We start from the raw sequence: 72089 nt of genomic DNA, 5'->3' as shown, positions 1-72089 counted from the left end.
AGGATAGCTTGGGGATAGATGGACTGTAGGATACCTTGGGGATAGATGGACTGTAGGATAGCTTGGGGATAGATGGACTGTAGGATAGCTTGGGGATAGATGGACTGTAGGATAGCTTGGGGATAGATGGACTGTAGGATAGCTTGGGGATAGATGGACTGTAGGATAGTTTGGGGATAGATGGACTGTAGGATAGCTTGGGGATAGATGGACTGTAGGATAGCTTGGGGATAGATGGACTGTAGGATAGCTTGGGGATAGATGAAGTGGACTGTAGGATAGCTTGGGGATAGATGAAGTGGACTGTAGGATAGCTTGGGGATAGATGGACTGTAGGATAGCTTGGGGATAGATGGACTGTAGGATAGCTTGGGGATAGATGGACTGTAGGATAGCTTGGGGATAGATGAAGTGGACTGTAGGATAGCTTGGGGATAGATGAAGTGGACTGTAGGATAGCTTGGGGATAGATGGACTGTAGGATAGCTTGGGGATAGATGGACTGTAGGATAGTTTGGGGATAGATGGACTGTAGGATAGCTTGGGGATAGATGGACTGTAGGATAGCTTGGGGATAGATGGACTGTAGGATAGCTTGGGGATAGATGAAGTGGACTGTAGGATAGCTTGGGGATAGATGAAGTGGACTGTAGGATAGCTTGGGGATAGATGGACTGTAGGATAGCTTGGGGATAGATGGACTGTAGGATAGTTTGGGGATAGATGGACTGTAGGATAGCTTGGGGATAGATGGACTGTAGGATAGCTTGGGGATAGATGAAGTGGACTGTAGGATAGCTTGGGGATAGATGGACTGTAGGATAGCTTGGGGATAGATGAAGTGGACTATAGGATAGCTTGGGGATAGATGGACTGTAGGATAGCTTGGGGATAGATGAAGTGGACTGTAGGATAGCTTGGGGATAGATGGACTGTAGGATAGCTTGGGGATAGATGAAGTGGACTGTAGGATAGCTTGGGGATAGATGAAGTGGACTGTAGGATAGCTTGGGGATAGATGAAGTGGACTGTAGGATAGCTTGGGGATAGATGAAGTGGACTGTAGGATAGCTTGGGGATAGATGAAGTGGACTGTAGGATAGCTTGGGGATAGATGAAGTGGACTGTAGGATAGCATGGGGATAGATGAAGTGGACTGTAGGATAGCTTGGGGATAGATGGACTGTAGGATAGCTTGGGGATAGATGAACTGTAGGATAGCTTGGGGATAGATGAAGTGGACTGTAGGATAGCTTGGGGATAGATGGACTGTAGGATAGCTTGGGGATAGATGGACTGTAGGATAGCTTGGGGATAGATGGACTGTAGGATAGCTTGGGGATAGATGGACTGTAGGATAGCTTGGGGATAGATGGACTGTAGGATAGCTTGGGGATAGATGGACTGTAGGATAGCTTGACGAACGATGAAGTGGACTGTAGGATAGCTTGGGGATAGATGAAGTGGACTGTAGGATAGCTTGGGGATAGATGGACTGTAGGATAGCTTGGGGATAGATGAAGTGGACTGTAGGATAGCTTGGGGATAGATGGACTGTAGGATAGCTTGACGACCGATGAAGTGGACTGTAGGATAGCTTGGGGATAGATGAAGTGGACTGTAGGATAGCTTGGGGATAGATGAAGTGGACTGTTGGATAGCTTGGGGATAGATGAAGTGGACTGTAGGATAGCTTGGGGATAGATGAAGTGGACTGTAGGATAGCTTGGGGATAGATGGACTGTAGGATAGCTTGACAAACGATGAAGTGGACTGTAGGATAGCTTGGGGATAGATGAAGTGGACTGTAGGATAGCTTGGGGATAGATGAAGTGGACTGTAGGATAGCTTGGGGATAGATGAAGTGGACTTTAGGATAGCTTGGGGATAGATTATCTGGACTGTAGGATAGCTTGGGGATAGATGAACTGTAGGATAGCTTGGGGATAGATGGACTGTAGGATAGCTTGGGGATAGATGAAGTGGACTGTAGGATAGCTTGGGGATAGATGGACTGTAGGATAGCGTGGGGATAGGTGAAGTGGACTGTAGGATATCTTGGGGATAGATGAAGTGGACTGTAGGATAGCTTGGGGATAGATGGACTGTAGGATAGCTTGGGGATAGATGGCCTGTAGGATAGCTTGGGGATAGATGGACTGTAGGATAGCTTGGGGATAGATGAAGTGGACTGTAGGATAGCTTGGGGATAGATGGACTGTAGGATAGCTTGGGGATAGATGGACTGTAGGATAGCTTGGGGATAGATGGACTGTAGGATAGCTTTGGGATAGATGGACTGTAGGATAGCTTGGGGATAGATGAAGTGGACTGTAGGATAGCTTGGGGATAGATGAAGTGGACTGTAGGATAGCTTGGGGATAGATGGACTGTAGGATAGCTTGACGACCGATGAAGTGGACTGTAGGATAGCTTGGGGATAGATGAAGTGGACTGTAGGATAGCTTGGGGATAGATGAATTGGACTGTAGGATAGCTTGGGGATAGATGAAGTGGACTGTAGGATAGCTTGGGGATAGATTAAGTGGACTGTAGGATAGCTTGGGGATAGATGGACTGTAGGATAGCTTGACGAACGATGAAGTGGACTGTAGGATAGCTTGGGGATAGATGAAGTGGACTGTAGGATAGCTTGGGGATAGATGGACTGTAGGATAGCTTGACGAACGATGAAGTGAACTGTAGGATAGCTTGGGGATAGATGAATTGGACTGTAGGATAGCTTGGGGATAGATGAAGTGGACTGTAGGATAGCTTGGGGATAGATGAAGTGGACTGTAGGATAGCTTGGGGATAGATGAAGTGGACTGTAGGATAGCTTGGGGATATATGATGTGGACTGTAGGATAGCTTGGGGATATATGAAGTGGACTGTAGGATAGCTTGGGGATAGATGATGTGGACTGTAGGATAGCTTGGGGATAGATGAAGTGGACTGTAGGATAGCTTGGGGATAGATGAAGTGGACTGTAGGATAGCTTGGGGATAGATGGACTGTAGGATAGCTTGGGGATAGATGATGTGGACTGTAGTATAGCTTGGGGATAGATGAAGTGGACTGTAGGATAGCTTGGGGATAGATGGACTGTAGGATAGCTTGGGGATAGATGAAGTGGACTGTAGGATAGCTTGGGGATAGATGAAGTGGACTGTAGGATAGCTTGGGGATAGATGGACTGTAGGATAGCTTGGGGATAGATGAAGTGGACTGTAGGATAGTTTGGGGATAGATGGACTGTAGGATAGCTTGGGGATAGATGGACTGTAGGATAGCTTGGGGATAGATGAAGTGGACTGTAGGATAGCTTGGGGATAGATGAAGTGGACTGTAGGATAGTTTGGGGATATATGGACTGTAGGATAGCTTGGGGATAGATGGACTGTAGGATAGCTTGGGGATAGATGAAGTGGACTGTAGGATAGCTTGGGGATAGATGGACTGTAGGATAGCTTGGGGATAGATGGACTGTAGGATAGCTTGGGGTTAGATGAAGTGGACTGTAGGATAGCTTGGGGATAGATGAAGTGGACTGTAGGATAGCTTGGGGATAGATGGACTGTAGGATAGCTTGACGAACGATGAAGTGGACTGTAGGATAGCTTGAGTATAGATGAAGTGGACTGTAGGATAGCTTGGGGATAGATGGACTGTAGGATAGCTTGGGGATAGATGAAGTAGACTGTAGGATAGCTTGGGGATAGATGGACTGTAGGATAGCTTGACGACCGATGAAGTGGACTGTAGGATAGCTTGGGGATAGATGAAGTGGACTGTAGGATAGCTTGGGGATAGATGAAGTGGACTGTTGGATAGCTTGGGGATAGATGAAGTGGACTGTAGGATAGCTTGGGGATAGATGAAGTGGACTGTAGGATAGCTTGGGGATAGATGGACTGTAGGATAGCTTGACGAACGATGAAGTGGACTGTAGGATAGCTTGGGGATAGATGAAGTGGACTGTAGGATAGCTTGGGGATAGATGAAGTGGACTGTAGGATAGCTTGGGGATAGATGAAGTGGACTTTAGGATAGCTTGGGGATAGATTATGTGGACTGTAGGATAGCTTGGGGATAGATGAACTGTAGGATAGCTTGGGGATAGATGGACTGTAGGATAGCTTGGGGATAGTTGGACTGTAGGATAGCTTGGGGATAGATGAAGTGGACTGTAGGATAGCTTGGGGATAGATGGACTGTAGGATAGCGTGGGGATAGGTGAAGTGGACTGTAGGATATCTTGGGGATAGATGAAGTGGACTGTAGGATAGCTTGGGGATAGATGGACTGTAGGATAGCTTGGGGATAGATGGCCTGTAGGATAGCTTGGGGATAGATGGACTGTAGGATAGCTTGGGGATAGATGAAGTGGACTGTAGGATAGCTTGGGGATAGATGGACTGTAGGATAGCTTGGGGATAGATGGACTGTAGGATAGCTTGGGGATAGATGGACTGTAGGATAGCTTTGGGATAGATGGACTGTAGGATAGCTTGGGGATAGATGAAGTGGACTGTAGGATAGCTTGGGGATAGATGAAGTGGACTGTAGGATAGCTTGGGGATAGATGGACTGTAGGATAGCTTGACGACCGATGAAGTGGACTGTAGGATAGCTTGGGGATAGATGAAGTGGACTGTAGGATAGCTTGGGGATAGATGAATTGGACTGTAGGATAGCTTGGGGATAGATGAAGTGGACTGTAGGATAGCTTTGGGATAGATTAAGTGGACTGTAGGATAGCTTGGGGATAGATGGACTGTAGGATAGCTTGACGAACGATGAAGTGGACTGTAGGATAGCTTGGGGATAGATGAAGTGGACTGTAGGATAGCTTGGGGATATATGATGTGGACTGTAGGATAGCTTGGGGATATATGAAGTGGACTGTAGGATAGCTTGGGGATAGATGATGTGGACTGTAGGATAGCTTGGGGATAGATGAAGTGGACTGTAGGATAGCTTGGGGATAGATGAAGTGGACTGTAGGATAGCTTGGGGATAGATGGACTGTAGGATAGCTTGGGGATAGATGATGTGGACTGTAGGATAGCTTGGGGATAGATGAAGTGGACTGTAGGATAGCTTGGGGATAGATGGACTGTAGGATAGCTTGGGGATAGATGAAGTGGACTGTAGGATAGCTTGGGGATAGATGAAGTGGACTATAGGATAGCTTGGGGATAGATGGACTGTAGGATAGCTTGGGGATAGATGAAGTGGACTGTAGGATAGTTTGGGGATAGATGGACTGTAGGATAGCTTGGGGATAGATGGACTGTAGGATAGCTTGGGGATAGATGAAGTGGACTGTAGGATAGCTTGGGGATAGATGAAGTGGACTGTAGGATAGCTTGGGGATAGATGAAGTGGACTGTAGGATAGTTTGGGGATAGATGGACTGTAGGATAGCTTGGGGATAGATGGACTGTAGGATAGCTTGGGGATAGATGGACTGTAGGATAGCTTGGGGATAGATGAAGTGGACTGTAGGATAGCTTGGGGATAGATAGACTGTAGGATAGCTTGGGGATAGATGAAGTGGACTGTAGGATAGCTTGGGGATAGATGAAGTGGACTGTGGGATAGCTTGGGGATAGATGAAGTGGACTGTAGGATAGCTTGGGGATAGATGAAGTGGACTGTAGGATAGCTTGGGGATAGATGAAGTGGACTGTGGGATAGCTTGGGGATAGATGAAGTGGACTGTAGGATAGCTTGGGGATAGATGATGTGGACTGTAGGATAGCTTGGGGATAGATGAAGTGGACTGTAGGATAGCTTGGGGATAGATGAAGTGGACTGTAGGATAGCTTGGGGATAGATGAAGTGGACTGTAGGATAGCTTGGGGATAGATGAAGTGGACTGTAGGATAGCTTGGGGATAGATGAAGTGGACTGTAGGATAGCTTGGGGATAGATGAAGTGGACTGTAGGATAGCTTGGGGATAGATGAAGTGGACTGTAGGATAGCTTGGGGATAGATGGACTGTAGGATAGCTTGGGGATAGATGGACTGTAGGATAGCTTGGGGATAGATGGACTGTAGGATAGCTTGGGGATAGATGGACTGTAGGATAGCTTGGGGATAGATGGACTGTAGGATAGCTTGGGGATAGATGGACTGTAGGATAGCTTGGGGATAGATGAAGTGGACTGTAGGATAGCTTGGGGATAGATGAAGTGGACTGTAGGATAGCTTGGGGATAGATGGACTGTAGGATAGCTTGGGGATAGATGAAGTGGACTGTAGGATAGCTTGGGGATAGATGGACTGTAGGATAGCTTGGGAATAGATGGACTGTAGGATAGCTTGGGGATAGATGGACTGTAGGATAGCTTGGGGATAGATGGACTGTAGGATAGCTTGGGGATAGATGGACTGTAGGATAGCTTGGGGATAGATGGACTGTAGGATAGCTTGGGGATAGATGGACTGTAGGATAGCTTGGGGATAGATGGACTGTAGGATAGCTTGGGGATAGATGGACTGTAGGATAGCTTGGGGATAGATGGACTGTAGGATAGCTTGGGGATAGATGAAGTGGACTGTAGGATAGCTTGGGGATAGATGAAGTGGACTGTAGGATAGCTTGGGGATAGCTGGACTGTAGGATAGCTTGGGGATAGATGAAGTGGACTGTAGGATAGCTTGGGGATAGATGAAGTGGACTGTAGGATAGCTTGGGGATAGATGAAGTGGACTGTAGGATAGCTTGGGGATAGATGAAGTGGACTGTAGGATAGCTTGGGGATAGATGAAGTGGACTGTAGGATAGCTTGGGGATAGATGGACTGTAGGATAGCTTGGGGATAGATGAAGTGGACTGTAGGATAGCTTGGGGATAGATGGACTGTAGGATAGCTTGGGGATAGATGAAGTGGACTGTAGGATAGCTTGGGGATATATGAAGTGGACTGTAGGATAGCTTGGGGATAGATGAAGTGGACTGTAGGATAGCTTGGGGATAGATGGACTGTAGGATAGCTTGGGGATAGATGGACTGTAGGATAGCTTGGGGATAGATGGACTGTAGGATAGCTTGGGGATAGATGGACTGTAGGATAGCTTGGGGATAGATGAAGTGGACTGTAGGATAGCTTGGGGATAGATGAAGTGGACTGTAGGATAGCTTGGGGATAGATGGACTGTAGGATAGCTTGGGGATAGATGAAGTGGACTGTAGGATAGCTTGGGGATAGATGGACTGTAGGATAGCTTGGGAATAGATGGACTGTAGGATAGCTTGGGGATAGATGGACTGTAGGATAGCTTGGGGATAGATGGACTGTAGGATAGCTTGGGGATAGATGGACTGTAGGATAGCTTGGGGATAGATGGACTGTAGGATAGCTTGGGGATAGATGGACTGTAGGATAGCTTGGGGATAGATGGACTGTAGGATAGCTTGGGGATAGATGGACTGTAGGATAGCTTGGGGATAGATGGACTGTAGGATAGCTTGGGGATAGATGAAGTGGACTGTAGGATAGCTTGGGGATAGATGAAGTGGACTGTAGGATAGCTTGGGGATAGATGAAGTGGACTGTAGGATAGCTTGGGGATAGATGAAGTGGACTGTAGGATAGCTTGGGGATAGATGAAGTGGACTGTAGGATAGCTTGGGGATAGATGAAGTGGACTGTAGGATAGCTTGGGGATAGATGAAGTGGACTGTAGGATAGCTTGGGGATAGATGAAGTGGACTGTAGGATAGCTTGGGGATAGATGGACTGTAGGATAGCTTGGGGATAGATGGACTGTAGGATAGCTTGGGGATAGATGGACTGTAGGATAGCTTGGGGATAGATGGACTGTAGGATAGCTTGGGGATAGATGGACTGTAGGATAGCTTGGGGATAGATGGACTGTAGGATAGCTTGGGGATAGATGAAGTGGACTGTAGGATAGCTTGGGGATAGATGAAGTGGACTGTAGGATAGCTTGGGGATAGATGGACTGTAGGATAGCTTGGGGATAGATGAAGTGGACTGTAGGATAGCTTGGGGATAGATGGACTGTAGGATAGCTTGGGAATAGATGGACTGTAGGATAGCTTGGGGATAGATGGACTGTAGGATAGCTTGGGGATAGATGGACTGTAGGATAGCTTGGGGATAGATGGACTGTAGGATAGCTTGGGGATAGATGGACTGTAGGATAGCTTGGGGATAGATGGACTGTAGGATAGCTTGGGGATAGATGGACTGTAGGATAGCTTGGGGATAGATGGACTGTAGGATAGCTTGGGGATAGATGGACTGTAGGATAGCTTGGGGATAGATGGACTGTAGGATAGCTTGGGGATAGATGAAGTGGACTGTAGGATTGCTTGGGGATAGATGAAGTGGACTGTAGGATAGCTTGGGGATAGCTGGACTGTAGGATAGCTTGGGGATAGATGAAGTGGACTGTAGGATAGCTTGGGGATAGATGAAGTGGACTGTAGGATAGCTTGGGGATAGATGAAGTGGACTGTAGGATAGCTTGGGGATAGATGAAGTGGACTGTAGGATAGCTTGGGGATAGATGAAGTGGACTGTAGGATAGCTTGGGGATAGATGGACTGTAGGATAGCTTGGGGATAGATGAAGTGGACTGTAGGATAGCTTGGGGATAGATGGACTGTAGGATAGCTTGGGGATAGATGAAGTGGACTGTAGGATAGCTTGGGGATATATGAAGTGGACTGTAGGATAGCTTGGGGATAGATGAAGTGGACTGTAGGATAGCTTGGGGATAGATGGACTGTAGGATAGCTTGGGGATAGATGAAGTGGACTGTAGGATAGCTTGGGGATAGATGAAGTGGACTGTGGGATAGCTTGGGGATAGATGAAGTGGACTGTAGGATAGCTTGGGGATAGATGAAGTGGACTGTAGGATAGCTTGGGGATAGATGAAGTGGACTGTGGGATAGCTTGGGGATAGATGAAGTGGACTGTAGGATAGCTTGGGGATAGATGATGTGGACTGTAGGATAGCTTGGGGAAAGATGAAGTGGACTGTAGGATAGCTTGGGGATAGATGAAGTGGACTGTAGGATAGCTTGGGGATAGATGAAGTGGACTGTAGGATAGCTTGGGGATAGATGAAGTGGACTGTAGGATAGCTTGGGGATAGATGAAGTGGACTGTAGGATAGCTTGGGGATAGATGAAGTGGACTGTAGGATAGCTTGGGGAAAGATGAAGTGGACTGTAGGATAGCTTGGGGATAGATGAAGTGGACTGTAGGATAGCTTGGGGATAGATGAAGTGGACTGTAGGATAGCTTGGGGATAGATGGACTGTAGGATAGCTTGGGGATAGATGGACTGTAGGATAGCTTGGGGATAGATGAAGTGGACTGTAGGATAGTTTGGGGATAGATGGACTGTAGGATAGCTTGGGGATAGATGGACTGTAGGATAGCTTGGGGATAGATGAAGTGGACTGTAGGATAGCTTGGGGATAGATGAAGTGGACTGTAGGATAGCTTGGGGATAGATGAAGTGGACTGTAGGATAGTTTGGGGATAGATGGACTGTAGGATAGCTTGGGGATAGATGGACTGTAGGATAGCTTGGGGATAGATGGACTGTAGGATAGCTTGGGGATAGATGAAGTGGACTGTAGGATAGCTTGGGGATAGATAGACTGTAGGATAGCTTGGGGATAGATGAAGTGGACTGTAGGATAGCTTGGGGATAGATGAAGTGGACTGTGGGATAGCTTGGGGATAGATGAAGTGGACTGTAGGATAGCTTGGGGATAGATGAAGTGGACTGTAGGATAGCTTGGGGATAGATGAAGTGGACTGTGGGATAGCTTGGGGATAGATGAAGTGGACTGTAGGATAGCTTGGGGATAGATGATGTGGACTGTAGGATAGCTTGGGGATAGATGAAGTGGACTGTAGGATAGCTTGGGGATAGATGAAGTGGACTGTAGGATAGCTTGGGGATAGATGAAGTGGACTGTAGGATAGCTTGGGGATAGATGAAGTGGACTGTAGGATAGCTTGGGGATAGATGAAGTGGACTGTAGGATAGCTTGGGGATAGATGAAGTGGACTGTAGGATAGCTTGGGGATAGATGAAGTGGACTGTAGGATAGCTTGGGGATAGATGGACTGTAGGATAGCTTGGGGATAGATGGACTGTAGGATAGCTTGGGGATAGATGGACTGTAGGATAGCTTGGGGATAGATGGACTGTAGGATAGCTTGGGGATAGATGGACTGTAGGATAGCTTGGGGATAGATGGACTGTAGGATAGCTTGGGGATAGATGAAGTGGACTGTAGGATAGCTTGGGGATAGATGAAGTGGACTGTAGGATAGCTTGGGGATAGATGGACTGTAGGATAGCTTGGGGATAGATGAAGTGGACTGTAGGATAGCTTGGGGATAGATGGACTGTAGGATAGCTTGGGAATAGATGGACTGTAGGATAGCTTGGGGATAGATGGACTGTAGGATAGCTTGGGGATAGATGGACTGTAGGATAGCTTGGGGATAGATGGACTGTAGGATAGCTTGGGGATAGATGGACTGTAGGATAGCTTGGGGATAGATGGACTGTAGGATAGCTTGGGGATAGATGGACTGTAGGATAGCTTGGGGATAGATGGACTGTAGGATAGCTTGGGGATAGATGGACTGTAGGATAGCTTGGGGATAGATGAAGTGGACTGTAGGATAGCTTGGGGATAGATGAAGTGGACTGTAGGATAGCTTGGGGATAGCTGGACTGTAGGATAGCTTGGGGATAGATGAAGTGGACTGTAGGATAGCTTGGGGATAGATGAAGTGGACTGTAGGATAGCTTGGGGATAGATGAAGTGGACTGTAGGATAGCTTGGGGATAGATGAAGTGGACTGTAGGATAGCTTGGGGATAGATGAAGTGGACTGTAGGATAGCTTGGGGATAGATGGACTGTAGGATAGCTTGGGGATAGATGAAGTGGACTGTAGGATAGCTTGGGGATAGATGGACTGTAGGATAGCTTGGGGATAGATGAAGTGGACTGTAGGATAGCTTGGGGATATATGAAGTGGACTGTAGGATAGCTTGGGGATAGATGAAGTGGACTGTAGGATAGCTTGGGGATAGATGGACTGTAGGATAGCTTGGGGATAGATGGACTGTAGGATAGCTTGGGGATAGATGGACTGTAGGATAGCTTGGGGATAGATGGACTGTAGGATAGCTTGGGGATAGATGAAGTGGACTGTAGGATAGCTTGGGGATAGATGAAGTGGACTGTAGGATAGCTTGGGGATAGATGGACTGTAGGATAGCTTGGGGATAGATGAAGTGGACTGTAGGATAGCTTGGGGATAGATGGACTGTAGGATAGCTTGGGAATAGATGGACTGTAGGATAGCTTGGGGATAGATGGACTGTAGGATAGCTTGGGGATAGATGGACTGTAGGATAGCTTGGGGATAGATGGACTGTAGGATAGCTTGGGGATAGATGGACTGTAGGATAGCTTGGGGATAGATGGACTGTAGGATAGCTTGGGGATAGATGGACTGTAGGATAGCTTGGGGATAGATGGACTGTAGGATAGCTTGGGGATAGATGGACTGTAGGATAGCTTGGGGATAGATGAAGTGGACTGTAGGATAGCTTGGGGATAGATGAAGTGGACTGTAGGATAGCTTGGGGATAGATGAAGTGGACTGTAGGATAGCTTGGGGATAGATGAAGTGGACTGTAGGATAGCTTGGGGATAGATGAAGTGGACTGTAGGATAGCTTGGGGATAGATGAAGTGGACTGTAGGATAGCTTGGGGATAGATGAAGTGGACTGTAGGATAGCTTGGGGATAGATGAAGTGGACTGTAGGATAGCTTGGGGATAGATGGACTGTAGGATAGCTTGGGGATAGATGGACTGTAGGATAGCTTGGGGATAGATGGACTGTAGGATAGCTTGGGGATAGATGGACTGTAGGATAGCTTGGGGATAGATGGACTGTAGGATAGCTTGGGGATAGATGGACTGTAGGATAGCTTGGGGATAGATGAAGTGGACTGTAGGATAGCTTGGGGATAGATGAAGTGGACTGTAGGATAGCTTGGGGATAGATGGACTGTAGGATAGCTTGGGGATAGATGAAGTGGACTGTAGGATAGCTTGGGGATAGATGGACTGTAGGATAGCTTGGGAATAGATGGACTGTAGGATAGCTTGGGGATAGATGGACTGTAGGATAGCTTGGGGATAGATGGACTGTAGGATAGCTTGGGGATAGATGGACTGTAGGATAGCTTGGGGATAGATGGACTGTAGGATAGCTTGGGGATAGATGGACTGTAGGATAGCTTGGGGATAGATGGACTGTAGGATAGCTTGGGGATAGATGGACTGTAGGATAGCTTGGGGATAGATGGACTGTAGGATAGCTTGGGGATAGATGAAGTGGACTGTAGGATAGCTTGGGGATAGATGAAGTGGACTGTAGGATAGCTTGGGGATAGCTGGACTGTAGGATAGCTTGGGGATAGATGAAGTGGACTGTAGGATAGCTTGGGGATAGATGAAGTGGACTGTAGGATAGCTTGGGGATAGATGAAGTGGACTGTAGGATAGCTTGGGGATAGATGAAGTGGACTGTAGGATAGCTTGGGGATAGATGAAGTGGACTGTAGGATAGCTTGGGGATAGATGGACTGTAGGATAGCTTGGGGATAGATGAAGTGGACTGTAGGATAGCTTGGGGATAGATGGACTGTAGGATAGCTTGGGGATAGATGAAGTGGACTGTAGGATAGCTTGGGGATATATGAAGTGGACTGTAGGATAGCTTGGGGATAGATGAAGTGGACTGTAGGATAGCTTGGGGATAGATGGACTGTAGGATAGCTTGGGGATAGATGAAGTGGACTGTAGGATAGCTTGGGGATAGATGAAGTGGACTGTGGGATAGCTTGGGGATAGATGAAGTGGACTGTAGGATAGCTTGGGGATAGATGAAGTGGACTGTAGGATAGCTTGGGGATAGATGAAGTGGACTGTGGGATAGCTTGGGGATAGATGAAGTGGACTGTAGGATAGCTTGGGGATAGATGATGTGGACTGTAGGATAGCTTGGGGAAAGATGAAGTGGACTGTAGGATAGCTTGGGGATAGATGAAGTGGACTGTAGGATAGCTTGGGGATAGATGAAGTGGACTGTAGGATAGCTTGGGGATAGATGAAGTGGACTGTAGGATAGCTTGGGGATAGATGAAGTGGACTGTAGGATAGCTTGGGGATAGATGAAGTGGACTGTAGGATAGCTTGGGGAAAGATGAAGTGGACTGTAGGATAGCTTGGGGATAGATGAAGTGGACTGTAGGATAGCTTGGGGATAGATGAAGTGGACTGTAGGATAGCTTGGGGATAGATGGACTGTAGGATAGCTTGGGGATAGATGGACTGTAGGATAGCTTGGGGATAGATGAAGTGGACTGTAGGATAGCTTGGGGATAGATGGACTGTAGGATAGCTTGGGGATAGATGGACTGTAGGATAGCTTGGGGATAGATGGACTGTAGGATAGCTTGGGGATAGATGAAGTGGACTGTAGGATAGCTTGGGGATAGATGAAGTGGACTGTAGGATAGCTTGGGGATAGATGGACTGTAGGATAGCTTGGGGATAGATGGACTGTAGGATAGCTTGGGGATAGATGGACTGTAGGATAGCTTGGGGATAGATGGACTGTAGGATAGCTTGGGGATAGATGGACTGTAGGATAGCTTGGGGATAGATGGACTGTAGGATAGCTTGGGGATAGATGGACTGTAGGATAGCTTGGGGATAGATGGACTGTAGGATAGCTTGGGGATAGATGGACTGTAGGATAGCTTGGGGATAGATGGACTGTAGGATAGCTTGGGGATAGATGGACTGTAGGATAGCTTGGGGATAGATGGACTGTAGGATAGCTTGGGGATAGATGGACTGTAGGATAGCTTGGGGATAGATGAAGTGGACTGTAGGATAGCTTGGGGATAGATGAAGTGGACTGTAGGATAGCTTGGGGATAGATGGACTGTAGGATAGCTTGGGGATAGATGAAGTGGACTGTAGGATAGCTTGGGGATAGATGAAGTGGACTGTAGGATAGCTTGGGGATAGATGAAGTGGACTGTAGGATAGCTTGGGGATAGATGAAGTGGACTGTAGGATAGCTTGGGGATAGATGAAGTGGACTGTAGGATAGCTTGGGGAAAGATGAAGTGGACTGTAGGATAGCTTGGGGATAGATGAAGTGGACTGTAGGATAGCTTGGGGATAGATGAAGTGGACTGTAGGATAGCTTGGGGATAGATGGACTGTAGGATAGCTTGGGGATAGATGGACTGTAGGATAGCTTGGGGATAGATGAAGTGGACTGTAGGATAGCTTGGGGATAGATGGACTGTAGGATAGCTTGGGGATAGATGGACTGTAGGATAGCTTGGGGATAGATGGACTGTAGGATAGCTTGGGGATAGATGAAGTGGACTGTAGGATAGCTTGGGGATAGATGAAGTGGACTGTAGGATAGCTTGGGGATAGATGGACTGTAGGATAGCTTGGGGATAGATGGACTGTAGGATAGCTTGGGGATAGATGGACTGTAGGATAGCTTGGGGATAGATGGACTGTAGGATAGCTTGGGGATAGATGGACTGTAGGATAGCTTGGGGATAGATGGACTGTAGGATAGCTTGGGGATAGATGGACTGTAGGATAGCTTGGGGATAGATGGACTGTAGGATAGCTTGGGGATAGATGGACTGTAGGATAGCTTGGGGATAGATGGACTGTAGGATAGCTTGGGGATAGATGGACTGTAGGATAGCTTGGGGATAGATGGACTGTAGGATAGCTTGGGGATAGATGGACTGTAGGATAGCTTGGGGATAGATGAAGTGGACTGTAGGATAGCTTGGGGATAGATGAAGTGGACTGTAGGATAGCTTGGGGATAGATGGACTGTAGGATAGCTTGGGGATAGATGAAGTGGACTGTAGGATAGCTTGGGGATAGATGAAGTGGACTGTAGGATAGCTTGGGGATAGATGAAGTGGACTGTAGGATAGCTTGGGGATAGATGAAGTGGACTGTAGGATAGCTTGGGGATAGATGAAGTGGACTGTAGGATAGCTTGGGGATAGATGAAGTGGACTGTAGGATAGCTTGGGGATAGATGAAGTGGACTGTAGGATAGCTTGGGGAAAGATGAAGTGGACTGTAGGATAGCTTGGGGATAGATGAAGTGGACTGTAGGATAGCTTGGGGATAGATGAAGTGGACTGTAGGATAGCTTGGGGATAGATAGACTGTAGGATAGCTTGGGGATAGATGGACTGTAGGATAGCTTGGGGATAGATGAAGTGGACTGTAGGATAGCTTGGGGATAGATGGACTGTAGGATAGCTTGGGGATAGATGGACTGTAGGATAGCTTGGGGATAGATGGACTGTAGGATAGCTTGGGGATAGATGAAGTGGACTGTAGGATAGCTTGGGGATAGATGAAGTGGACTGTAGGATAGCTTGGGGATAGATGGACTGTAGTATAGCTTGGGGATAGATGAAGTGGACTGTAGGATAGCTTGGGGATAGATGGACTGTAGGATAGCTTGGGGATAGATGGACTGTAGGATAGCTTGGGGATAGATGGACTGTAGGATAGCTTGGGGATAGATGGACTGTAGGATAGCTTGGGGATAGATGAACTGTAGGATAGCTTGGGGATAGATGGACTGTAGGATAGCTTGGGGATAGATGGACTGTAGGATAGCTTGGGGATAGATGGACTGTAGGATAGCTTGGGGATAGATGGACTGTAGGATAGCTTGGGGATAGATGAAGTGGACTGTAGGATAGCTTGGGGATAGATGAAGTGGACTGTAGGATAGCTTGGGGATAGATGGACTGTAGGATAGCTTGGGGATAGATGAAGTGGACTGTAGGATAGCTTGGGGATAGATGAAGTGGACTGTAGGATAGCTTGGGGATAGATGAAGTGGACTGTAGGATAGCTTGGGGATAGATGGACTGTAGGATAGCTTGGGGATAAATGAAGTGGACTGTAGGATAGCTTTGGGATAGATGGACTGTAGGATAGCTTGGGGATAGATGAAGTGGACTGTAGGATAGCTTGGGGATAGATGAAGTGGACTGTAGGATAGCTTGGGGATAGATGAAGTGGACTGTAGGATAGCTTGGGGATAGATGGACTGTAGGATAGCTTGGGGAAAGATAAAGTGGACTGTAGGATAGCTTGGGGATAGATGGACTGTAGGATAGCTTGGGGATAGATGAAGTGGACTGTAGGATAGCTTGGGGATAGATGATGTGGACTGTAGGATAGCTTGGGGATAGATGATGTGGACTGTAGGATAGCTTGGGGATAGATGATGTGGACTGTAGGATAGCTTGGGGATAGATGATGTGGACTGTAGGATAGCTTGGGGATAGATGAAGTGGACTGTAGGATAGCTTGGGGATAGATGAAGTGGACTGTAGGATAGCTTGGGGATAGATGGACTGTAGGATAGCTTGGGGATAGATGAAGTGGACTGTAGGATAGCTTGGGGATAGATGAAGTGGACTGTAGGATAGCTTGGGGATAGATGAAGTGGACTGTAGGATAGCTTGGGGATAGATGAAGTGGACTGTAGGATAGCTTGGGGATAGATGAAGTGGACTGTAGGATAGCTTGGGGATAGATGAAGTGGACTGTAGGATAGCTTGGGGATAGATGAAGTGGACTGTAGGATAGCTTGGGGATAGATGAAGTGGACTGTAGGATAGCTTGGGGATAGATGAAGTGGACTGTAGGATAGCTTGGGGATAGATGAAGTGGACTGTAGGATAGCTTGGGGATAGATGAAGTGGACTGTAGGATAGCTTGGGGATAGATGAAGTGGACTGTAGGATAGCTTGGGGATAGATGAAGTGGACTGTAGGATAGCTTGGGGATAGATGAAGTGGACTGTAGGATAGCTTGGGGATAGATGAAGTGGACTGTAGGATAGCTTGGGGATAGATGAAGTGGACTGTAGGATAGCTTGGGGATAGATGATGTGGACTGTAGGATAGCTTGGGGATAGATGAAGTGGACTGTAGGATAGCTTGGGGATAGATGAAGTGGACTGTAGGATAGCTTGGGGATAGATGAAGTGGACTGTAGGATAGCTTGGGGATATATGAAGTGGACTGTAGGATAGCTTGGGGATAGATGAAGTGGACTGTAGGATAGCTTGGGGATAGATGAAGTGGACTGTAGGATAGCTTGGGGATAGATGATGTGGACTGTAGGATAGCTTGGGGATAGATGAAGTGGACTGTAGGATAGCTTGGGGATAGATGAAGTGGACTGTAGGATAGCTTGGGGATAGATGATGTGGACTGTAGGATAGCTTGGGGATAGACCAAATCAAATCAAATCAAATGTATTTATAAAGCCCTTCTTACATCAGCTGATATCTCAAAGTGCTGTACAGAAACCCAGCCTAAAACCCCAAACAGAAAGCAATGCAGAGGTCGAGACAGCAGGGTAGCATGTCTATAACACAATATTTCTCCTGACTGACTGTTTCTGCTGACTGTTCTCTGACTGTTCTCTGACTAACTGTTTCTGCTCTCTGACTTATTGTTTCCGACTAATTGACTGTTTCTCACTAATTGACTGTTTTCTGACTGACTGTTTCTGCTGACGAACTGTTTTTCACCTCTGTCTCTTTCAGCTGTTTACCTCTGCAAAAGAACAATGCAAAACAAAGCCCGCCTGGAGCTGGCTGACTACGAAGCTGTAAGCTCCCACCTCGTCCCTCCCTCCTCCTCCTCCCACCTCTTCCCTCCCTCCTCCTCCTCCTCCCACCTCTTCCCTCCCTCCCTCCCACCTCTTCCCTCCCTCCCCCCCACCTCTTCCCTCCCTCCCCCTCCCACCTCCACCTTCTCCCTCCACCCTCCTCCCACCTCTTCCCTCCCTCTCTTCACCTCCCCTTCCTCCTCCTCCCTCCACCTTTTCCCTCCTCCTCCTCTATTCTACTGTATCAGTGGTCTCTATCCGAGTGTAAAGAACAATCAACCAGTCCCACCATTCGATGGAGACAAGGCTGCTTAGTTTGGAAAGCAGTTAACTACGGTTTAAAATTCAAAACAACTGTATTTATCCCCTCAGAGGCATGTTTTATGTAAGAGGTAGTGAAACTATAAGACACTAGGTGTTTGTATGTCCCTGTGTGTTTCAGGAGAGCTTAGCCAGACTGCAGAGAGCGTTCGCCAGGAAATGGGAGTTTATATTTATGCAAGCTGAAGCACAAGCAAAGTAAGTATCTCCCCCAATCTAGCGTCTCAAATGGAACCCTATCCCCTACACAATGCACTGCTATGGGTGCTATTAGGGAATAGGGTTCCATTTGGGCTGCAAGCTCATGTTGAGCTGAATTGATGCATGCAGACTGACTGGTAAAACAGCCCTTTTCCCCAACAACACAGCCTGAAGGTCTCTGCCTCAATTTACTCACAGATGTGGAAAGAGAGGAGAGGGGAGGTGGGGAGAGGAGAGGAGAGGAGAGGAGAGGAGAGGAGAGGAGAGGAGAGGAGAGGAGAGGTTGGGGAGAGGAGAGGAGATGAGAGGAGATGAGAGGAGAGGAGAGGTGGGGAGAGGAGAGGAGGGGAGGGGAGAGGAGAGGAGAGGTGGGGAGAGGAGAGGAGAGGTGGGGAGAGGAGAGGTGGGGAGAGGACAGGAGAGGAAAGGAGAGGAGAGGGGAGGAGGGGAGAGGTGGGGAGAGGAGAGGTGGGGAGAGGAGGTGAGGGGAGAGGAGAGGTGGGGAGAGGAGAGGAGAGGTGGGGAGAGGAGAGGAGAGGTGGGGAGAGGTGGGGAGAGGTGGGGAGAGGAGAGGTGGGGAGAGGACAGGAGAGGAGAGGTGGGGAGAGGAGAGGTGGGGAGAGGACAGGAGAGGAGAGGTGGGGAGAGGAGAGGAGAGGTGGGGAGAGGAGTATACAGATGAAGGATCTTAATTTGAGCCCGTTTGCTACGCAGGAAACTTATTCTGCAGCAACAGGAAATATAAATTATTCTGTGGATTATAAATAATGAACATGTTTGCAAAGGTTGATACATGTTTTGTATCAAAAATCAAGTCTGAAATTTCTAAGTGAAAAATACAAACTTCAGAAGCCTTTTTAAACCTCAAATACACTACACATTTGACTTTTCCTACATTTCACGAAGGTTCATGTGCGACAGGGTGATCAAAAGAAGATTCTACATCTGTAACTAAATGAATGATGGGACGTCTGTGTTACAAGGTGTCCACCTCTATCCTTTAACACAGAGTTGACAAGAAGAGAGACAAAATTGAGAGGAAGATTCTGGACAGTCAAGAGAGAGCTTTCTGGGACGTACACAGACCAGTGGTAAGAATACAACCTTTCTGTTTCCCTGTCACCACAGACCATGTTTAGAGAGATACACTGTGTTGTGTTCAGAGTGATGCACTGTGTTGTGTTCAGAGTGATGCACTGTGTTGTGTTCAGAGTGATACACTGTGTTGTGTTCAGAGTGATGCACTGTGTTGTGTTCTGAGTGATACACTGTGTTGTGTTCAGAGTGATACACTGTGTTGTTCTCAGAGTGATGCACTGTGTTGTGTTCAGAGAGTGATACACTGTGTCGTGTTCAGAGAGTGATACACTGTGTTGTGTTCAGAGAGTGATACACTGTGTTGTGTTCAGAGTGATACACTGTGTTGTGTTCAGAGTGATACACTGTGTTGTGTTCAGAGAGTGATACACTGTGTTGTGTTCAGAGTGATGCACTGTGTTGTGTTCAGAGTGATGCACTGTGTTGTGTTCAGAGAGTGATACACTGTGTCGTGTTCAGAGAGTGATACACTGTGTTGTGTTCAGAGAGTGATACACTGTGTTGTGTTCAGAGAGTGATACACTGTGTTGTGTTCAGAGAGTGATACACTGTGTTGTGTTACACTGTGTTGCGTTCAGAGTGATACACTGTGTTGTGTTCAGAGAGTGTTACACTGTGTTGTGTTCAGAGTGATGCACTGTGTTGTGTTATACTGTGTTGCGTTCAGAGTGATACACTGTGTTGCGTTCAGAGTGATACACTGTGTTGTGTTCTGAGAGAGATATAGCAGTGATAGCATATAGCAGTGATAGCTAGGCAGTAGCATATAGCAGTGATAGCTAGGCAGTAGCATATAGCAGTGATAGCTAGGCAGTAGCATATATCAGTGAAAGCTAGGCAGCAGCATATAGCAGTGATAGCTAGGCAGTAGCATATATCAGTGATAGCTAGGCAGTAGCATATAGCAGTGATAGCTAGGCAGTAGCATATAGCAGTGATAGCCTGGCAGTAGCATATATCAGTGAAAGCTAGGCAGCAGCATATAGCAGTGATAGCCTGGCAGCAGCATATTGCAGTGATAGCTGGGCAGTAGCATATATGAGTGATAGCTAGGCAGCAGCATATAGCAGTGATAGCTAGGCAGTAGCATATAGCAGTGATAGCTAGGCCGTATCATATACCAGTGATAGCTAGGCAGTAGCATATAGCAGTGACAGCTAGGCAGTAGCATATAGCAGTGATAGCTAGGCCGTATCATATACCAGTGATAGCTAGGCAGTAGCATATAGCAGTGATAGCCTGGCAGCAGCATATAGCAGTGATAGCTAGGCACTAGCATATAGCAGTGATAGCTAGGCAGTAGCATATAGAGGTTAATAGCACTGGGCTAATAAGCAGAGCATGGCACACAACATAACCACTCTATGTACAGAGGCTAACCTAGCACACAGTAAGAACAGGGTCAACTAGCATGAGAAACAGTGGTAAGCTAGCATGCTAGTCTAGTAGGCCACAGGCTGTGGATTGTAGCACACGGTGTGTACAGTGGAGGGCTAGTAGGCCTCAGGCTATAGGCCAGCATGCAACATTAGCACTATGGTTAGCAGCTAATCGGTTGACATGCTATGGCTAACAATGCAACTAGGCGAACAGCAGCCATCTTAGTTGTGGCCAGGAAGTGACTGTGGATGTGATGACGTCCCTGGTCGGCCATACTTGTTGTGTAACAGCAACCATAACGGGCTGGTAGCCTACCTCAGCAGTAACCTATTGGACAATGGGGTCAGGCTGAGGCAGGGGATGGTAGCCTACCTCAGCAGTAACCTACTGGACAATGGTGTCGGGCTGAGGCACTGCATGGTAGCCTACCTCAGCAGTAACCACAGGGCAATGGGGTCGGGCTGAGGCAGAGCATGGTAGCCTACCTCAGCAGTTAAAAGCTACACACATGTGTTGTCTCTCCCAGGGCCAACGAGAGGCTTAGTTCAGGAGCTCAGATTTTTAACACCCTCTAATAACTGAGGAAGTAGCCTGAGTCTAGCCTGAAATACAGACCTGTTTTGTGTTAACATTCCACTCTGTGTACTCTGCGTCATACTGTATGTTTGGCATGACAAGGAGTGGAACGATAGCCCAAAACAGACTGCTACCCAGGCTAGCCTGACTCGCTAGTGGTGAAAGAATCAAAACAGTGTGAAACCAGGTATTTGGTGTTCTCCGTTCCAGTTTATTTAACAGGGTGGGCCGAATCTTAACACCCGTTGACAATATATCCTCCAAAACGCCGGCTTCTTGGCCATTATCACTTAAATGTTCACCAATCTGATTGAATAGTAGACAGTGGTATTAAGGGGCCAGATAAACCTTCCCAAGCATTTAACCACCTTTGGATGTGTTCAATGTCCTTTAGATCAGACAACGCTGCAGCCAGACAGAAACTAATTTCCCCATCACATCAAGTAAGGGGTTGTGTCCCAAATGGCACCCTATGGGCCCTGGTTAAAAGGGATCTATATAGGCAATAGGGTGCCATTTGTGACCCAAAGATGAATTCTCAGTATCTCCCATCTAACTCCCTGGACTGTTGGAGATGAGGACCGTTTGACTCCCTGGTGTTCAGTCAGTAGTGTTATTGGCCTAATGGGACGTACTGTTGGAGACGAGGACCATCTGACTCCCTGGTGTTCAGTCAGTGGTGTTATTGGCCTAATGGGACATACTGTTGGAGATGAGGACAGTCTTACTCCCTGGTGTTCAGTCAGTAGTGTTATTGGCCTAATGGGACGTACTGTTCTAGACGAGGACCGTCTGACTCCCTGGTGTTCAGTCAGTAGTGTTATTGGCCTAATGAGACATACTGTTGGAGACACACTACTGTAAGTGACTCTGAATAAGAGCGTTTGCTAAATGTGAAAATGTAGACATGTAAATGGGGTCGTTTCACCAATTCGGTGCCTTTTGAGAAGTGTAACTTGGTATTAAAAAAATGTTTGATTTTAACATTCTGTTATTAAAAAGCACATGTTCAACTTCATAAACTTCGTTTTAACCATCTCAAGATGTTAAATAAATAAAAATACGTACTATAACCCTGTTGACCGCAACAGGGTTGAGGATTTCACCTTAAATCTGCCATAAATTCCCTTGTGACAGGGGCAATGGAGGCTTGTTGGATGCAACAGGGAGTGGCAATTGAAAGCAAGCTTCACAAAAAAAGTTGAAATCATTACAATATTTCTAGCCTGTCCATCTATGGTGACAGAGTTGAATGTGTTGTGCTCGACCCGCTCAGCTTTCCACCACAAAACACCAGAAAATGTCCAAGATGTTTAGAACCAGCTCACCTGCCTTTACACACTGTGATTTGATGATTAGATGTTCATGGTTCTTTTTGAAAAAAAAAATGAAAAAATGATAGTTTAACCATATTAAAACGAGAGTTCAGTTCATGTAATATGAGGGACAGAAGTAAATTAGTCTCTAGTCACATGAAATAAATCATTTTCAGAAATGACTGTCAAAGCAGCAAAATGACTTTTTCTTTTTTTAATTTAACCTTTATGTAACCTGTCTAGGACTGGGGTTCCGCTAGCGGAAGGCTCCGCAACAGCCAGTGAAAGTGCAAGGCGCCAAATTCAAAACAACAAAAATCTCATAATTAAAATTCCTCAAGCATACAAGTATTTTACACCATTTTAAAGATACAATTATCGTTAATCCAGCCACAGTGTCTGATTTCAAAAAATGCTTTACAGTGAAAGCACCACAAACGATTATGTTAGGTCAGCACCAAGCAACAGAAAAACCCAGCCATTTTTCCAGCCAAGGAGAGGAGTCACAAAAAGCAGAAATAGAGATAAAATGAATCACTAACCTTTGATGATCTTCATCAGATGACACTCATAGGACTTCATGTTACACAATACATGTATGTTTTGTTTGATAAAGTTCATATTTATATAAAAAAATCTGAGTTTACATTTGCGCATTACGTTCAGTAGTTCTAAAACATGCAGTGATTGTGCAAAACCACATCAATTTACAGAAATACTCATAATACACATTGATAAAGATACGACTATTATACATGGAACTTTAGATACACTTCTCCTTAATGCAACCGCTGTGTCAGATTTCCAAAACACTTTACGGAGAAAGCAAACCATGCAATAATCTGAGTACAGCCTTTAGACAACAAATCAACCAAAAAGATACCCGCCAAATTGGGTAGTCAACATTACTCAGAAATAGCATTTTAAACATTCCCTTACCTTTGATGATCTTCATCAGAATGCACTCCCAGGAATCCCAGTTCCACCATAAATGTTTGATAAGTTCAATAATGTCCATCAGTTATGTCCAAATATCTTCATTTGTTAGGGCGTTTGGCAAACAAATCCAAAAGTGCGTTCAGGTCACGCTGAATGTCGGATGAAAAGTTCAAAAGGTCCCGTTACAGCCTGTAGAAACATGCCAACCTAAGTATGGAATCAATCTTTAGGATGTTTTTAACATAACACTTCATTAATGTTCCAACCGGACAATTCCTTTGTCTGTCAAATGAAGTGCAATGTTGCTACCTTTCCCGTGAGCGCGCCAGACCGAGTCTGTGGCACTCTGCCATACCACTCACTTAAAGAGCTCTCATGAGCACCTCCTTTAGAGTAGAATCTTCAAAACAGGTTCTAAATACTGTTGACATCTAGTGGAAGCCTTGGGAAGTGAAACATAACTAATATAGCCCTGTATCTTCAATGGGGGCTGAGTTGAAAAACTACGAACCTCAGATTTCCCACTTCCTGGTTGGATTATTTCTCAGGTTTTTGCCTGCCATATGAGTTATGTTAAACTCACAGACATCATTCAGAATGTTTTCTATCCAAATTTGCTAATGATATGCATATTTTAGCTTTTACGGCTGAGTTGCAGGCAGCTTAATTTGGGCACGTTTTTCATCCAAGCTACCCAATACTGCCCCCTACCCCAAAGAAGTTTTAACTAGGCAAGTCAGTTAAGAACAAATTCTTATTTACAATGATGGCTAAACAATGAACCCCGGCTAAACCCTAACCCGGACGACGCTGGGGCTTGTGCGAAGCCCTATTGGTGGAGAACTTGGAGAAATGTTGAGATGAAGTGGTTCAAACCTTCCTAGAGGTCACAGAGGAACATGTCAAAATTATGGATTCTCCATGTGATCCATATTAAAACCCCTTAAACTCGAAATCCCGTTCGAATCCCGTTACCAGGATAGATTTGACAACATCCGCTGAAATTGCAGTGCTCCAAATTCAAACTACAGAAATATAAATATTTAACATTCATATAAATACAAGTGTAATACATCAAAATAAAGCTTAACTTCTGGTTAATCCAGCCGCTGTGTCAGATTTAAATAATAATTTACGGCGAAAGCACACCATGCAATTATCTGAGGACAGCGCCCAGAAAACAACAACATTAAAACCATTTTGCAACCAGGCAGGTGCGACACGAAAGTCAGAAATAGCGATATAATAAATGCCTTACCTTTGAAGATCTTCATATTTTTGCAAATGTCTCAGTGACAGAATGAATGGTTGTTTTGTTCTATAAAGTCCTTCTTTATATCCCCAAAATGTCAATTTATTTTGGCTCTTTTGATTCAGAAATACACCGGTTCAAACATGACTACTAAGTATCTAATAGGTTACCTGTAAACTTGGTCCAAACATTTCAAACAACGTTTCTAATCAATCCTCAGTCAATCCTAAAATGTAAATAATCGATCAAATTTAATACGGAAAAACAGTTTCCAATACCGAAGAAAAACACCACGGAGCTTGAACTCCTCACGCGCAGCAAAAGACGAGTGACCTGCTGAGTGAAAAGAATAGAAAGAATAGGACTACTTCTTCATTTCTCAAAAGAAAAACATCAAACCATTTCTAAAAGACTGTTGACATCTAGTGGAAGCCATAGGAACTGCAATATGGGCCCTAATAAATCAGGTTTCCCATAGAAAACCATTGGAAAACACAATGACCTCAAAAAATAATTTCCCTGGATGGGTTGTGCTCAGGGTTTTGCCTGCCATATCAGTTCTGTTATACTCACAGACATTATGTTAACAGTTTTAGAAACTTTAATGTTTTCTGTCCAATACTATCATGCATATGCAAATCTTAGATTCGGGGCCTGAGTAACAGGCAGTTTACTTTGGGCACGCTTTTCATCCGGACGTGAAAATACTGCCCCCTAGGCTAAAGAGGTTTTAAAGGGCAATTTAATATAACAGGCTTTTAAAATTGAATCTTTTTGCCAAATTTTTACTTAAAATATCAAAGGGCACTTTTCGTGGATTGACCCAAATGTATCATTGTTTAACCTTGTTCCACAGCCTGGAGAAGACCTAAAACCTCTTAGGGATCGCAAACTGCCAGAGTAACACCTGTCGACAACATCTGGTGAAATTGCAGGGCGCCAAATTCAATGACAAAATCGCAATATTAAACATTCATGAAAATACAAGTGTCATTATTAACATTATTTAAAAGCTTAACGTCTTGCTAATCCAACCGCGTTGTCAGATTTCAAAAAGGCTTTACGGCAAAAGCCTACCTTTCCTGATGAGCACACCTTGGGAAAAACGACCACTTTTTAAGTTTTTCATGAAACAAGCCTGAATCCCTGTATAAAGACTGTTGATCTTGTGGAATTTTCCAGATGGATTTTCACCTGCCATATCAGTTCTGTTATACTCACAGACATTTTTTTAACAGTTTTAGAAACTGTTTTCTATCCAATGGGCTGAATAACAGGCAGTTTACTTTGGGCACGTCAGTCAGCCGGAAATTCAGGATACTGCCCCCTAGCCTTAAGAAGTTCTGGAAATGTGTAAATGTGTCCTTGTTCCACAGTCTGGAGAAGACTGATGTAAATGTGTCCTTGTTTCTCTATACAGTCTGGAGAAGACTGATGTAAATGTGTCCTTGTTTCTCTATACAGCCTGGAGAAGACTGATGGAAATGTGTCCTTGTTCCACAGCCTGGAGAAGATTGATGGAAATGTGTCCTTGTTCCACAGTCTGGAGAAGACTGATGGAAATGTGTCCTTGTTCCACAGTCTGGAGAAGACTGATGGAAATGTGTCCTTGTTTCTCTATACAGCCTGGAGAAGACTGATGGAAATGTGTCCTTGTTTCTCTATACAGCCTAGAGAAGACTGATGGAAATGTGTCCTTGTTTCTCTATACAGCCTGGAGAAGACTGATGGAAATGTGTCCTTGTTTCTCTATACAGCCTGGAGAAGACTGATGGAAATGTGTCCTTGTTTCTCTATACAGCCTGGAGAAGACTGATGGAAATGTGTCCTTGTTTCTCTATACAGTCTGGAGAATACTGATGTAAATGTGTCCTTGTTTCTCTATACAGCCTGGAGAAGACTGATGTAAATGTGTCCTTGTTCCACAGCCTGGAGAAGACTGATGTAAATGTGTCCTTGTTCCTCTATACAGCCTGGAGAAGACTGATGTAAATGTGTCCTTGTTTCTCTATACAGTCTGGAGAAGACTGATGTAAATGTGTCCTTGTTCCACAGCCTGGAGAAGACTGATGTAAATGTGTCCTTGTTTCTCTATACAGCCTGGAGAAGACTGATGTAAATGTGTCCTTGTTCCACAGCCTGGAGAAGACTGATGTAAATGTGTCCTTGTTCCTCTATACAGCCTGGAGAAGACTGATGGAAATGTGTCCTTGTTTCTCTATACAGTCTGGAGAAGACTGATGTAAATGTGTCCTTGTTCCACAGCCTGGAGAAGACTGATGTAAATGTGTCCTTGTTTCTCTATACAGCCTGGAGAAGACTGATGTAAATGTGTCCTTGTTCCACAGCCTGGAGAAGACTGATGTAAATGTGTCCTTGTTCCTCTATACAGCCTGGAGAAGACTGATGGAAATGTGTCCTTGTTCCTCTATACAGCCTGGAGAAGACTGATGGAAATGTGTCCTTGTTCCTCTATACAGCCTGGAGAAGACTGATGGAAATGTGTCCTTGTTCCACAGTCTGGAGAAGACTGATGTAAATGTGTCCTTGTTTCTCTATACAGCCTGGAGAAGACTGATGTAAATGTGTCCTTGTTCCACAGTCTGGAGAAGACTGATGTAAATGTGTCCTTGTTCCTCTATACAGTCTGGAGAAGACTGATGTAAATGTGTCCTTGTTCCTCTATACAGCCTGGAGAAGACTGATGTAAATGTGTCTTTGTTCCTCTATACAGTCTGGAGAAGACTGATGTAAATGTGTCCTTGTTCCACAGTCTGGAGAAGACTGATGTAAATGTGTCCTTGTTCCACAGTCTGGAGAAGACTGATGTAAATGTGTCCTTGTTTCTCTATACAGTCTGGAGAAGACTGATGTAAATGTGTCCTTGTTCCACAGTCTGGAGAAGACTGATGTAAATGTGTCCTTGTTCCACAGTCTGGAGAAGACTGATGTAAATGTGTCCTTGTTTCTCTATACAGTCTGGAGAAGACTGATGGAAATGTGTCCTTGTTCCACAGTCTGGAGAAGACTGATGTAAATGGGTCCTTGTTCCACAGTCTGGAGAAGACTGATGTAAATGTGTCCTTGTTCCACAGTCTGGAGAAGACTGATGGAAATGTGTCCTTGTTTCTCTATACAGTCTGTAGAAGACTGATGGAAATGTGTCCTTGTTTCTCTATACAGCCTGGAGAAGACTGATGGAAATGTGTCCTGGTTCCACAGCCTGGAGAAGACTGATGGAAATGTGTCCTTGTTCCACAGCCTGGAGGAGACTGATGGAAATGTGTACTTGTTTCTCTATACAGCCTGGAGAAGACTGGTGTAAATGTGTCCTTGTTTCTCTATACAGCCTGGATGTGTGAACACAACAGAAGCCGACATCAAGAAATCCTCGAGGATGAAGCAGCCTCATAAAACAAGAAAGGTATGGATTGTCATATGTACTGTAATGTGAACTGTAAAATCTACTGTAAAATCTACTGCAAAATCTACTGTAATACAGTACTGCCGATTTTACAGGTTTTCCTACTTACAAAACATGTAATTTTTTATCATAGGTACACTTCAACTGTGAGAGACGGAATCTAAAACAAAAATCCAGAAAATCACATTGTGTGATTTTTAAGTAATTAATTTGCATTTTATTGCATGACATAAGTATTTGATACATCAGAAAGCAGAACTTAATAGTTGGTACAGAAACCTTTGTTTGCAATTACAGAGATCATATGTTTCCTGTAGTTCTTCACCAGGTTTGCACACACTGCAGCAGGGATTTTGGCCCACTCCTCCATACAGACCTTCTCCAGAAGGGGCTGTCGCTGGGCAATACGGACTTTCAGCTCCCTCCAAAGATTTTCTATTGGGTTCAGGTCTGGAGACTGGCTAGGCCACTCCAGGACCTTGAGATGCTTCTTACGGGGCCACTCCTTAGTTGCCCCGGCTGTGTGTTTCGGGTTGTTGTCATGCTGGAAAACCCAGCCACAACCCATCATCAATGCTCTTACTGAGGGAAGGAGGTTGTTGGCCAAGATCTCGCGATACATGGCCCCATCCATCCTCCCCTCAATACGGTGCAGTCGTCCTGTCCCCTTTGCAGAAAAGCATCCACAACGAATGATGATGTTGATGTTTCCACCTCCATGCTTCACGGTTGGGATGGTGTTCTTGGGGTTGTACTCATCCTTCTTCTTCCTCCAAACACGGCTAGTGGAGTTTAGACCAAAAAGCTCTATTTTTGTCTACATGACCTTCTCCCATTCCTCCTCTGGATCATCCAGACAGATTGAGCTCTAGAGAAAACAACTGACAGGGTTTTTAAACTAAGGGAAAGGGAATGTGATTGGGTAAGGGAAACAGGAGGTGTGTCTTCTGATTGATGATTGATTGGTGACTGATTGGGTAATGATGTTTGTCACCTGTGACGGGACAAGGAGAGAAAAGAAACACACACAGGATACCCGTATCCGTAACAACGATGTTTCTATCCAGTCTGTGTACGGCCTCCAGAATGACATCCGGAGCCACAGCCCCGCCCACGCCCCCGCTCCAGAGGTCAAAGAGCCCACAGAGGAGGAGATGCGTCACCAGGTAATGTCATCAATTCAAGGGCAAATTACAAAAGAGGGTTCTTCCAGAGCGGATGTCAACAAATATCCATCAAACTACAATGACATGTCAGTGTTTTATGGTAGAATGGGCCATTTAAAAATAACAGAATGGTCGTTATCTTGACTATATCATGTTATCTGACATATTGATCGTTAGCTTGACTATTGTGTTATCTGACATTTTGATCGTTAGCTTGACTATTGTGTTATCTGACATATTGATCGTTAGCTTGACTCTATTGTGTTATCTGACATATTGATTGTTATCTTGACTGGTTATCTGACAGAGCAGCATGCCTTCACATTGGCACCTTCTCCTTTCAGATTCAACACTGGCAAGCCCAACTAGACAGGCATCGGTTAAACATGTCCAAAGTGGCAGAAAGGTAGGCTGTTTCCTTGTAATGCAACACACACACACACACACACACACACACAGAGACACACACACACACACACACACACACACACACACACACACAGACACAGACACACACACAGACACACACACACAGACACACACACACAGAGACACACACACACACACACACACACAGACACAGACACAGACACACACACACACACACACACACAGACACACACACACACACACACAGACACAGACACACACACACACACACAGACACACACACACACACACAGACACACAGACACAGACACACACAAACACACACACACACACTGTGAAAACAGACTGGTAGTCAAGGCTGTTATTGGAGTACTGTCTGAAAACAGACTGGTAGTCAAGGCTGTTATTGGAATACTGTCTGAAAACAGACTGGTAGTCAAGGCTGTTATTGGAGTAGTCAAGGCTGTTATTGGAGTAGTCAAGGCTGTTATTGGAGTAGTCAGGGCTGTTATTGGAGTACTGTCTGAAAACAGACTGGTAGACAAGGCTGTTATTGGAGTACTGTCTGAAAACAGACTGGTAGTCAAGGCTGTTATTGGAATACTGTCTGAAAACAGACTGGTAGTCAAGGCTGTTATTGGAGTAGTCAAGGCTGTTATTGGAGTAGTCAAGGCTGTTATTGGAATACTGTCTGAAAACAGACTGGTAGTCAAGGCTGTTATTGGAGTAGTCAGGGCTGTTATTGGAGTACTGTCTGAAAACAGACTGGTAGTCAAGGCTGTTATTGGAGTAGTCAGGGCTGTTATTGGAGTAGTCAGGGCTGTTATTGGAGTAGTCAGGGCTGTTATTGGAGTAGTCAAGGCTGTTATTGGAGTAGTCAGGGCTGTTATTGGAGTAGTCAAGGCTGTTATTGGAGTAGTCAAGGCTGTTATTGGAGTAGTCAAGGCTGTTATTAGAGTAGTCAAGGCTGTTATTGGAATACTGTCTGAAAACAGACTGGTAGTCAGGGCTGTTATTGGAGTAGTCAAGGCTGTTATTGGAGTAGTCAGGGCTGTTATTGGAGTAGACAAGGCTGTTATTGGAGTAGACAAGGCTGTTATTGGAGTATGTATTGTCAGTGTGATTGGTGTGTGTATTGTCAGTGTGATTGGTGTACGTATTGTCAGTGTGATTGGTGTACGTATTGTCAGTGTGATTGGTGTATGTATTGTCAGTGTGATTGGTGTACGTATTGTCAGTGTGATTGGTGTATGTATTGTCAGTGTGATTGGTGTATGTATTGTCAGTGATCAGTGTGATTGGTGTACGTATTGTCAGTGTGATTGGTGTACGTATTGTCAGTGTGATTGGTGTATGTATTGTCAGTGTGATTGGTGTACGTATTGTCAGTGTGATTGGTGTATGTATTGTCAGTGTGATTGGTGTATGTATTGTCAGTGATCAGTGTGATTGGTGTACGTATTGTCAGTGTGATTGGTGTACGTATTGTCAGTGTGATTGGTGTACGTATTGTCAGTGTGATTGGTGTACGTATTGTCAGTGTGATTGGTGTACGTATTGTCAGTGTGATTGGTGTACGTATTGTCAGTGTGATTGGTATACGTATTGTCAGTCAGCAGTGTGATTGGTGTATTTATTGTCAGTGATCAGTGTGATTGGTGTACATATTGTCAGTGAGCAGTGTGATTGGTGTACATATTGTCAGTGAGCAGTGTGATTGGTGTACTCCCTATGCAGCTTGCTGAGCTACACAGAGCAGTATGTGGAGTATGACCCCTTCTTCACCTCCCCGGAGACCTCCAACCCCTGGATCTCTGATGACATCACCATCTGGGAACTGGAGACCAGGTGGGTTCACCCTCAGTCTGTCCTTCTCTCTCTCTGTCAGAGTTACTGGAGACCAGGTGGGTTCACCCTCAGTCTGTCCTTCTCTCTCTCTCTCTCTCTCTCTCTCTCTCTCTGTATGTCAGAGTTACTGGAGAACAGGTGGGTTCACCCTCAGTCTGTCCTTCTCTCTCTCTGGCAGAGTTACTGGAGACCAGGTGGGTTCACCCTCAGTCTGTCCTTCTCTCTCTCTCTCTCTGTCTGTCAGAGTTACTGGAGACCAGGTGGGATCACCCTCAGTCTGTCCTTCTCTCTCTGTGTCAGAGTTACTGGAGACCAGGTGGGTTCACCCTCAGTCTGTCCTTCTCTCTCTCTCTCTGTGTCAGAGTTACTGGAGACCAGGTGGGTTCACCCTCAGTCTGTCCTTCTCTCTATCTGTCAGAGTTACTGGAGACCAGGTGGGTTCACCGTCAGTCTGTCCTTCTCTCTCTGTCAGAGTTACTGGAGACCAGGTGGGTTCACCCTCAGTCTGTCCTTCTCTCTCTCTCTCTGTCAGAGTTACTGGAGACCAGGTGGGTTCACCCTCAGTCTGTCCTTCTCTCTCTCTGTCAGAGTTACTGGAGACCAGGTAGGTTCACCCTCAGTCTGTCCCTCTCTCTCTCTGTCAGAGTTACTGGAGACCAGGTGGGTTCACCCTCAGTCTGTCCTTCTCTCTCTCTGTCAGAGTTACTGGAGACCAGGTGGTTTTACCCTCAGTCTGTCCTTCTCTCTCTCTCTCTCTGTCAGAGTTACTGCAGACCAGGTTGGTTCACCCTCAGTCTGTCCTTCTCTCTCTCAATTCAATTCAATTCAAGGGCTTTATTGGCATGGGAAACATGTGTTAACATTGCCAAAGCAAGAGAGGTAGATAAAATATAAAGTGAAATAAACAATAAAAATTAACAGTAAACATTACACATACAGAAGTTTCAAAACAATAAAGACATTACAAATGTCATATTATATATACAGTGTTTTAACAATGTACAAATGGTGAAGGACACAAGATAAAATAAATAAATATGGGTTGTATTTACAGTGGTGTTTGTTCTTCACTGGTTGCCCTTTTCTCGTGGCAACAGGTCACAAATCTTGCTGCTGTGATGGCACACTGTGGAATTTCACCCAATAGATATGGGAGTTTTTCAAAATTGGATTTGTTTTCGAATTCTTTGTGTATCTGTGTAATCTGAGGGAAATATGTTTCTCTAATATGGTCATACATTGGGCAGGAGGTTAGGAATTGCAGCTCAGTTTCCACCTCATTTTGTGGACAGTGTGCACAGGTGGGTTCACCCTCAGTCTGTCAGAGTGAGTGAGTGAGTGAGTGAGTGAGTGAGTGAGTGAGTGAGTGAGTGAGTGAGTCTCTCTCTCTCTCTCTCTCTCTCTCTCTCTCTCTCTATCTCTCTCTCTCTCACTCTCACTCTCACTCTCACTGGAGACCAGGTGGGTTTAACCTCAGTCTATCCTTCTCTCTCTTGGTCAGAGTTACAATAACAAATGTGTGTCTTCCCAAACCAACGTGGACATTGTGGTTGTCACTGATTCTGAGAAGAGGCCCAGCAGTCTGTGTTGTTATTAAGTAGTGAGTGGCTGTCCAGGCTAGGGAGGGTACTGAGAAGAGGCCCAGCAGTCAGTACAGTCTGTGTTGTTATTAAGTAGTGAGTGGCTGGCCAGACTAGGGAAGGTACTGAGAAGAGGCCCAGCAGTCAGTACAGTCTGTGTTGTTATTAAGTAGTGAGTGGCTAGCCAAGCTAGGGAAGGTATTGAGAAGAGGCCCAGCAGTCTGTGTTGTTATTAAGTAGTGGGTGGCTGGCCAGGCTAGGGAAGGTACTGAGAAGAGGCCCAGCAGTCAGTACAGTCTGTGTTGTTATTAAGTAGTGAGTGGCTGGCCAGGCTAGGGAAGGTACTGAGAAGAGGCCCAGCAGTCTGTGTTGTTATTAAGTAGTGAGTGGCTAGCCAGGCTAGGGAAGGTACTGAGAAGAGGCCCAGCAGTATGTGTTGTTATTAAGTAGTGAGTGGCTAGCCAGGCTAGGGAAGGTACTGAGAAGTGTCCCAGCAGTCTGTGTTGTTATTAAGTAGTGAGTGACTGGCCAGGCTAGGGAGGGTACTGAGAAGAGGCCCAGCAGTCAGAACGGTCTGTGTTGTTACTAAGTAGTAAGTGGCTAGCCAGGCTAGGGAAGGTACTGAGAAGAGGCCCAGCAGTCTGTGTTGTTATTAAGTAGTGAGTGGCTGGCCAGGCTAGGGAAGGTACTGAGAAGTGGCCCAGCAGTCAGGACGGTCTGTGTTGTTTTTAAGTAGTGAGTGGCTGGCCAGGCTAGGGAAGGTACTGAGAAGAGGCCCAGCAGTCAGTACAGTCTGTGTTGTTATTAAGTAGTGAGTGGCTGGCCAGGCTAGGGAAGGTACTGAGAAGAGGCCCAGCAGTCTGTGTTGTTATTAAGTAGTGAGTGGCTAGCCAGGCTAGGGAAGGTACTGAGAAGAGGCCCAGCAGTCTGTGTTGTTATTAAGTAGTGAGTGGCTGGCCAGGCTAGGGAAGGTACTGAGAAGTGTCCCAGCAGTCTGTGTTGTTATTAAGTAGTGAGTGACTGGCCAGGCTAGGGAGGGTACTGAGAAGAGGCCCAGCAGTCAGGACGGTCTGTGTTGTTACTAAGTAGTGAGTGGCTAGCCAGGCTAGGGAAGGTACTGAGAAGAGGCCCAGCAGTCTGTGTTGTTATTAAGTAGTGAGTGGCTGGCCAGGCTAGGGAAGGTACTGAGAAGTGGCCCAGCAGTCAGGACGGTCTGTGTTGTTATTAAGTAGTGAGTGGCTGGCCAGGCTAGGGAAGGTACTGAGAAGAGGCCCAGCAGTCAGTACAGTCTGTGTTGTTATTAAGTAGTGAGTGGCTGGCCAGGCTAGGGAAGGTACTGAGAAGAGGCCCAGCAGTCTGTGTTGTTATTAAGTAGTGAGTGACTAGCCAGGCTAGGGAAGGTACTGAGAAGAGGCCCAGCAGTATGTGTTGTTATTAAGTAGTGAGTGGCTGGCCAGGCTAGGGAAGGTACTGAGAAGTGTCCCAGCAGTCTGTGTTGTTATTAAGTAGTGAGTGACTGGCCAGGCTAGGGAGGGTACTGAGAAGAGGCCCAGCAGTCAGGACGGTCTGTGTTGTTACTAAGTAGTAAGTGGCTAGCCAGGCTAGGGAAGGTACTGAGAAGAGGCCCAGCAGTCTGTGTTGTTATTAAGTAGTGAGTGGCTGGCCAGGCTAGGGAAGGTATTGAGAAGTGGCCCAGCAGTCAGGACGGTCTGTGTTGTTATTAAGTAGTGAGTGGCTGGCCAGGCTAGGGAAGGTACTGAGAAGAGGCCCAGCAGTCAGTACAGTCTGTGTTGTTATTAAGTAGTGAGTGGCTGGCCAGGCTAGGGAAGGTACTGAGAAGAGGCCCAGCAGTCTGTGTTGTTATTAAGTAGTGAGTGGCTAGCCAGGCTAGGGAAGGTACTGAGAAGAGGCCCAGCAGTCTGTGTTGTTATTAAGTAGTGAGTGGCTGGCCAGGCTAGGGAAGGTACTGAGAAGTGTCCCAGCAGTCTGTGTTGTTATTAAGTAGTGGGTGACTGGCCAGGCTAGGGAGGGTACTGAGAAGAGGCCCAGCAGTCAGGACGGTCTGTGTTGTTACTAAGTAGTGAGTGGCTAGCCAGGCTAGGGAAGGTACTGAGAAGAGGCCCAGCAGTCTGTGTTGTTATTAAGTAGTGAGTGGCTGGCCAGGCTAGGGAAGGTACTGAGAAGTGGCCCAGCAGTCAGGACGGTCTGTGTTGTTATTAAGTAGTGAGTGGCTGGCCAGGCTAGGGAAGGTACTGAGAAGAGGCCCAGCAGTCAGTACAGTCTGTGTTGTTATTAAGTAGTGAGTGGCTGGCCAGGCTAGGGAAAGTACTGAGAAGAGGCCCAGCAGTCTGTGTTGTTATTAAGTAGTGAGTGGCTAGCCAGGCTAGGGAAGGTACTGAGAAGAGGCCCAGCAGTCTGTGTTGTTATTAAGTAGTGAGTGGCTGGCCAGGCTAGGGAAGGTACTGAGAAGAGGCCCAGCAGTCAGGACGGTCTGTGTTGTTATTATGTAGTGAGTGGCTGGCCAGGCTAGGGAAGGTACTGAGAAGTGGCCCAGCAGTCAGTACAGTCTGTGTTGTATTCAATGAATAAACAACCTTTCAAATATCTTCTTTGAGTGTAGAGCCTCTCGCAACACAAGTTGTTTCAAGAACCAATCTCTCTCTATGGTAAGGAGCCTGTAGTGGGGCGGCAGCATAGCCTAGTGGTTAGAGCGTTGGGCCAGTGACCAGCAGGTAGCCTAGTGGTTAGAGCGTTGGGCCAGTGACCAGCAGGTAGCCTAGTGGTTAGAGCGTTGGGCCAGTGACCAGCAGGTAGCCTAGTGGTTAGAGCGTTGGGCCAGTGACCAGCAGGTAGCCTAGTGGTTAGAGCGTTGGGCCAGTGACCAGCAGGTAGCCTAGTGGTTAGAGCGTTGGGCCAGTAACCAGCAGGTAGCCTAGTGGTTAGAGTGTTAGACTAGTAATCAAAAGGTTGCAAGATCGAATCCCCGAGCTGACAAGGTCAAATCTGTCGTCTGCCACTGAACAAGGCAGTTAACCCACTGTTCCTAGGCTGTCATTGAAAATAAGAATGTGTTCTTAACTTAAATAAAGGTCAAATTAAAAAAATATCTGTCTCTGTAGTAAGGAGCCGGGCCAGCTGAGAGTGAAGAGGTGGGGCTTTGGGATTAACGAGGTGTTGAAGGATCCTGTTGGGAGAGAACAGTTCCTCAAGTTCCTGGAGTCAGAGTTCAGCTCAGAGAACCTCAGGTATGTCTACTGTTCTTTACTCTGTATTATACTCTACTCTAGTACTCTACGGTACTTTACTGTAGTCTAGTAGTCTAGTACTCTACTCTAGTACTCTACTCTAGTACTCTAGTCTAGTATAGTACTCTACTATGGAATATAAACACGTGTTTCAACTGGCCTGTAGTAGAATTTAATTTGCTCTCTGGCTCCCTCTGCTTGACATAATTCCCAATGCTGCTACAGGACTGTAGACATACTGGAAGAGCTTCCTGTCAGATTACTGTAGTTTGGAGCGTATAGATGTAGACATACTGGAAGAGCTTCCTGTCAGATTACTGTAGTTTGGAGCGTATAGATGTTGACATGCTGGAAGAGCTTCCTGTCAGGTTACTGTAGTTTGGAGCGTATAGATGTAGACATACTGGAAGAGCTTCCTGTCAGATTACTGTAGTTTGGAGCGTATAGATGTAGACATACTGGAAAAGCTTCCCGTCAGATTACTGTAGTTTGGAGCGTATAGATGTTGACATGCTGGAAGAGCTTCCTGTTAGATTACTGTAGTTTGGAGCGTATAGATGTAGACATGCTGGAAGAGCTTCCTGTCAGATTACTGTAGTTTGGAGCGTATAGATGTTGACACGCTGGAAGAGCTTCCTGTCAGATTACTGTAGTTTGGAGCGTGAACTGTGATGCAGATATATCTGATTTATACTTTCACTAATATTCAATCAGTACTCAACCAGCAGAGCTGGTGTTTTGGCGTTGTGGAGAGGTGGATCTGTGATGGAGTTGTCAAATCGGTGAGCAGCTGCTCATGTGGTCATTGTCACTAAGCCGCTTCCATCCCACTCCTGTAAGAAATACAGACTGAGAAAGCGTAGGCTCTATATAAAAATAATGACTCAAGTTGAAAATCATTCAAAGGAAACAATGAGGATTTCTATCAGTCTAATCCAGGTGTAGATTACATCTCACATTCCAGTGTTCAAACTTGTAAACGAGGCTGGGTTTTATCTTAATGCTACGCCGTGCAGCCAATGGCAACGTCCGCTTTAGGTATAATGCCGCGAGTCGCTTGTGGATTGGACAGCTCTAACACGGTTTCACAGCCATCACCGCCAAAACAACGGCTAGGTAGGTGTCGGCTTTTTCGTAAGGAAAGTGGCTGCGGGAACCATGTCGGTACACAAAGCTACCTTTCCACATACCTCCTGTCCCTACTTGTGTCCTGAACAGGACCCCGTTCAATTTATATTTGTATTTACTTGACAATGTTATTGTACGGAATAGGTCACCTGTAACGTCACACTTTCACTTTTCACTTCCAGTGAACATATTTAACATTCCTTTATCTGTCTGTGGTTCTGTTGATGTGTTAAACATTCCTTTATCTGTCTGTGGTTCTGTTGATGTGTTTAACATTCCTTTATATATCTGTGGTTCTGTTGTTTAACATTCCTTTATCTGTCTGTGGTTCTGTTGTTTAACATTCCTTTATCTGTCTGTGGTTCTGTTGTTTAACATTCCTGTATCTGTCTGTGGTTCTGTTGTTTAACATTCCTTTATCTGTCTGTGGTTCTGTTGTTTAACATTCCTTTATCTATCTGCGGTTCTGTTGTTTAACATTCCTTTATCTGTCTGTGGTTCTGTTGTTTAACATTCCTGTATCTGTCTGTGGTTCTGTTGTTTAACATTCCTGTATCTGTCTGTGGTTCTGTTGTTTAACATTCCTTTATCTGTCTGTGGTTCTGTTGTTTAACATTCCTTTATCTGTCTGTGGTTCTGTTGTTTAACATTCCTTTATCTGTCAGTGGTTCTGTTGTTTAACATTCCTTTATCTGTCTGTGGTTCTGTTGTTTAACATTCCTTTATCTGTCTGTGGTTCTGTTGTTTAACCTTCCTTTATCTGTCTGTGGTTCTGTTGTTTAACATTCCTTTATCTGTCTGTGGTTCTGTTGTTTAACATTCCTTTATCTGTCTGTGGTTATGTTGTTTAACATTCCTTTATATGTCTGTGGTTCTGTTGTTTAACATTCCTTTATCTGTCTGTGGTCCAGGTTCTGTTGATGTGTTTAACATTCCTTTATCTGTCTGTGATTCTGTTGATGTGTTTAACATTCCTTTATCTGTCTGTGGTTCTGTTGATGTGTTTAACATTCCTTTATCTGTCTGTGGTTCTGTTGATGTGTTAAACATTCCTGTAGCTGTCTGTGGTTCTGTTGTTTAACATTCATTTATCTGTCTGTGGTTCTGTTGTTGTGTTTAACATTCCTTTATCTGTCTGTGGTTCTGTTGTTTAACATTCCTTTATCCGCCTGTGGTTCTGTTGTTTAACATTCCTTTATCTGTCTGTGGTTCTGTTGATGTGTTAAACATTCCTGTAGCTGTCTGTGGTTCTGTTGTTTAACATTCCTTTATCTGTCTGTGGTTCTGTTGATGTGTTAAACATTCCTTTATCTGTCTGTGGTTCTGTTGATGTGTTTAACATTCCTTTATATATCTGTGGTTCTGTTGTTTAACATTCCTTTATCTGTCTGTGGTTCTGTTGTTTAACATTCCTTTATCTGTCTGTGGTTCTATTGTTTAACATTCCTTATCTGTCTGTGGTTCTGTTGTTTAACATTCCGTTATCTGCCTGTGGTTCTGTTGTTTAACATTCCTTCATCTGTCTGTGGTTCTGTTGTTTAACATTCCTTTATCTGTCTGTGGTTATGCTGTTTAACATTCCTTTATCTGTCTGTGGTGCTGTTGTTGTGTTTAACATTCCTTTATCTGTCTGTGGTTCTGTTGTTTAACATTCCTTTATCTGTCTGTGGTTCTGTTGTTTAACATTCCTTTATCTGCCTGTGGTTCTGTTGTTTAACATTCATTTATCTGTCTGTGGTTCTGTTGTTGTGTTTAACATTCCTTTATCTGTCTGTGGTTCTGTTGTTTAACATTCCTTTATCCGTCTGTGGTTCTGTTGTTTAACATTCCTTTATCTGTCTGTGGTTCTGTTGTTGTGTTTAACATTCCTTTATCTGTCTGTGGTTCTGTTGTTTAACATTCCTTTATCTGTCTGTGGTTCTGTTGATGTGTTTAACATTCCTATATCTGTCTGTGGTCCAGGTTCTGTTGATGTGTTTAACATTCCTTTATCTGTCTGTGGTTCTGTTGGTGTGTTAAACATTCCTTTATCTGTCTGTGGTTCTGTTGTTAAACATTCCTTTATCTGTCTGTGGTTCTGTTGATGTGTTTAACATTCCTTTATCTGTCTGTGGTTCTGTTGGTGTGTTTAACATTCCTTTATCTGTCTGTGGTCCAGGTTATTTTGTGTTTAACATTCCTTTATCTGTCTGTGGTCCAGGTTCTGTTGATGCGTTTAACATTCCTTTATCTGTCTGTGGTTCTGTTGATATGTTTAACATTCCTTTATCTGTCTGTGGTTCTGTTGTTTAACCTTTATCTGTCTGTGGTTCTGTTGATGTGTTTAACATTCCTTTATCTGTCTGTTGTTTAACATTCCTTTATCTGTCTGTGGTTCTGTTGATGTGTTAAACATTCCTTTAGCTGTCTGTGGTTCTGTTGTTGTGTTTAACATTCCTTTATCTGTCTGTGGTTAAGTTGATGTGCTTAACATTCCTTTATCTGTCTGTGGTCCAGGTTCTGTTGATGTGTTTAACATTCCTTTATCTGTCTGTGGTCCAGGTTCTGTTGATGTGTTAAACATTCCTTTATCTGTCTGTGGTCCAGGTTCTGTTCTGTTTAACATTCCTTTATCTGTCTGTGGTTCTGTTGATGTGTTTAACATTCCTTTATCTGTCTGTGGTCCAGGTTCTGTTGATGTGTTAAACATTCCTTTATCTGTCTGTGGTCCAGGTTCTGTTGTGTTTAACATTCCTTTATCTGTCTGTGGTCCAGGTTCTGTTGATGTGTTAAACATTCCTTTATCTGTCTGTGGTCCAGGTTCTGTTGTGCTTAACATTCCTTTATCTGTCTGTGGTCCAGGTTCTGTTGTGTTAAACATCCTTTGGTTATCTGTCTGTGGTCCAGGTTCTGGCTGGCGGTTCAGGAGGTGAAGAAGAGGCCGATTCGGGAGGTCCCTACAAGGGTCCAGGAGATCTGGCAGGAGTTCTTGGCCCCCGGGGCCCCCAGTGCCATTAACGTTGACTCCAAGAGCTACGACAAGACCACACAGAATGTCAAGGACCCCGGACGATACGCCTTCGAGGACGCACAGGTCTGTGAGGAGTCAGGAAGTAGTGTTCTGAATGGGGAGAGTAATACTGCAGCTGAATAGGAACAATGTTCTGTTTAATTACTTCTTTGTGACTCTCCAGCCCCGTTTATACCTGGTGCTAACATGCGTCCTTTGTCCTTTCTTGTCCAGATTCTGATTTTGCCCACATTTTTAGACAGGTGTTAGAATGGAGTGAGGTTATTGGTGGGTTGGTTCACAGTAAGGTTAGAATGGAGTGGGGTTATTGGTGGGTTGGTTCATAGTAAGGTTAGAATGGAGTGGGGTTATTGGTGGGTTGGAATGGAGTGGGGTTATTGGTGGGTTGGTACACAGTAAGGTTGGAATGGAGTGGGGTTATTGGTGGGTTAGAATGGAGTGGGGTTATTGGTGGGTTGGTACACAGTAAGGTTGGAATGGAGTGGGGTTATTGGTGGGTTGGAATGGAGTGTGGTTATTGGTGGGTTGGGACACAGTAAGGTTGGAATGGAGTGGGGTTATTGGTGGGTTGGAACACAGTAAGGTTAGAATGGAGTGGGGTTATTGGTGGGTTGGTACACAGTAAGGTTAGAATGGAGTGGGGTTATTGGTGGGTTGGAATGGAGTGTGGTTATTGGTGGGTTGGAACACAGTAAGGTTGGAGTGGGGTTATTTGTTGGTTGGAACACAGTAAGGTTATAATGGAGTGGGGTTATTGGTGGGTTGCTACACAGTAAGGTTAGAATGGAGTGGGGTTATTGGTGGGTTGGTTCACAGTAAGGTTAGAATGGAGTGGGGTTGTCGGTGGGTTGGTTTACAGTAAGGTTGGAATGGAGTGGGGTTATTGGTGGGTTAGAATGGAGTGGCGTTATTGGTGGGTCTGTAAACAGTAAGGTTGGAATGGAGTGGAGTTATTGGTGGGTTAGAATGGAGTGGGGTTATTGGTGGGTCTCTACACAGTAAGGTTAGAATGGAGTGGGGTTATTGGTGTGTTAGAATGGAGTGGGGTTATTGGTGTGTTAGAATGGAGTGGGGTTATTGGTGGGTTAGAATGGAGTGGGGTTATTGGTGGGTTAGAATGGAGTGGGGTTATTGGTGGGTTAGAATGGAGTGGGGTTATTGGTGGGTTAGAATGGAGTGGGGTTATTGGTGGGTTAGAATGGAGTGGGGTTATTGGTGGGTTAGAATGGAGTGGGGTTATTGGTGGGTTAGAATGGAGTGGGGTTATTGGTGGGTTAGAATGGAGTGGGGTTATTGGTGGGTTAGAATGGAGTGGGGTTATTGGTGGGTTAGAATGGAGTGGGGTTATTGGTGGGTTAGAATGGAGTGGGGTTATTGGTGGGTTAGAATGGAGTGGGGTTATTGGTGGGTTAGAATGGAGTGGGGTTATTGGTGGGTTAGAATGGAGTGGGGTTATTGGTGGGTTATAATGGAGTGGGGTTATTGGTGGGTTAGAATGGAGTGGGGTTATTGGTGGGTTAGAATGGAGTGGGGTTATTGGTGGGTTATAATGGAGTGGGGTTATTGGTGGGTTATAATGGAGTGGGGTTATTGGTGGGTTAGAATGGAGTGGGGTTATTGGTGGGTTAGAATGGAGTGGGGTTATTGGTGGGTCTCTACACAGTAAGGTTAGAATGGAGTGGGGTTATTGGTGGGTTATAATGGAGTGGCGTTATTGGTGGGTTAGAATGGAGTGGGGTTATTGGTGGGTCTGTACACAGTAAGGTTGGAATGGAGTGGGGTTATTGGTGGGTTAGAATGGAGTGGGGTTATTGGTGGGTCTCTACACAGTAAGATTGGAATGGAGTGGGGTTATTGGTGGGTTAGAATGGAGTGGGGTTATTGGTGGGTTAGAATGGAGTGGGGTTATTGGTGGGTTAGAATGGAGTGGGGTTATTGGTGGGTTAGAATTGAGTGGGGTTATTGGTGGGTCTCTACACAGTAAGATTGGAATGGAGTGGGGTTATTGGTGGGTTAGAATGGAGTGGGGTTATTGGTGGGTTAGAATGGAGTGGGGTTATTGGTGGGTTAGAATGGAGTGGGGTTATTGGTGGGTTAGAATGGAGTGGGGTTATTGTTGGGTTAGAATGGAGTGGGGTTATTGGTGGGTTAGAATGGAGTGGGGTTATTGGTGGGTTAGAATGGAGTGGGGTTATTGGTGGGTTATAATGGAGTGGGGTTATTGGTGCGTTATAATGGAGTGGGGTTATTGGTGGGTCTCTACACAGTAAGATTGGAATGTACCTTCTCTGTTTCAGGAGCACATCTACAAGCTGATGAAGAGTGATTCCTACAGCCGCTTCCTCCGCTCTACTTTCTACCAGGAGCTGCTACAGGCCAAGAAGAAGGTAAACAACTGGCTGAGGAGGCCGGACGTCTGACTCTGGGTCACAGCTGTATCTGTGGAGGATTACAGCAGCTCGGGACGGACGGATGGATGAGAGGTTCAATACAGAGCAGAGGAATTACACTCCAAATCAATTTATGAAAACATCAGTCAAATATCAAATCACAAGACAATATAATCTCATTGTATTGGCAGCAGAGCCAGCAGGACAGGGTGATCAGGAAGCTCAACTATGGTGTTGACAGTCCAGCACCTATCACTATGAATGTCTTCCCTACAGTGTCTATCATACTTCAGCTTTCTTGTCGGGGCTGAAACACTCTGGTAAACACTGTAAGTGGTGTAGGGGCTGAAACACTGGTAAACACAGTAAGTGGTGTAGGGGCTGAAACACTGGTAAACAGGGTAAGTGGTGTAGGGGCTGAAACACTCTGGTAAACACGGTAAGTGGTGTAGGGGCTGAAACACTCTGGTAAACATGGTAAGTGGTGTAGGGGCTGAAACACTCTGGTAAACAGGGTAAGTGTTTTGTGGGGCTGAAACACTCTGGTAAACACAGTAAGTGGTGTAGGGGCTGAAACACACTGGTAAACATGGTAAGTGGTGTAGGGGCTGAAACACTGGTAAACACAGTAAGTGGTGTAGGGAATGAAACACTAGTAAACAGGGTAAGTGGTGTAGGGGCTGAAACACTGGTAAACAGGGTAAGTGGTGTAGGGGCTGAAACACTCTGGTAAACAGGGTAAGTGGTGTAGGGGCTGAAACACTGATAAACAGGGTAAGTGGTGTAGGGGCTGAAACACTCTGGTAAACATGGTAAGTGGTGTAGGGGCTGAAACACTCTGGGAAACAGGGTAAGTGGTGTAGAGGCTGAAACACTGGTAAACAGGGTAAGTGGTGTGGGGGCTGAAACACTCTGGTAAACAGGGTAAGTGGTGTAGGGGCTGAAACACTGGTAAACAGGGTAAGTGGTGTAGGGGCTGAAACACTCTGGTAAACAGGGTAAGTGGTGTAGGGGCTGAAACACTGGTTAACACTGTAAGTGGTGTAGGGGCTGAAACACTCTGGGAAACAGGGTAAGTGGTGTAGGGGCTGAAACACTCTGGTAAACACGGTAAGTGGTGTAGGGGCTGAAACACTCTGGTAAACAGGGTAAGTGGTGTAGGGGCTGAAACACTGGTAAACAGGGTAAGTGGTGTAGGGGCTGAAACACTCTGGTAAACAGGGTAAGTGGTGTAGAGGCTGAAACACTGGTAAACAGGGTAAGTGGTGTAGGGGCTGAAACACTGGTAAACAGGGTAAGTGGTGTAGGGGCTGAAACACTGGTAAACAGGGTAAGTGGTGTAGGGGCTGAAAAAGCGAAGTGATTCGTGTTTACAGATGACTCTACTAGGTCTGTATCCTTACCACACTGACTCACAGCAGTCTGGTCCATCGTTACCACACTGACTCACAGCAGTCTGGTCCATTGTTATCACACTGACTCACAGCAGTCTGGTCCATCGTTACCGCACTGACTCACAGCAGTCTGGTCCATCGTTACCACACTGACTCACAGCAGTCTGGTCCATCGTTACCACACTGACTCACAGCAGTCTGGTCCATCGTTACCACACTGACTCACAGCAGTCTGGTCCATCGTTACCACACTGACTCACGGCAGTCTGGTCCATTGTTATCACACTGACTCACAGCAGTCTGGTCCATCGTTACCACACTGACTCACAGCAGTCTGGTGCATCGTTACCACACTGACTCACAGCAGTCTGGTGCATCGTTACCACACTGACTCACAGCAGTCTGGTGCATCGTTACCACACTGACTCACAGCAGTCTGGTGCATCGTTAACACACTGACTCACAGCAGTCTGGTGCATCGTTGACACACTGACTCACAGCAGTCTGGTCCATCGTTACCACACTGACTCACAGCAGTCTGGTGCATCGTTACCAAACTGACTCACAGCAGTCTGGTCCATTGTTATCACACTGACTCACAGCAGTCTGGTCCATCGTTACCACACTGACTCACAGCAGTCTGTTGCATCGTTACCACACTGACTCACAGCAGTCTGGTCCATTGTTATGACACTGACTCACAGCAGTCTGGTCCATTGTTATCACACTGACTCACAGCAGTCTGGTCCATTGTTATCACACTGACTCACAGCAGTCTGGTCCATCGTTACCACACTGACTCACAGCAGTCTGGTCCATTGTTACCACACTGACTCACAGCAGTCTGGTCCATTGTTATCACACTGACTCACAGCAGTCTGGTCCATCGTTACCACACTGACTCACAGCAGTCTGTTGCATCGTTACCACACTGACTCACAGCAGTCTGGTCCATCGTTACCACACTGACTCACAGCAGTCTGGTCCATCGTTACCACACTGACTCACAGCAGTCTGGTCCATCGTTACCACACTGACTCACAGCAGTCTGGTCCATTGTTATCACACTGACTCACAGCAGTCTGGTCCATTGTTATCACACTGACTCACAGCAGTCTGGTCCATCGTTACCACACTGACTCACAGCAGTCTGGTGCATCGTTACCACACTGACTCACAGCAGTCTGGTGCATCGTTACCACACTGACTCACAGCAGTCTGGTCCATTGTTATCACACTGACTCACAGCAGTCTGTTGCATCGTTACCACACTGACTCACAGCAGTCTGGTGCATCGTTACCACACTGACTCACAGCAGTCTGGTCCATTGTTATCACACTGACTCACAGCAGTCTGGTGCATCGTTACCACACTGACTCACAGCAGTCTGGTCCATCGTTACCACACTGACTCACAGCAGTCTGGTGCATCGTTACCACACTGACTCACAGCAGTCTGGTCCATCGTTACCACACTGACTCACAGCAGTCTGGTCCATCGTTACCACACTGACTCACAGCAGTCTGGTGCATCGTTACCACACTGACTCACAGCAGTCTGGTCCATCGTTACCACACTGACTCACAGCAGTCTGGTCCATCGTTACCACACTGACTCACAGCAGTCTGGTCCATCGTTATCACACTGACTCACAGCAGTCTGGTCCATCGTGTCAATGATCCCATTCAAAAATATTTTCCCTCCGCAAATCACAATGATCTTGAAACCCTCCTTTGTGGTTTACAATTTTGAACATTGTCCTTCATAAAAAATGAAATATCTGCTGAGTCGACTGCAATGTAAGATTTTGTCCACATGATGAGTATATATGTACAGATATATGCACAGAGACGGTGATATGCAGGCTGTGGTTAATTTATCCCATTTTATTTTTGTCCACAGAAAAGTAAGAACTTATTCTGAGGAACTCCATTTCCAGGTAAAGATGATTATAACCGTAACCCCTGACCTTTAACCCTTCACCTTACATACACCTAACCCCTGACCTTTAACCCCTAACTCTACATACACCTAATCCCAGCTTCATGTCCACTCCCCAGCCCCACCCCACCCTAACCTCAGCTTCATGTCTGCTCCACCCTAACCCCTAACCTCTAACCCCAGCTTCATGTCCACTCCCCAGCTCCACCCTAACCCCTAACCCCAGCTTCATGTCCACTCCCCAGTTCAACCCTAACCCCTAACCTCAGCTTCATGTCCACTCCCCAGCTCTACCCTAACCCCAGCTTCATGTCCACTCCCCAGATCCACCCTAACCCCTAACCCCTAACCCCAGCTTCATGTCCACTCCCCAGTTCTACTCTAACTCCTAACCCCAGCTTCATGTCCACTCCCCAGTTCTACTCTAACCTCTAACCTCTAACCCCAGCTTCATGTCCACTCCCCAGTTCTACTCTAACCTCTAACCCCAGCTTCATGTCCACTCCCCAGATCCACCCTAACCCCTAACCTCTAACCCCAGCTTCATGTCCACTCCCCAGCTCCACCCTAACCCCTAACCTCTAACCCCAGCTTCATGTCCCTAAAACACTATGCTATACAAAGTGTGTCCTATTTAGTGCTTAACTTGTAACTCAAATGTGACAGATCGAGGGCTTGTTCCAATCAGATCTGAGACAACAGAATTGCAGTGCTGTTGTTTTAAGTTAGGCCACGTCGGAGGTTTTACTGTGTTGGAGCTGTGAAGATCCCGGCTGTTATACCTAACGCGGATGCTTCTAGTCGTATCAGTATAAATCCTATGCAGCCTTGTTACAAGACTGGAATGTGTTCTAACCTACACCTCCATTGTGCTGATATCCTTATTATATTAGTTGAGGGATTTTCTAATTATGACCTTCGTTATTTTCTATTAAAAAAACGAAACTTTCTCCTTCGTTCTCTCTAACGCGAGAGTGGGACAGGTGTGGCTCCGTGACAACGATCACAACAGCAGCGGCTCACCGACGTGACTTCGGCTCCAACACAGTGGCACCAACACAGTGGCACCAACACAGTGGCTCCAACACAGTGGCTCCAACACAGTACCCACCTATAAGCCAATGAGGAAACAGCTGCTATGTGGGCATCTGGTATCGCTGGGTTATAAAGTTAGATCTGATTGAATCCAGGCCTTAGGGATCTATGTTATATGTATCGCTGAAGCATTACAGATCACATTGATAGAACATTTTAAAGGTAACCTCTGATTGAGGGGACATGTGAAGCGTTTACAGTGAAATGAGCTAACGCAGAAACATTGAAGGTACATTTCAATTGGGTTGGGTAACAATGAACTTCACGATACTTAATTGAATAGACTCCTTATTGAATCCTTAGTATCAATCCTCTGTCTATTTGTCTCCTTTTTTTTTAGGTCAAATCATTTAGATGGAATCACCCTGGAACAATGTAATGTTTTAGCCTTAGGAGAGAGAGGAGAGAGGACCAGATCATTTGTACATTAATGTAATGTTTTAGCCTTGGGAGAGAGAGGAGAGAGGACCAGATCATTTGTACATTAATGTAATGTTTTAGGGAGAGAGGACCAGATCATTTGTACATTAATGTAATGTTTTAAGGAGAGAGGACCAGATCATTTGTACATTAATGTAATGTTTTAAGGAGAGAGGACCAGATCATTTGTACATTAATGTAATGTTTTAGGGAGAGAGAGGAGAGAGGACCAGATCATTTGTACATTAATGTAATGTTTTAGGGAGAGAGAGGAGAGAGGACCAGATCATTTGTTCATTAATGTAGTCTTGTCCGTCTCGAGGATCCACCACTCGACAGACAGACAAGTAGGTCTGACGTGAAAGGAGTTGATTTCCTATCCTGACATTTCATTCTGTCCCCAGCAGTACAAAACATTAGGATCAAGGCCTCTTGGACTTGTTGTTGTTGTTGTTGTTGTTGTTGTTGTTGTTGTTGTTGTTGTTGTTGTTGTTGTTGTTGTCCTCTATGAACATACCATTAGCTACGTATCAACTGGATCTCATCGCTGTGCGTCTCCCAACTCCATCAAGTGAACTCACAAATGCCTTGTCCTCTATGAACATACCATTAGCTACGTATCAACTGGATCTCATCGCTGTGCGTCTCCCAACTCCATCGCAAGCTGGGAATAACGTGTCAAATATGTAAACAAAACAAAAAACAAGACATGCTAAAAAAAAATGAATCTGTCAAACCAAGAAACATCTTCTTGTAGCTCTATTGGATTATGTTCGTCATTGACTGCCATTCCCAGGAAGCACTGCTAGAGATGATGTATTCTCATGATTAAGTCATGATTAAGGCAGTTTATACAATTTTTATAACATTACAATAGATTCATAACAGATTTCTCAACACACTAAGTGTTATGCAGTACTTACCATGAATAGCGTCTCCATGAACGCGGGAACATTGTCTTCAAATTAATATTGCGCTCTAGCGCAGGTCTTAAGCACTACGGATTGAATCGAGCCCCAAATGTCTCATTGGTTTATTTTTCTATCACATTTAAATGTTTTCCACTCACTGATTGGATGTATTAAAGCTACAACCGTTACCAGTTTTACATGACTCATATTTCTGGAACATTTTATTTCAAGGGTACCTATGTAGACGTTTTAACACATTAATTACCCATAACCCATGAATGTGTTGGTTATGAAATCCAATCAAGTGTTACCAATATTTCTGTAAATGTCCCTCTTGACAGTTGGTCCTCTGGTACCGGACCGAGCTGATCTCAGATCAGTTCTCTCTTCAGAATGTAAACAAAAAACACTAACTGGATTATGTGAAGAGTGGTATCACTCTGGATCACGTGGTGAGTGATATCACTCTGGATTACGTGAAAGATGATATCACCCTGGATTATTTAGAGAGTGATATCACCCTGGATTATGTAGAGAGTGATATCACTCTGGGTTATGTGGAGAGTGATATCACTCTGGGTTATGTGGTGAGTGATATCACTCTGGGTTATGTGGAGAGTGATATCACTCTGGGTTATGTGGAGAGTGATATCACTCTGGGTTATGTGGAGAGTGATATCACTCTGGGTTATGTGGAGAGTGATATCACTCTGGGTTATGTGGTGAGTGATATCACTCTGGATTACGTGAAAGATGATATCACCCTGGATTATGTAGAGAGTGATATCACCCTGGATTATGTGGAGAGTGATATCACTCTGGGTTATGTGGAGAGTGATATCACTCTGGGTTATGTTGAGAGTGATATCACTCTAGGTTATGCGGAGAGTGATATCACTCCGGGTTATGCGGAGAGTGATATCACTCTGGGTTATGCGGAGAGTGATATCACTCTGGGTTATGCGGAGAGTGATATCACTCTGGGTTATGCGGAGAGTGATATCACTCTGGGTTATGCGGAGAGTGATATCACTCTGGGTTATGCGGAGAGTGATATCACTCTGGGTTATGCGGAGAGTGATATCACTCTGGGTTATGCGGAGAGTGATATCACTCTGGGTTATGCGGAGAGTGATATCACTCTGGGTTATGCGGAGAGTGATATCACTCTGGGTTATGCGGAGAGTGATATCACTCTGGGTTATGCGGAGAGTGATATCACTCTGGGTTATGCGGAGAGTGATATCACTCTGGGTTATGCGGAGAGTGATATCACTCTGGGTTATGCGGAGAGTGATATCACTCTGGGTTATGCGGAGAGTGATATCACTCTGGGTTATGCGGAGAGTGATATCACTCTGGGTTATGTGGAGAGTGATATCACTCTGGGTTATGTGGAGAGTGATATCAAGTGACATGGAATCCAGAAGATGGATGTTTTCGACTCAAGATTGATCAGATGTGATGTTAGTCTCATTAATATTAAACATTAATCATCCTCATTGCCTCACCAGTTTGTGTGAGTGATAAAATGTGTATCTGGAATAGGGACAATAATTTTCCTAATTCCAACCCCAAACCTCTACCCTAATCCTAACCTCAACCCTAATCCTAACCTCAACACTAACCCTAAACCATACCCTAACCCTTAATAATAACCCTCAACCCAAACTATAACCCTAACCCTCAATCCTAACCCCAAACCATAACCCCAAACCACAACCCTGATCCCTAACCTTAACCCTAACCCCCACCCTAACCTCAACCCTAAACCCTAACCCTCAAACCTAACTCTCAACCCTAACCCTCAACTCTAACCCTCAACCCTAACCCTCAACTCTAACCCTCAACTCTAACCCTCAACTCTAACCCTCAACTCTAACCCTAACCTAGTACGTTGACTCTAAATCCAGCCTTGATTCTAGATAGTCCCAGTAAGTATGTTGACTCCAAATCCAGCCTTGACACTAGCTAGTCCCAGTAAGTATGTTGACTCTAAATCCAGCCTTGGTACTAGATAGTCCCAGTAAATATGTTGACTCTAAATCCAGCCTTGGCACTAGATAGTCCCAGTAAGTATGTTGACTCTAAATCCAGCCTTGGTACTAGATAGTCCCAGTAAGTATGTTGACTCTAAATCCAGCCTTGACACTAGCTTCTTAGCAGTGACTTCACTGACATTTTCAACCTCTCTCTGTCTGAGTCTGTAATACCAACATGTTTCAAGCAGACCACCCATAATCCCTGTGCCCAAGAACACAAAGCTAACCTACCTAAATGACTACCGACCTGTAGCACTCACGTCTGTAGCCATGAAATGCTTTGAAAGGCTGGTCATGGCTCACATCAACAACCTCATCCCAGAAACCCCTAGACCCACTCCAATTTGCATACCGCCCTAACAGATCCACAGATGATACAATCTCTATTGCAATCCACACTGCCCTTTCCCATCTGGACAAATGGAACACCTCTTTGAGATTGCTGTTTATTGACTACAGCTCAGCGTTCAACACCATAGTGCCCTCAAAGCTCATCAATATGCTAAGGACCCTGGGACTAAACTCCCCCCTCTGCAATTGTATCCTGGACTTCCTGACAGGCCGGCCCCAGGTGGTAAGGGTAGGTAACAACATCCGTCACGCTGATCCTCAACACGGGGGGGGCGTGCTCAGTCCCCTCCTGAACTCCCTGTTTACTCATGACTGAACGGCCAGGCACAACTCCAACACCATCATTAAGTTTGCAGACGACACAACAGTGGTAGGCCTTTTCATGACGTTACCCTCTTTGAGTACAGCGAGCACCATCCCCCGCTCTCTGCTTCAACAACCAGACTGCTGTGGTCAGAGGTCATAAATTCCTGAGAAGACCTCATGGACACACAGTTATAGAGAGTAGTTTTTCCTGGAGACAAAGGAAATCCTTCCACCTCACAGAACTTAAGGTACGAACAAATTTCATGTTCCAGAGAAAGTGTAAAAGATGGGTGAAGAATCCAGCTATGAACTGGTGTGTTTGTCACAACTTGGGGAAGCTAATGGGAGACGGTGTGGCTACATTACCATAATGCTGTTTATACAATAGCCTCAGATCTGAGGTTTACAGCTAATTGTTGTATAAGATGAATGAGTGAGTATGATACTGTTTGTATAATGGTGTAATATAATTGTGGACTGTTTGATGAAGAAAAATACAATTCTCAATTGGATTTGAACTAAATCAGAGAACCGCCCCTGAGCCCAGTTAGGGTCAGGCCTCCTGGGACAGCCCCTTTTCTGCCATTCCGAATAAAACCCAACTTTGAGAAATTATCACCAGACCATGTTCTTCTCCATTAGGGCAGGACAAAGGTTGTAGACCATTGCTGAATCTTTTAACCATACCACGTGGTTATTAAACTCTTAGTCTATCGATACCGACAGAATGAGAACAAGTCTTTGATATTGATTACTAGTCTGCAGCTGGGAATTCGGTATCATTGAACGTGAAGAACGACAACCGCCGAAACATCCATCAGTAACGAATGTCACTTTGAACAATCCCCTCTAACCAAGACAGAGAGAGGGAGAGAGAGAGAGAGAGACGGACAACTCTACAAAATACTTTTCACCAGCGATCAAGACGACACACTGAGCGTAAATATATATATTGATTGCAATTGTTCCCGAATGAGTGAGAGTTCATGTGTAAGGGATTAGCATCTTAATTGTTATAATTAACTCTGTAGGGACTTCTTAGTCGACCCCCCATTGCCCCTCTGTCTAACAAGCCACCATGCTGGTTCAGCCCACTAGGGAACATTCTATCATTTCATGTAACCATATTTACTGTTTGTTTATGCATTTCTGCATTAGCTACGTATCAACTGGATCTCATCGCTGTGCGTCTCCAACTCCATCAAGTGAACTCACAAATGCCTTGTCCTCTATGAACATACCATTAGCTACGTATCAACTGGATCTCATCGCTGTGCGTCTCCAACTCCATCAAGTGAACTCACAAATGCCTTGTCCTCTATGAACATACCATTAGCTACGTATCAACTGGATCTCATCGCTGTGCGTCTCCAACTCCATCAAGTGAACTCACAAATGCCTTGTCCTCTATGAACATACCATTAGCTACGTATCAACTGGATCTCATCGCTGTGCGTCTCCCAACTCCATCAAGTGAACTCACAAATGCCTTGTCCTCTATGAACATACCATTAGCTACGTATCAACTGGATCTCATCGCTGTGCGTCTCCCAACTCCATCGCAAGCTGGGAATAACGTGTCAAATATGTAAACAAAACAAAAAACAAGACATGCTAAAAAAAAATGAATCTGTCAAACCAAGAAACATCTTCTTGTAGCTCTATTGGATTATGTTCGTCATTGACTGCCATTCCCAGGAAGCACTGCTAGAGATGATGTATTCTCATGATTAAGTCATGATTAAGGCAGTTTATACATTTTTTATAACATTACAATAGATTCATAACAGATTTCTCAACACACTAAGTGTTATGCAGTACTTACCATGAATAGCGTCTCCGTGAACGCGGGAACATTGTCTTTAAATTAATATTGCGCTCTAGCGCAGGTCTTAAACACTACGGATTGAATCGAGCCACAAATGTCTCATTGGTTTATTTTTCTATCACATTTAAATGTTTTCCACTCACTGATTGGATGTATTAAAGCTACAACCGTTACCAGTTTTACATGACTCATATTTCTGGAACATTTTATTTCAAGGGTACCTATGTAGACGTTTTAACACATTAATTACCCATAACCCATGAATGTGTTGGTTATGAAATCCAATCAAGTGTTACCAATATTTCTGTAAATGTCCCTCTTGACAGTTGGTCCTCTGGTACCGGACCGAGCTGATCTCAGATCAGTTCTCTCTTCAGAATGTAAACAAAAAACCCTAACTGGATTATGTGAAGAGTGGTATCACTCTGGATCACGTGGTGAGTGATATCACTCTGGATTACGTGGAGAGTGATATCACCCTGGGTTACGTGGAGAGTGATATCACCCTGGGTTACGTGGAGAGTGATATCACCCTGGGTTACGTGGAGAGTGATATCACTCTGGGTTACGTGGAGAGTGATATCACTCTGGGTTACGTGGAGAGTGATATCACTCTGGGTTACGTGGAGAGTGATATCACTCTGGGTTATGTAGAGAGTGATATCACTCTGGGTTATGTAGAGAGTGATATCACCCTGGATTATGTGGAGAGTGATATCACTCTAGGTTATGTGGAGAGTGATATCACTCTGGGTTATGTGGAGAGTGATATCACTCTGGGTTATGTGGAGAGTGATATCACTCTGGGTTATGTGGAGAGTGATATCACTCTGGGTTATGTGGAGAGTGATATCACTCTGGGTTATGTGGAGAGTGATATCACTCTGGGTTATGTGGAGAGTGATATCACTCTGGGTTATGTGGAGAGTGATATCACCCTGGATTATGTAGAGAGTGATATCACCCTGGGTTATGTGGAGAGTGATATCACTCTGGGTTATGTGGAGAGTGATATCACTCTGGGTTATGTGGAGAGTGATATCACTCTGGGTTATGTGGAGAGTGATATCACTCTGGGTTATGTGGAGAGTGATATCACTCTGGGTTATGTGGAGAGTTATATCACTCTGGGTTATGTGGAGAGTGATATCAAGTGACATGGAATCCAGAAGATGGATGTTTTCGACTCAAGATTGATCAGATGTGATGTTAGTCTCATTAATATTAAACATTAATCATCCTCATTGCCTCACCAGTTTGTGTGAGTGATAAAATGTGTATCTGGAATAGGGACAAGAATTTTCCTAATTCCAACCCCAAACCTCTACCCTAATCCTAACCTCAACCCTAATCCTAACCTCAACACTAACCCTAAACCATACTCTAACCCTTAACAATAACCCTCAACCCAAACTATAACCCTAACCCTCAATCCTAACCCCAAACCATAACCCCAAACCGTAACCCTGATTCCTAACCTTAACCCTAACCTCAACCCTAACCTCAACCCTAACCCCTAACCAAAACCCTAACCCTCAAACCTAACCCTCAAACCTAACTCTCAACCCTAACCCTCAACCCTAACCCTCAACTCTAACCCTCAACTCTAACCCTCAACTCTAACCCTCAACTCTAACCCTCAACTCTAACCCTCAACTCTAACCCTCAACTCTAACCCTCAACTCTAACCCTCAACTCTAACCCTCAACTCTAACCCTCAACTCTAACCCTCAAATCTAACCCTCAACTCTAACCCTAACCTAGTACGTTGACTCTAAATCCAGCCTTGATTCTAGATAGTCCCAGTAAGTATGTTGACTCCAAATCCAGCCTTGACACTAGCTAGTCCCAGTAAGTATGTTGACTCTAAATCCAGCCTTAATACTAGATAGTCCCGGTAAGTATGTTGACTCTAAATCCAGCCTTGACACTAGATAGTCCCAGTAAGTATGTTGACTCCAGATCCAGCCTTGGTACTAGATAGTCCCAGTAAGTATGTTGACTCTAAATCCAGCCTTGACACTAGCTTCTTAGCAGTGACTTCACTGACATTTTCAACCTCTCTCTGTCTGAGTCTGTAATACCAACATGTTTCAAGCAGACCACCCATAATCCCTGTGCCCAAGAACGCAAAGCTAACCTACCTAAATGACTACCGACCTGTAGCACTCACGTCTGTAGCCATGAAATGCTTTGAAAGGCTGGTCATGGCTCACATCAACAACCTCATCCCAGAAACCCCTAGACCCACTCCAATTTGCATACCGCCCTAACAGATCCACAGATGATACAATCTCTATTGCAATCCACACTGCCCTTTCCCATCTGGACAAATGGATCACCTCTTTGAGAGTGCTGTTTATTGACTACAGCTCAGCGTTCAACACCATAGTGCCCTCAAAGCTCATCAATATGCTAAGGACCCTGGGACTAAACTCCTCCTTCTGCAATTGTATCTTGTACTTCCTGACAGGCGAAAGTGTAAAAGATGGGTGAAGAATCCAGCTACGAACTGGTGCCACAACTTGGGGAAGCTAATGGGAGACGGTGTGGCTACATTACCATAACACTGTTTATATAATAGCCTCAGACATGAGGTTTACATCTAATTGTTGTATAAGATGAATGAGTGAGGATGATACTGTTTGTATAATAGCCTCAGATATGAGGTTTACATCTAATTGTTGTATAAGATGAATGAGTGAGGATGATACTGTTTGTATAATGGTGTAATATGATGTTGGACTGTTTAATGAAGAAAAACACAATTCCCTTTTGATTTGAACTAAATCAGAGGACCGCCCCTGAGCCCAGTTAGGGTCAGACATCCTGGGACAGCCCCTTTTCTGCAATTCCGAATAAAACCCAACTTTGAGAAATTATCACCAGACCATGTTCTTCTCCATTAGGGCAGGACAAAGGTTGTAGAGCATTGCTGAATCTTTTTAACCATACCACGTGGTTAAACTCTTAGACTATCGATACCGACAGAATGAGAACAAGTCTTTGATATTGATTACTAGTCTGCAGCTAGGAATTTGGTATCATTGAACGTGAAGAACGACAACCGCCGAAACATCCATCAGTAACGAATGTCACTTTGAACTATCCCCTCTAACCAAGACAGAGAGAGGGAGAGAGAGAGAGACGGACAACTCTACAAAATACTTTTCACCAGCGATCAAGACGACACACTGAGCGTAAATATATATATTGATTGCAATTGTTCCCGAATGAGTGAGAGTTCATGTGTAAGGGATTAGCATCTTAATTGTTATAATTAACTCTGTAGGGACTTCTTAGTCGACCCCCCATTGCCCCTCTGTCTAACAAGCCACCGGTTCAGCCCACTAGGGAACATTCTATCATTTCATGTAACCATATTTGCTGTTTGTTTATGCATTTCTGTGAATTACTTAGTAATAAATAAATGATTTAAGACAATTGATGTATGGATGACTCATAGTGAAGACTGGGTTCGTGCAGATAACCAACAATTTACGACGTTTGGAATGAGACTAACGTGAGGTAAAGTAAATAATTCATTAATTCGAAGACTAATTGATCAGATATAAAATATCTGAAAGGTTATATTGGGAAATTATAACTTTGTAATCTGAATACTTTCCTTGGTGTCCCGACTTCCTAGTTAATTACAGTTATATGATTAATCAGTTCAATCGAGAACCTAATTACAGAGAATCTTTGATAAAACTAAGTCTTCAATTTATTGATAGTAAAGACACGACAACTCTGTACCGGTACCCCCTGTATATAGTCTCCACATTGACTCTGTACCGGTACCCCCTGTATATAGCCTCCACATTGACTCTGTACCGGTACCCCCTGTATATAGCCTCCACATTGAATCTGTACCGGTACCCCCTGTATATAGCCTCCACATTGACTCTGTACTGGTACCCCCTGTGTATAGCCTCCACATTGACTCTGTACCAGTACCCACTGTATATAGCCTCCACATTGACTCTGTACCGTAACACCCTGTATATAGCCTCCACATTGACTCTGTACCGGTACCCCCTGTATATAGCCTCCACATTGACTCTGTACCGGTACCCCCTGTATATAGCCTCCACATTGACTCTGTACCGGTACCCCCTGTATATAGCCTCCACATTGACTCTGTACCGGTACCCCCTGTATATAGCCTCCACATTGACTCTGTACTGGTACCCCCTGTATATAGCCTCCACATTGACTCTGTACAGTAACACCCTGTATGTAGCCTCCACATTGACTCTGTACCGCAATACCCTGTATATAGCCTCCACATTGACTCTGTACCGGTACCCCCTGTATATAGCCTCCACATTGACTCTGTACCGGTACCCCCTGTATATAGCCTCCACATTGACTCTGTACCGGTACCCCCTGTATATAGCCTCCACATTGACTCTGTACCGGTACCCACCTGTATATAGCCTCCACACAGCTCGGCATTCAACACCATAGTACCCTCCAAGCTCGTCATCAAGCTCGAGACCCTGGGTCTCGACCCCGCCCTGTGCAACTGGGTACTGGACTTCCTGACGGGCCGCCCCCAGGTGGTGAGGGTAGGCAACAACATCTCCTCCCCGCTGATCCTCAACACTGGGGCCCCACAAGGGTGCGTTCTGAGCCCTCTCCTGTACTCCCTGTTCACCCACGACTGCGTGGCCACGCACGCCTCCAACTCAATCATCAAGTTTGCGGACGACACAACAGTGGTAGGCTTGATTACCAACAACGACGAGACGGCCTACAGGGAGGAGGTGAGGGCCCTCGGAGTGTGGTGTCAGGAAAATAACCTCACACTCAACGTCAACAAAACTAAGGAGATGATTGTGGACTTCAGGAAACAGCAGAGGGAACACCCCCCTATCCACATCGATGGAACAGTAGTGGAGAGGGTAGCAAGTTTTAAGTTCCTCGGCATACACATCACAGACAAACTGAATTGGTCCACTCACACAGACAGCATTGTGAAGAAGGCGCAGCAGCGCCTCTTCAACCTCAGGAGGCTGAAGAAATTTGGCTTGTCACCAAAAGCACTCACAAACTTCTACAGATGCACAATCGAGAGCATCCTGGCGGGCTGTATCACCGCCTGGTACGGCAACTGCTCCGCCCTCAACCGTAAGGCTCTCCAGAGGGTGGTGAGGTCTGCACAACGCATCACCGGGGGCAAACTACCTGCCCTCCAGGACACCTACACCACCCGATGTCACAGGAAGGCCATAAAGATCATCAAGGACATCAACCACCCGAGCCACTGCCTGTTCACCCCGCTATCATCCAGGAGGCGAGGTCAGTACAGGTGCATCAAAGCTGGGACCGAGAGACTGAAAAACAGCTTCTATCTCAAGGCCATCAGACTGTTAAACAGCCACCACTAACATTGAGTGGCTGCTGCCAACACACTGACACTGACTCAACTCCAGCCACTTTAATAATGGGAATTGATGGGAAATGATGTAAATATATCACTAGCCACTTTAAACAATGCTACCTTATATAATGTTACTTACCCTACATTATTCATCTCATATGCATACGTATATACTGTACTCTATATCATCGACTGTATCCTTATGTAATACATGTATCACTAGCCACTTTAAACTATGCCACTTTGTTTACATACTCATCTCATTTGTACATACTGTACTCGATACCATCTACTGTATCTTGCCTATGCTGCTCTGTACCATCACTCATTCATATATCCTTATGTACATATTCTTTATCCCCTTACACTGTGTACAAGACAGTAGTTTTGGAATTGTTAGTTAGATTACTTGTTGGTTATTACTGCATTGTCGGAACTAGAAGCACAAGCATTTCGCTACACTCGCATTAACATCTGCTAACCATGTGTATGTGACAAATAAAAATTGATTTGATTTGATTTGATTTGACATTGACTCTGTACCGTAACACCCTGTATATAGCCTCCACATTGACTCTGTACCGTAATACCCTGTATATTGCCTCCACATTGACTCTGTACCGGTACTATATATACTCTTTGGCGCATGTGACAAATAAAATGTGATTTGATTTGATTTCCTTGTGCTCCAGTTAATCAGTTTACCACTCCAGGTCATGACTGCCCAGTATCAGTTTACCACTCCAAGTCCTGATGGCCCAGTATCAGTTCACCACTCCAGGTCCAGTATCAGTTTACCACTCCAGGTCCTGACTGCCTAGTATCAGTTTACCACTCCAGGTCCTGATGGCCCAGAATCAGTTTACCACTCCAGGTCCAGTATCAGTTTACCACTCCAGGTCCTGATGGTCCAGTATCAGTTTACCACTCCAGGTCCTGATGGCCCAGTATCAGTTTACCACTCCAGGTCCAGTATCAGTTTACCACTCCAGGTCCTGACTGCCCAGTATCAGTTTACCACACCAGGTCCTGACGGTCCAGTATCAGTTTACCACTCCAGGTCCTGATGGCCCAGTATCAAATTACCACTCCAGGTCCTGATGGTCCAGTATCAGTTTACCACTCCAGGCCCAGTATCAGTTTACCACTCCAGGTCCTGACTGCCCAGTATCAGTTTACCACTCCAGGTCCTGACGGTCCAGTATCAGTTTACCACTCCAGGTCCAGTATCAGTTTACCACTCCAGGTCCTGATGGCCCAGTATCAGTTTACCACTCCAGGCCCTGATGGTCCAGTATCAGTTTACCACTCCAGGCCCAGTATCAGTTTACCACTCCAGGTCCTGACTGCCCAGTATCAGTTTACCACTCCAGGTCCTGATGGTCCAGTATCAGTTTACCACTCCAGGTCCTGACGGTCCAGTATCAGTTTACCACTCCAGGTCCAGTATCAGTTTACCACTCCAGGTCCTGATGGCCCAGTATCAGTTTACCACTCCAGGTCCTGACGGTCCAGTATCAGTTTACCACTCCAGGTCGAGTATCAGTTTACCACTCCAGGTCCTGACTGCCCAGTATCAGTTTACCACTCCAGGCCCTGATGGTCCAGTATCAGTTTACCACTCCAGGTCCTGACGGTCCAGTATCAGTTTACCACTCCAGGTCCAGTGTCAGTTTACCACTCCAGGTCCTGACTGCCCAATATCAGTTTACCACTCCAGGTCCAGTATCAGTTTACCACTCCAGGCCCAGTATCAGTTTACCACTCCAGGTCCTGATGCCCCAGTATCAGTTTACCACTCCAGGTCCTGATGGCCCAGTATCAGTTTACCACTCCAGGTCTAGACTGCCCAGTCTCAGTTTACCACTCCAGGTCCTGATGGTCCAGTATCAGTTTACCACTCCAGGTCCTGATGGCCCAGTATCATTTTACCACTCCAGTTCTAGACTGCCCAGTCTCAGTTTACCACTCCAGGTCCTGATGGTCCAGTATCAGTTTACCACTCCAGGTCCTGATGCCCCAGTCTCAGTTTACCACTCCAGGTCCTGATTGCCCAGTATCAGTTTACCACTCCAGTTCTAGACTGCCCTGTCTCAGTTTACCACTCCAGGTCCTGATGGTCCAGTATCAGTTTACCACTCCAGGTGCTGATGGCCCAGTATCAGTTTACCACTCAAGGTCCTGATGGCCCAGTATCAGTTTACCACTGCAGGTCCTGACTGCCTAGTATCAGTTTACCACTCCAGGTCCTGACGGCCCAGTCTCAGTTTACCACTCCAGGTCCTGATGGTCCAGTATCAGTTTACCACTCCAGGTCCTGATGCCCCAGTCTCAGTTTACCACTCCAGGTCCTGATTGCCCAGTATCAGTTTACCACTCCAGTTCTAGACTGCCCTGTCTCAGTTTACCACTCCAGGTCCTGATGGTCCAGTATCAGTTTACCACTCCAGGTGCTGATGGCCCAGTATCAGTTTACCACTCAAGGTCCTGATGGCCCAGTATCAGTTTACCACTGCAGGTCCTGACTGCCTAGTATCAGTTTACCACTCCAGGTCCTGACGGCCCAGTATCAGTTTACCACTCCAGGTCCTGATAGCCCAGTATCAGTTTACCACTCCAGGTCCTGACAGCCCAGTATCAGTTTACCACTCCAGGTCCTGATGGCCCAGTATCAGTTTACCACTCCAGGTCCTGACAGCCCAGTATCAGTTTACCACTCCAGGTCCTGACGGCCCAGTATCAGTTTACCACTCCAGGTCCTGACGGCCCAGTATCAGTTTACCACTCCAGGTCCTGACGGTCCAGTATCAGTTTACCACTCCAGGTCCTGACTGCCCAGTAGTAGTTTACCACTCCAGGTCCTGACGGCCCAGTATCAGTTTATCACTCCAGGTCCTGACAGCCCAGTATCAGTTTATCACTCCAGGTCCAGTATCAGTTTACCACTCCAGGTCCTGATGGCCCAGTCTCAGTTTACCACTCCAGGCCCAGTATAAGTTTACCACTCCAGGTCCTGATGGCCCAGTATCAGTTTACCACTCCAGGTCCTGACAGCCAAGTATCAGTTTACCACTCCAGGTCCTGACGGCCCAGTATCAGTTTACCACTCCAGGTCCTGACGGTCCAGTATCAGTTTACCACTCCAGGCCCAGTATCAGTTTACCACTCCAGGTCCTGATGGCCCAGTATTAGTTTACCACTCCAGGTCCTGATGGCCCAGTATCAGTTTACCACTCCAGGTCCTGATGGTCCAGTATCAGTTTACCACTCCAGGTCCTGACAGCCCAGTATCAGTTTACCACTCCAGGTCTAGACTGCCCAGTCTGTTTACCACTCCAGGTCCTGACAGCCCAGTATCAGTTTACCACTCCAGGTCTAGACTGCCCAGTCTGTTTACCACTCCAGGTCCTGATGGTCCAGTATCAGTTTACCACTCCAGGTCCAGTATCAGTTCACCACTCCAGGTCCTGATGGCCCAGTATCAGTTTACCACTCCAGGTCCTGATGGTCCAGTATCAGTTTACCACTCCAGGTCCTGACTGCCTAGTATCAGTTTACCACTCCAGGTCCTGACGGCCCAGTATCAGTTTACCACTCCAGGTCCTGACAGCCCAGTATCAGTTTACCACTCCAGGTCCTGATGGCCCAGTATCAGTTTACCACTCCAGGCCCAGTATCAGTTTACCACTCCAGGCCCAGTGTCAGTTTACCACTCCAGGTCCAGTATCAGTTTACCACTCCAGGCCCAGTGTCAGTTTACCACTCCAGGTCCTGATGGCCCAGTATCAGTTTACCACTCCAGGCCCAGTATCAGTTTACCACTCCAGGTCCTGATGGCCCAGTATCAGTTTACCACTCCAGGCCCAGTGTCAGTTTACCACTCCAGGCCCAGTATCAGTTTACCACTCCAGGTCCAGTATCAGTTTACCACTCCAGGCCCAGTATCAGTTTACCACTCCAGGCCCAGTGTCATTTTACCACTCCAGGCCCAGTGTCAGTTTACCACTCCAGGTCCTGACGGCCCAGTATCTCTGAACTGGCCCTGATGCCGGTCCCTAGCCCTCCTGATAGCCATGGTAGTCTTTCCTTTAACATGGACTCTTTGGAAAATGTTAACTTTGAACTGGGACCCTTGGTATACCCCCCCCAACCTCAATAGACACCATGTAAAGCTTCATCTACTCACCGTACAGGGCTTAGAGACCAGAGGTTATTTTTGATACCTGTAGCACCTGTTATTAATGTTGCTGTGGATATATCTCATCCTATTGTCTCCTCTCCACCTCCAGATAGTGGGACCAGCTGCTCGGCTACTGGAGGGGAGAAACCACACCTCATACACAACACTCTCACACACATACAGTGCCCCTCACTGGGAGGAAAAATGTGATGAAGGGTCATTCTTCATCGCTTTTCATCCGGACGTCAAAATACAGCCTTAAGAAATTAACAAAATGCCCATTCTGAGTCCCCAAATAACAGTATGGCCTCCCCCACCACTCCCATCACTCTCACAGCTGACACCACAAACACTGGCACATCTCTAGGAACCCGAGCCGACATGATAATACTTACTACAAGAAGCGGGATTGGTCAATAGACATGAACAAACTGACAGCTGTAATAGGAGGTTCTAATGTGTGGGGGAATCCCCCTCATTCCATCTCCCACTTGTACAGCGTAGAGAAGCTTTCCTCAGATACTCCATATGGTAGTGCTGTTGGACAGGTTGTAGCCATATGCAGGTCACCCAGAAGGTTTTGTTGAACTAGAACAACTGCCTCAGGTTCAATCAACCTAAAACAATTCTTAAAAGACAGATTCAACAGCTTTTTAGTTGTGAAGGTCTTTCCCCGTAGATCTGTTGGTGTCTGATCCACTTTTGTGATCGTTTGTTGATTTAAACAGCAGACGCTGATGAACAGACCAATGACATCATCAGACACCATCGCAGGGTGTTGACTGGTGTGGATGAGCTCCTGTTCCAGGTGGAGCCTCACGATCCGGTCCACTGGCCTGTTACGACCGCTGGCGACATGCTGGAGTCCTGTTCCAGGTGGGTCCTAACGATCCGGTCCACTGGCCTGTTACGACCGCTGGCGACATGCTGGAGTCCTGTTCCAGGTGGGTCCTAACGATCCGGTCCACTGGCCTGTTACGACCGCTGGCGACATGCTGGAGTCCTGTCCAAGGTGGGTCCTAACGATCCGGTCCACTGGCCTGTTACGACCGCTGGCGACATGCTGGAGTCCTGTCCAAGGTGGGTCCTAACGATCCGGTCCACTGGCCTGTCACGACCGCTGGCGACATGCTGGAGTCCTGTTCCAGGTGGGTCCTAACGATCCGGTCCACTGGCCTGTTACGACCGCTGGCGACACGCTGGAGTCCTGTCCAAGGTGGAGCCTCACGATCCGGTCCACTGGCCTGTTAAGACCACGGGAGTCCTGACTAAAGCAATTCAACTACGGGTCAGCCCTCCTCCACACAGTTCAATATCCTCTACCCGGTCTTGTACATTTAGATTACAGGAATCTGTACGGGCATTACGATAGATTCAACACCATTACCGTTCATCAAACTATCTAAATGAGAACCTGAATTGGACTTGGTTTCCAAGATACAAACTCTTTGTAACCGATACAAAACCTTGTTGGAAGGGATACAAGCTCTTTCTAGTATCTCTTCTAGAATAGTGAATAATGACAATCTGACTGTAGAACAATGACAGAAACAACCAGGATATAGATATCAAACCAGCAGATAAAAGTCAGAGCCGTCCAGAGTAGTGATGTTGTGCAGGCAGCGATCGGTTGAAGAGCAGGAACTTAGTTTTTCATGTAGTTTTACTTGTAATAAATAAAATGATAAAAGGACCATTTCATACTAATTTTGAGGTAAAATAATCTAATTGTATTTGACCTTGGCGAAGACCGAATGCGGCCCAGGGGGGAAATGAGTTTGACACCCCTGAGCTGCAGGCCGGTATTGAGGAATATAAAGGAGGGAAATTCCATCTATGGCCACTAGATGGAACCAGACACTATTTTGTTCTGCCACTGTAGAGTCACTGTAGTTTAACTACACAGAGCTTTGACAATCCATCTCATTATTTGAATGCATGATAACGATACTGATCTTGTTTAATTGATTATAAACATTAAAACAGTAAATGTATTATCCATGGGTGTTGTTAATTGCTGGTGACGTGTAGACTACTATTGAAAGTACTGTGAAAAAACACTGCTGCGTTCTCTCACTATTACCCAAGGAGCAACAACTCCATCACCTTGACGGTTGTTGAAGAACATACAGCATGGTTGGAGTTGTCGGGTTGGAGACATGACGTCCAGATCACTTCACTAGTGGTATTTCACGGGTCAAAATGGCTTTCATCCCACGAAGCCGTACTTAAACCTTCAGACACTTAGAGACCTTAAAGTGTTCAATAAAAAGGCTGTTTTAAGTGTTTAAACACACTCCATCTGTGATGTTAAAATAAGTCCCTGCTGTAACTCTCCTTCTTGGTCTTGTTCTCTCTCTCTCTCTCTCTCTCTCTCTCTCTCTCTCTCTCTCTTTCTCTACCTCTCTTCCTCCCTGCCGGGTAGCAAGCAGGGGGCCAACCACATCAGGAGACACTGGGAAAGTGTTGCAGTGTGTGTGTGTGTGTGTGTGTGTGTGCTTTGTCGACGGGGCTGGTTGGATTGAATTAACAATGCAATGAGGGTGAGAAGGGGAGGAACAGGGAGGGGCAGTCTACAGAGAGAGAGTGTTAGGGAGGGAGAGGGCGAGACTTGTTTAGTGATGAAAGCCAATAGAAAGTCTGCTGGGTGATAATATCCACATGCGGGAGATGGAGAGGAGCCAGAACACAGAGACACAGAGAGAGAGAGACCCTAACCACAGGAACTCAGGCTGTCCATGGGCATCCATGCAGCTACCTCACCAGGACCCCGAAGAGAGTCGCAGACTGACCAGGGTAGAGACCAGCTAACAAACCACCAAAAAGCTCAGCATAGAAACCATGATCTGACAGAAGAGCTGAAAAACTTTCAAACTGACCCCCAAAACCAAGGAGCCAACCAATGAGTGACCAACGAATAGACCACCTCAACCCCTGACCTCTGTCTCTACTGGAATACTTACCTAACCCAACGCAGAGACAGACTGGGACACAGAGAGAGAGAGAGGACGCTTTGGACACCTGAAACAAGAGGTAAAACTCACCTGACACTTCCTAACCTTAGAGACTGAACCACACTGAGAATAGAGTACCAACGTCCTTATCTCAATCATCCTCACTTAGACAAGCTCTGGGCACAGTTTACTGTAAATGGTACAGACATATAATGTAAGACGTTAACAATCTCTGGTGTTGATATGGTGTTAATATGATCAGCTGTGATGTTGTACTCCAGTACCCCTTAAAGATGACTTATCTAGATGACTCATTTATTTACCTCACTGAAATGAGAGAGCCCTCATCACAATTCACACAACATTATTTATTAAATTATTGATGTGTTAAGGGACATTTTAATTCATAACCAATAGAGTAGCAGTAGGGGAGAGTGGGTGAAGTTTGAACCACCCTTGATTCTAGGAAACCGTACACAAAATGAATCATGTGACCAAATATGTAGGAAGAGGTCATCAGTTCATGGAGTCTGAAGGATGAAACCACATGGAAAAACTGACCAGCAAGTTAGGTCCAAAACAAACAGATTTTCACCAAGTCAAATGATTTTATTGTGTTAGAGATTTCATTATGCTTGTATCTAAACCAAAGTAGATAATTTTAACGTTGTTATAAACATCAGTTGGGGCCTCTATTAGCTTCAATATGAGGTCCTAAATCTAGTATGAAAGTGCATCCTTGTAGCTGTGTAGGCTAATAGAGTGTAAATGTTTGCCTTGGGGTAAGTTGGGCCAATGTCAAGTTGAGTAAATGTTAGTGTTTTATTCCAAGGGGTAATGCAAAGCATTATCGCTGAGATATGAGGTATCAACAGGGCATAGATTGTGATTGTGTTTGAGAAGTAAAAATAGACTTAGCTTTTTAAAAGGTGTTGGAAATATTTAGTTAAATAATGAATTACAATTTAATGTGTAGGCGGCTTAATGTACCTTGTCCCGTTCCCGTTTTCAAAACTGTAATGTTTACATAGTTTTTTTATTTTGAAAAAATATTTAACCTTTATTTAACTAGGCAAGTCAGTTAAGAACAAATTCTTATTTTTCAATGACGGCCTACCAAAAGGCCTTTTATAGGACAACACACACATCCCAACAAGAGAGACACCACAACACTTCATAAAGACAGACCTAAGACAACAACCTAGCATGGCAGAAGAGAGACACCACAACATAAAGACAGACCTAAGACAACATAGCATGGCAGAAGAGAGACACCACAACATAAAGACAGACCTAAGACAACAACACAGCAAGGCAGAAGAGAGACACCACAACACGACATAAAGACAGACCTAAGACAACAACCTAGCAAGGCAGAAGAGAGACACCACAACATAAAGACAGACCGAAGACAACAACATAGCAAGGCAGAAGAGAGACACCACAACATAAAGACAGACCGAAGACAACAACATAGCAAGGCAGAAGAGAGACACCACAACATAAAGACAGACCGAAGACAACAACATAGCATGGCAGAAGAGAGACACCACAACATAAAGACAGACCTAAAACAACAACATAGCATAAATTATGATTATTTCAGAGGATACACAACATCCTGAAAAATATGTAGATATCTTTGTTAGAAAGAATACTATATTTCCTTTGACGGACAGAAGCTGAATGTTAAAACTGGTTTAACTTACCCACCCCCCCCTCTCCTACTATTGACACTAAATTACACATATTCAACATTTAACAAGAGTGAGAAGGGATGGCTAGTTGACCTCAGAAGTCTAGAAGGCTTGCACAGTGCTTTGTGTATTGCTCAGTACTATGAATGTGGTTATCTCTGAACTATTAATGTGTATGTGTGTGTGCCAACTAAGAACGTGTGTGTGGGGAAAAGGGGTCCGTTACAGACGGCTCCGTCAGGGGACCGTTACAGACGGCTCCGTCAGGGGTCCGTTACAGACAGCTCAGTCAGGGGACCGTTACAGACAGCTCCGTTACAGACAGCTCCGTTACAGACGGCTCCGTCAGGGGTCCGTTACAGACAGATCCGTTACAGACGGCTCAGTCAGGGGACCGTTACAGACAGATCCGTTACAGACAGCTCCGTTACAGACGGCTCCGTCAGGGGTCCGTTACAGACGGCTCCGTTACAGACAGCTCCGTTACTGACAGATCCGTTACAGACGGCTCCGTCAGGGGACCGTTACAGACAGCTCCGTTACAGACGGCTCCGTTACAGACGGCTCCGTTACAGACAGCTCCGTTACAGACAGCTCCGTTACAGACAGCTCCGACAGGGGACCGTTACAGACGGCTCCGTCAGGGGACAGTTACAGACAGCTCCGTTACAGACAGCTCCGTCAGGGGACAGTTACAGACGGCTCCGTTACAGACATCTCCGTTACAGACAGCTCCGTCAGGGGACAGTTACAGACGGCTCCGTTACAGACGGCTCCGTTACAGACGGCTCCGTTACAGACGGCTCCGTTACAGACATCTCCGTTACAGACAGCTCCGTCAGGGGACAGTTACAGACGGCTCCGTTACAGACGGCACCGTTACAGACTGCTCCGTTACAGACTGCTCCGTTACAGACAGCTCCGTCAGGGGACCGTTACAGACAGCTCCGTTACAGACAGCTCCGTTACAGACGGCTCCGTTACAGACGGCTCCGTTACAGACGGCACCGTTACAGACGGCTCCGTTACAGACAGCTCCGTTACAGACGGCTCAGTCAGGGGACCGTTACAGACAGCTCCGTTAGGGGACCGTTACAGACAGCACCGTTAGGGGACCGTTACAGACAGCTCCGTTAGGGGACCGTTACAGACAGCTCCGTTAGGGGACCGTTACAGACGGCTCCGTTAGGGGACCGTTACAGACGGCACCGTTAGGGGACCGTTACAGACGGCTCCGTTAGGGGACCGTTACAGACGGCTCCGTTAGGGGACCGTTACAGACGGCTCCGTTAGGGGACCGTTACAGACGGCTCCTTTTAGGGGACCGTTACAGACGGCTCCGTTACAGACGGCGCCGTCAGGCGACCGTTACAGACGGCTCCGTTACAGACGGCTCCGTTACAGACGGCTCCGTTACAGACGGCTCCGTTACAGACGGCTCCGTCTGGGGACCGTTACAGACGGCTCCGTCAGGGGACCGTTACAGACGACTCCGTCAGGGGTCCGTTACAGACAGCTCCGTTACAGACAGCTCCGTCAGGGGACCGTTACAGACTGCTCCGTCAGGGGACTGTTACAGACGGCTCCGTCAGGGGACCGTTACAGACGGCTCCGTCAGGGGACCGTTACAGACAGCTCCGTCAGGGGACCGTTACAGACAGCTCCGTTACAGACGGCTCCGTCAGGGGACCGTTACAGACGGCTCCGTCAGGGGACCTTTACAGACGGCTCCGTCGGGACCGTTACAGACGGCTCCGTCAGGGGACCGTTACAGACGGCTCCGTCAGGGGACCGTTACAGACTGCTCCGTTAGGGGACCGTTACAGATGGCTCCGTCAGGGGACCGTTACAGACAGCTCCGTCAGGGGACCATTACAGACAGCTCCGTTACAGACGGCTCCGTCAGGAGACCGTTACAGACAGCTCCGTTACAGACGGCTCCGTCAGGGGACCGTTACAGACGGCTCCGTCAGGGGACCGTTACAGACAGCTCCGTTAGGGGACCGTTACAGACAGCTCCGTTACAGAGGGCTCCGTCAGGGGACCGTTACAGACAGCTCCGTTACAGACGGCTCCGTCAGTGGACCGTTACAGACGGCTCCGTCAGGGGACCGTTACAGACGGCTCCGTTAGGGGACCGTTACAGACGGCTCCGTTAGGGGACCGTTACAGACGGCTCCGTTAGGGGACCGTTACAGACGGCTCCGTTAGGGGACTGTTACAGATGGCTCCGTTAGGGGACCGTTACAGACGGCTACGTTAGGGGACCGTTACAGACGGCTCCGTTAGGGGACCGTTACAGACGGCTCCGTTAGGGGACCGTTACAGACGGCTCCGTCAGGGGACCGTTACAGACGGCTCCGTCAGGGGACCGTTACAGACGGCTCCGTCAGGGGACCGTTACAGACTGCTCCGTTACAGACGGCTCCGTTACAGACGGCGCCGTCAGGCGACCGTTACAGACGGCTCCGTTACAGACGGCTCCGTTACAGACGGCTCCGTTACAGACGGCTCCGTTACAGACGGCTCCGTTACAGACGGCTCCGTCAGGGGTCCGTTACAGACAGCTCCGTTACAGACAGCTCCGTCAGGGGACCGTTACAGACTGCTCCGTCAGGGGACTGTTACAGACGGCTCCGTCAGGGGACCGTTACAGACGGCTCCGTCAGGGGACCGTTACAGACAGCTCCGTCAGGGGACCGTTACAGACAGCTCCGTTACAGACGGCTCCGTCAGGGGACCGTTACAGACGGCTCCGTCAGGGGACCTTTACAGACGGCTCCGTCGGGACCGTTACAGACGGCTCCGTCAGGGGACCGTTACAGACAGCTCCGTCAGGGGACCGTTACAGACTGCTCCGTTAGGGGACCGTTACAGATGGCTCCGTCAGGGGACCGTTACAGACAGCTCCGTCAGGGGACCATTACAGACAGCTCCGTTACAGACGGCTCCGTCAGGAGACCGTTACAGACAGCTCCGTTACAGACGGCTCCGTCAGGGGACCGTTACAGACGGCTCCGTCAGGGGACCGTTACAGACAGCTCCGTTACAGACGGCTCCGTCAGTGGACCGTTACAGACGGCTCCGTCAGGGGACCGTTACAGACGGCTCCGTCAGGGGACCGTTACAGACTGCTCCGTCAGGGGACCGTTACAGACGGCTCAGTCAGGGGACCGTTACAGACAGCTCCGTCAGGGGACCGTTACAGACGGCTCCGTCAGGGGACCGTTACAGACGGCTCCGTTACAGACGGCACCGTTACAGACAGCTCCGTTACAGACGGCTCCGTCAGGGTACCGTTACAGACAGCTCCGTTAGGGGACCGTTACAGACAGCACCGTTATGGGACCGTTACAGACAGCTCCGTTAGGGGACCGTTACAGACAGCTCCGTCAGGGGACCGTTACAGACGGCTCCGTCAGGGGACCGTTACAGACAGCTCCGTTAGGGGACCTTTACAGACAGCTCCGTTACAGACGGCTCCGTCAGGGGACCGTTACAGACTGCTCTGTTAGGGGACCGTTACAGACGGCTCCGTCAGGGGACCTTTTACAGACGGCTCCGTCAGGGGACCTTTACAGACGGCTCCGTCGGGACCGTTACAGACGGCTCCGTTAGGGGACCGTTACAGACGGCTCCGTTAGGGGACCGTTACAGACGGCTCCGTTAGGGGACCGTTACAGACGGCTCCGTCAGGGGACTGTTACAGAAGGCTCCGTCAGGGGACCGTTACAGACGGCTCCGTTAGGGGACCGTTACAGACGGCTCCGTTAGGGGACCGTTACAGACGGCTCCGTTAGGGGACCGTTACAGACGGCTCCGTCAGGGGACCGTTACAGACGGCTCCGTCAGGGGACCGTTACAGACGGCTCCGTCAGGGGACCGTTACAGACTGCTCCGTTACAGACGGCTCCGTTACAGACGGCGCCGTCAGGCGACCGTTACAGACGGCTCCGTTACAGACGGCTCCGTTACAGACGGCTCCGTTACAGACGGCTCCGTTACAGACGGCTCCGTCTGGGGACCGTTACAGACGGCTCCGTCAGGGGACCGTTACAGACTGCTCCGTCAGGGGTCCGTTACAGACAGCTCCGTTACAGACAGCTCCGTCAGGGGACCGTTACAGACTGCTCCGTCAGGGGACTGTTACAGACGGCTCCGTCAGGGGACCGTTACAGACGGCTCCGTCAGGGGACCGTTACAGACAGCTCCGTCAGGGGACCGTTACAGACAGCTCCGTTACAGACGGCTCCGTCAGGGGACCGTTACAGACGGCTCCGTCAGGGGACCGTTACAGACGGCTCCGTCAGGGGACCGTTACAGACGGCTCCGTCGGGACCGTTACAGACGGCTCCGTCAGGGGACCGTTACAGACAGCTCCGTCAGGGGACCGTTACAGACTGCTCCGTTAGGGGACCGTTACAGATGGCTCCGTCAGGGGACCGTTACAGACGGCTCCGTCAGGGGACCGTTACAGACGGCTCCGTCAGGGGACCGTTACAGACGGCTCCG

At 46.3% G+C, this 72089-nt stretch overlaps 2 protein-coding genes across 10 annotated transcripts in view; both read left to right on the top strand.

Annotated features, from left to right (window-relative positions):
• Positions 1-17720: 17720 nt before the first annotated feature.
• Positions 17721-48008, top strand: LOC110514271 (regulator of G-protein signaling 7-like). 3 transcript variants are annotated; one of them, XR_005053436.1, is made up of 13 exons: positions 17721-17804; positions 18247-18323; positions 19336-19417; positions 28237-28311; positions 29379-29477; positions 29822-29883; positions 31605-31715; positions 36415-36540; positions 40555-40741; positions 42976-43065; positions 46366-46402; positions 47378-47728; positions 47840-48008. XR_005053436.1 is itself a non-coding variant. In XM_036989249.1 (12 exons), the coding sequence occupies exons 1-11, from the start codon at positions 17763-17765 to the stop codon at positions 46384-46386; spliced, it is 972 nt and encodes a 323-aa protein (XP_036845144.1). In that variant the 5' UTR covers positions 17721-17762; the 3' UTR covers positions 46387-46402; positions 47840-48008. The 3 variants fall into 3 exon arrangements, 2 of the variants coding, with proteins under 2 accessions (XP_036845144.1, XP_036845137.1); XM_036989249.1 differs by lacking the exon at positions 47378-47728; XM_036989242.1 differs by having other exon boundaries at positions 47378-48008.
• A 17458-nt stretch (positions 48009-65466) lies between these two features.
• The window catches only part of LOC118966144 (gremlin-2-like), a 37096-nt gene continuing 30473 nt past the window's right edge, over positions 65467-72089 (top strand). For all 7 annotated transcript variants that reach the window (XR_005053435.1, XR_005053427.1, XR_005053431.1 and 4 more), the window contains exon 1: positions 65467-65959. The gene's annotated coding sequence lies outside the window, so the exon portion shown is untranslated. The remainder of the gene's footprint in view (positions 65960-72089) is intronic.

Source organism: Oncorhynchus mykiss, chromosome 1 (genome assembly GCF_013265735.2).
Source record: "Oncorhynchus mykiss isolate Arlee chromosome 1, USDA_OmykA_1.1, whole genome shotgun sequence".
In the NCBI taxonomy this organism is placed as follows: domain Eukaryota; kingdom Metazoa; phylum Chordata; class Actinopteri; order Salmoniformes; family Salmonidae; genus Oncorhynchus; species Oncorhynchus mykiss.
This window is presented reverse-complemented; position numbering and strand designations above follow the sequence as displayed.

What these genes read in the sequence shown, in the direction of transcription:
- LOC110514271 (XM_036989249.1), top strand. Translation starts at nt 17,763, where the DNA reads ATGCAAAACAAAGCCCGCCTGGAGCTGGCTGACTACGAAGCT. An exon ending in AGCTGGCTGACTACGAAGCT is followed by an intron (nt 17,805 to 18,246) that starts GTAAGCTCCCAC and finishes TGTGTGTTTCAG; the next exon opens with GAGAGCTTAGCCAGACTGCA. An exon ending in AGCCTCATAAAACAAGAAAG is followed by an intron (nt 28,312 to 29,378) that starts GTATGGATTGTC and finishes GTTTCTATCCAG; the next exon opens with TCTGTGTACGGCCTCCAGAA.